Raw genomic sequence first — 72089 nt, forward strand, 5'->3', positions numbered from 1 at the left:
GGCTCTGGGATGATCCCATATTAAGGGACATCCGTCCCTTTGTGCTCTGACATTGATGTTACTGTCAGGTGACAGTGAGCTTTATCATCAATCCCTTCAAGTACAAAAGGCCACTGTTCGGAAACTGTCATTAAAAGCAGCCTCTCTCTTTTTAAAAGCAGTCTCTCCTTTATTCCTTCCATAATAGGAGCCAGTGTACCAGAAGAGACTGACCTTAAGTTGAGCCTGTTTAGTTAAAAAAAAAAAAAAAGAGAAATAGAATAGGTTATGTTTTTAATGTATTTAAGATTGGAGGCACAGAATTAGAATGGAGGTGGGGGTAGGAGAAAAGAGTGGTGGCCTTGGGTTTTCTTTGCTTTCAGATAATGGGCATTTCTCGTTAAATCAACCCTGTCTTTTTCATAGCCTGTCTCCTGGTGATGTACATACTCTTTGGATAGGGTTGTGGGCTGCCTAAAGATCTCTTTAGCCATAGGACATGGGTATAAATAAGCTTTATGTAGTCACAGCTGCTAAGAGTGATTATGGATAGAGTGTATTCTAAAAGGATAGGGAAGGATGTTGATCGTTATGGGGGACACAGGGACAGAGGGAAGAGAGAAGATCCCAAAGGGAGAGAATGGGTCAAATTCTGCTGAATAAAGTTCCCGCATGATCTTTGTCACTTTTCAATGGCCCTTTGGGGAGGTGATTTTATTTTAATTGAAAAAATAAAGATGCTTGTGGTTGAGAAGTGACTCGGTATGGAAATTAGGAACGTGAGTTTTGCAACCAGGCTTCTCAGTTCAAATTCAGCCTTTGTCATGTACGTACATCATACAACTAGTGTACAAGTTGCTTAACCTCTCTGTGCCTGTCTCCATGGTGATGACCATACATGCTAGCTGGGAAGATGAAATGAAACAAGTTGACTCGTGAAAAGAGTTTAGAGGAGAACTTGGCACAAAATGAGGGCTTAGCCAACATTTGTTCTTATTAGTCGTTCTTATCCTTTGTTTTTCTTATTATTTATTCTTTGTTCTTCTTCTTATTTATAGGTTCACAGACATAAATAAGGCCACAAACGAAAATCAAAAATCGACGCTTCCACATTTTGAGAGTACAGTGAAGGAAGCTCATTTGGAATTTAATTTCCTTCCCACCCATTGTCCCCTACTTGAGGTTGTTAGGAAAAGCCTTTATGAGGAAGCAGCATTTGACTAGAGACCAAATAGATGAGATGGATTCAGTTGTAGGACAAGCATTCTAATTAAAGGAAATAGAAGATACCTAGGTTCTGAGGAAAGAAGAGAGATTGTTGTTTTGGAGGAGCTGAAAGGAACCAGGGTGGCTGGAGTGTGGGGAGCAGGGCAGGCCTTGGCCTGAGTTGAAGAGAGGCAGGGAGGCAAAGGCCAGATCAGACAGGTCATGCATACCAAAGTGAGGGCCCTGCTTACATCTTAGAGCAACGAGAAACCACTGGGAGATTTGCAGCGTGGCCTGATTGGATTCACATTTTAAGATCACTCTGGCTACTGAACACAAAATGGCTTGTGGGGTGGGGCAGAAAGACTGAAGGGAGGCTATTGCAGCTGAGGGGACAAGAGGTACTGTTGACTTATCAGGAAGTACCCGGGTTAAAGCACGGTCCCCAATCCCCACCAGATGAGTTCTGGTGCCCAAGCTACGTTGCCTTCACCACCGTTTGTACTTTACTTCATTCATCTGCCATTGCTTATTTGTTTTTACTAGGCTGTAAGGGCAGGAACTCTGTCTTCTTTCTGCCTCTCTATACACTCATGTTCCTTGTCGAGTGCCAAACCCTTAATAGGTGCTCGATACCTGTTTACTGGATTAAGATGTGCAGTAAGGTGCTCATGGCAGTGTTTAATTTTCCAGCCTCTAGGAGTAGAACATCCAGTAATCTCCTTCATGAATGAGAAGGTCATTCCTTTCGAGCTTGCAGTGTTGGTGGTGGGGAGCTGGGAGTCTCGAGATCTTAATGTCACAGACGTTGAGCAACTGTGCACCTTGGACAGGGCCAAGGCGAACATGGCTCAGCTATGTACTTTCTGCAGCAAGATGTCCCCTTAGCCCCTCATCGGTGGCATCCCAACCAGGAGCCCTAGTTAATTTTCATGCAGAAGAAGCCTTTGAAACCCAGGCCTCTTTCATGCTCTGGGAAGATTTGAGAGGGGTCAACCTTGTTTAGATTGGTTCTCCGCACCAGTCGGGGGAGCCTGCTGGCTGTTCTCAGCATGGAGTGTGTTACAGAGAGGAGATGAGCAGGAAACAGACCAAAGAACCAGGGCACTTCCCAGCTGGAATCAGGCCTGTCTTGTGTGGATTCATTATTTGGTTGGAAATTAATCCCCGGAATGGCAGACGTAGTATATTTGAATGTGAACCGACCGTGCGATTCATGGCCAAGTGAAAGTGGTTTTTGGATTATCCACCTTCCTTGATGGTCCTTGCCTCTGAGCCCTTCCATTAGCGCAGATAATAGAACTAGACCTGGTTTTGTGTTTTCACACCCAGTTTGATGTCCTTAGGGCCTTTGCGGTGGGGTAGGGGAGCGTGAGATGTTCTCCTCCTGCTTGCTGTCCTTTACGATGGAACTGGTGTAGTTTACACACCCCAGCGACTCTAGCTCTCCCTTTGTGAGAGTGTCCCGTGTGTCAGACGTGCTCAGCACTTCACTCGGATTATCACATTCCATCCTCACAACAATCCTACAGTAATACTAATCATCATTACAGTAGTAATGATAGAAAGAAGCAACAGCAGCACTTATTTGGCGTTTACTATGTGCCAAGTGCTGTTCTAAGTGCTGCCATGTATTAACTCACGTAATCCTCGAAAAACCCAAGAAACAGTAACAGCCCCAGGGGATGGGAGTCACATGGACTAAGATCTGGATGGTATACTTGGTAATGAACCAGGTGGAAGTCCTGCCTATGATGTAGGTACTGTTCCGCTTGTTACAGAGAGTTCAGCAAGGTTAAGTCATTTGCCCAAGGTCACACAGCCAGCGTACGGTGGCGTCAGAAACTGAATTTATATTTCTGTCACCAAAGCCCTTGCTTTCTTTTAATTATAACCACTGAGAACCAAAAGCCACATATTTATTATTTGTGGGTTTGGGACACTTGACACTATGACAGAGAAAGCATCTTCCAGATTTTTATTAAAGTATGGTTTTGCAACTGAATATCATGTCAGGGTAAGTGTGAGGATCTGTTCAGTCCTGCATTTGTTTGGGAAATTCAACCCCAAAATATTCCAAAAGCCCCAGCTGATCAGAAGAACAGGATATTATATTATAGGATGTTCTTGGTTTGTTGTTGTTTTTTTTTTTTAAACTTCTATTCCTGACTGTATATAAGCAGGAGGCAGAAGGACAACAGTGGTTTTGTAAATTTGCAACAGATATTCAAATAAGATAAGTACATAATTAGCATGGAGCAGCAGATGAGGTAGTCTGGAAGATTTAAATTCTGCATAGGGAATTAGCAAATAGTTCCTGATAACAAGACATTCCAAATATGCTGCTTTCAGTTGGGTGTGAACGGGGAGTGTAGGCACAGCCCATCCAGACAGCTAATAATAGAATGGATTGTTGAAGAAGAACAATTTCTTGTGTGCTTACCGTGTGACACATAATATGCTAGACTACGTACATATATGAGTGATTCCTCACAATAACCTTGTGAGGTAGGTACTATTGTCATCCCCTTTTACAGATGAGGACATTGAATCTCTGATTGTTGAAGGAGACTTCCGTATTCTCCTCTCTCTTTCTCTTCCTCTCCCTCCCTCCCTCCTCTGTCTCCTTTTCCTTCTCTTCTCCTCTCTCTGTTACACACACATATTCTTCTCGTAAATGGTAGGCTGGCCTTTGAACTCAAGTCTCATCTAACTCCAAGTCCTATTCTCTTAGAGGTCAACATTAGGGGTCTCAACAAAAAAGTTACTTTTTAACATTTTATTGATTGATTGATTGATGTATGGTAGCCGTGCAAGTTTCGGGATCTTAGCTCCCCAATCAGGGATTGAACGCGGGTCACGGCTGTAAAAGCGCTGAATCCTACTCCCAATGTTGCTTTTTAGAAGCAGTTTATTTTCCACTATCCCTTATCATCACCATCATTTTAGCATTGCCCAAAGTAATCACATCTGTCTTTGGTGTACCACCTACTTTGGAATGCAAGGTGGATTACACAACCCACATGCACCAGCTCCTAGGGGATTTACAGCAAACCTCTGAGATAGGTGATCATGCCTGTGACTCAGATGGGAAAGTTGAGATGCATTTTCCAAAATCATATATACAGATTGCACCAGTACCAGGCCTCTCTGAGCTCTAAATCTGTACTCTTAACCACATGCTATTTGGTCTCCCAGCCAAAGCTAAATAGATGATTTGTGAATAGATATATATATCGATATGTAAAGACATACATATGTGTATACATACATTTCTCTGTCTGTCTGTCCATCTATCTAAATTTAGAATTTGAGATTGTGCTATCGTCCTCTCTCCTGTGAGTCACCTGTCCAGTTCCCTGCATTCGGAGCAGCGGTGCACTTAACTCCTTGCTTACATTGGTATTCCTCTTTGTAGCAGCCCCTGTCACAGCAGCAATTGGAATAAAACCCAAAGAGCAGTGCAGAGAATATAAATGGATTATTTTTCTCTTCAACTCTGAGTAGGACGAAACTCTCATAAAGAACCAGGGAACAAAGGTTCCGTGACAAACATACAGCAGGGGACTTCACTCTCTCTGATACAGCCTGTGAGACATAATGGAAAGAGAAACTTAGGATAAAAGGAACTCCAGTGAGAATTTTAGGTTGCCTTCCTTGAGGGAGGTTCATGGCCCTATGCGTTTAGAAACATCGTCATTAATAGCATTTATTGAACGTCTGCTCTGTAAGCAAAGCTATTGTCGGTTGCCTACCTATCAGCTTACGATTCAGGAGTTATGGATGGATGTGCACTAAACAGATGTATCCATGGGGACTTCCCTGGCAGTCCAGTGGTTAGTACTCTGCGCTTCCACTGCAAGGGGCGTGGATTCGATCCCTGGTTGGGGAGCTAAGATCCCACATGCTGTGCGGTGGGGTCAAAAAACATAATGACAAAAAAAAAAAAAAAAAAAAAAACAGTTGTATCCATAGAGAACTTTTATCTCTCTATGTATCTATCTACATATGTGGTTGTTTCCATCAAAATCGTAGAGGTAATCATTAAAAGTCATAAAAATATCCAGATGCCTGTCATTGGAAGTAAGACCTTTATGAATAATAAAAAACTGATGTGAAATTAAACCCTTTGAGAAATAGAATGGTGAAGTGGCTGAGTGGGGGCTTGGTCAAAGTTTCAGCTGAATTTGAAGCTTGATTATGATTGGGGCAAAGTGAGTGACCACTCTTACCTTTAGTTTCTTTTTCCATAGAGAAGAGGTTCTTTAATATCTGTACAATCCTCATAAACCCTTGACCTGTATAATCCAATCTTGTTACCAAACTCTAGTCAATGCAGTAGAGCAATGAATGATATTCAAATAAACTTCAAAAATGAAAATAATACACAAAGACTTACTGATTTCTCCTGGAAAAAAACATATGTATTAAAGGGAATTCAGTTTATAATCTTGAGTGACACTTCTCATGTCCTCTTTCCTTCCCTGTTCTCTTGGTTTTATGCTGTGTCACAATCTTTCATTAGCTGTGCCCATCCTCCCCCCACCTCGCTGCCCTCAGTCCATCAACCTTTCCTTCCCATCTTATTATTATAGGTGTGGTTTGTCAGGTCTTAGTGAGCCCTCCTATGCCTCCTCCTCCTCCTCCTGTCATTCTCAAAGTCAGCATCATATGTGTCCAGGCACCTGTCTGATGGATCAGCAGGCTAGGGAGGGGATACACTGAATGACACATCTGTTCATCGGTGATGGAGATGGGTAGAGCCTGAGAATATTTCCATGTCAATGCTGTTTGGTTTAATCTGCTCTTGCGCTATGGCTTCCCCTTGTCAGAGGCGCACAATGAAGACCAAGCCCCAGATTCTTCATTCCTGGTCACGAGAAAACTCTGCTTGGTACTCGAGATGCAGCAACATCCAGGTTAATTCAGGGCCACTTTCCCCAGCGTCCTGCTACTCCAGGCTAGATGTGGAAGGAGGGCTAGACCAAGGGATTGAAAGAAGGATAGAAGAAATGAAAGTTGCACCTGTGGCTCTGGTGAGGCTAGTGTGTGAGACGTGTGAATAAATGAGGCTTGTGACTCTAAGACCAAGGAACCAAGGAGAGTAGCTCATTGTACACATGAGTGCGGATGGGTGCCAACAGGAGAAGGGTGTGCTGCTCAGTGTCCCGTATAGATGGTGACCGCATTGACTTCGAGATCCACTGAGAAGGTCATCCTGAAAGAATGATGAAGTATGGCAGTCAGGTAGAAAGAATGGTCCAGCAAGGGGCAGAGGATGTGTAAAGGACTGAGGCAGGAGGAGGCAGGCATCCCCAAGGTAGGCTGAAAGCACGAGGCATTCAAGAGTTCACATGGGGCCAGTGGGACAGAGAAATGAATCAGAGGAGTTGGTGACGCCAGATCTTGTGTGGACGTTGAAAGCCAGTCTCAGGCTTCGAACACCAGTTGTACTTGTGAATTTTGAAAAGTGTGTTAACCAACATAATCCATGTGTTTTTAGGACAAGTCTTTTTAGCCTCGGAACTATTGACATTTTCCGCCAGACGATTCTTTGCTGTGGGACCCTGTCCTGTGCATTTCAGGAAGCTGAGCAGCATCTCTGACCTCTACTCACTAGATGCCAGTAGCACATTCCCTCCCTGTTACTACGAGATGTCCCCAGATATTGCCAGATGTCACCTGGGGGAGAAAATCATCTTCAGCTGAGAAACTGTTGTTGAGGAAGATGTTGCTCATAGCATTGTGATGGAAAGAAGAAGGCATACAGAACCAGAAGCAGGGAGCCCCTTGAGAAGCCTGTAGTACACATTGGAGGGGAAAGTGCTAAGGATGTGTGGACCCCACAACATAGCCCAGCACCTCTATCGCCAGCAGGGTTACCACGAGTATATATCGTATTTATAAGAGCTCCGAGAAAGGCTCTTAGGGGTCTGGGATATTTAGAAGGAAGTACATGTTTCATTTTTTTATGTATTTTATTTTTCTGACCTGATTAAGATGGTTTCACGTCAAAGGAACAGTATATGTACTGTAAATTACAGCAGGGATGTTAGCCAAATCTCTCTTCCCACCCTCCCCCATTAAAAGGCAATGTGGAGGGTTAGCAACATCTGATGGTGAGTTTCTGAAGAATATTCACACTGCCCTTACCCTGGCATCTTTTGTAACGTTTTATTTATTTTTAAAACTCCTTAGAATTGTGCATTTTTGTCTTCGTTCACTTGGTCCTCCACAGCCAGCTGGCCATTAAAGGAATTTAGAAAGAAAATTGCTGAAACATCTCTGCTCTTGTTTGTATTGCATAATCAACCAAAATAGCCCCAGAAGTGATTATACTTGAAGTTACAGTGATAGCAAAGATGTACTGTCATTCACCTTGACCCCATTTAGGACTATATCATTTACTCAAATTTTATTATCCGTCTAAAGCAAGGATTTCTCTTAAGAGTGAATGTGTATGTGTGTGTGTGTGTGTGTGTGTGTGTGTGTGTGTCCACTGACTAATTTTGTATCCCGTTTCCAAATAAACCTTCCCCAGTCACAACTCTGTTCACGTCACGCCCCTGCTCAAACACCGTCAATAGCTCCCTATTGCTTCTTAGATCAACTGTAAGTTCCTAAGTGGCTCTGAATGCCTGCCGTGGTCCAAACCTGCAGTTTTCCAGTCTTATCTTCCCCTACTCTGTTTTGTGCATTTCACTTTTTAACTAAGCTAGGTGAATTTTTTTAAATGTTATAAAAAATAAAGAATCAGTGAATGAATCAACAAGATTCCAAGGCCATTTATAACATTCAGTGAACGATACAAAATTATAAGGCGTGGACTTTTCTCATATCACTTTTTACATCAAAATTGTTTTTTGTTTCTGACAGGGCATCTGGTATTTAATTTTACTGTGTCAGACAGGAGATCTCGAGCTGCACATTCCAAGTGTGTGCATCTATGAATTTTTCATTAATTACTCTGACTGAAATTGGATACAAGCCTAGCTTAGATGATCACCCATTGTTTATTTATTCACTTTGTTATCCAGGTCACCTACTAGCCAATTAAATCTATCATTATTCCTTTGCTTTTGCTTGTTTCATTTGCAAAAGGCTTTGCCTGAGGTCTTTGCACCCTCCTTCCTATCCCTTCCATCCTGCATATGGAGTTCAACAATGGAGCTCGTGAAAAGTTCCACACAACTCAAATCCCGAACAAGTGTGACCTGCCTCCTTCTTGATAAATGTACACAGACCTATCTGTGTGTCTCCATTTCCACTTCCTTCTCTTGAATAAGCTCGTGCAAGATCAAAGCAAAATATCTTCCTTCTTTTTCTCTTCTGCAAAGTCGTTTTGCCTTCTCGATTCAGAATATCTTAGGGTACGGAGTAGAGACAAAAGCTCAAGTGAATTGGTGATTTTAAAATATCTCATGGAAATAAGTCCATTTCCCCCTTTCAGATCTCTAGGCATGGTCCTGTTTAAATAATTCTTTTATCTTTGTGAGAAATGGCATTCGAGATTTTCAATTCTGGTAAACAGCCACCACCATCAATCTGCAGGCTTTTGATCCCAGATACCCATTGCCTCTACAAAATCTGTTGAGCTGGGAGAAAGTTCTCCCATTGAAAATAATGCTGCACTTTATATGCAGCCTGTATTCCATGACACTTGATAGATTGCCACGGGATTAAACATACTTTTCTTTGTCATTGCTGGACAGGGGCGACTTAGGTTTATGGATGCCCTAGATTACTTTCTACCTGCCTCTCTCAGCCGAGTACAGAGAAGTTTCAGGACCAGGCTCCTCCATCTGATTCTAAATGACACATGGTTGATCCCCAAGTACTGCCACTAGATTTTTAGCTATTTTAAGCGCTTGGATGTATAGGAACCCTGGCTTCTGTTCCCTCCCTGCAGCTCTGCCTGGGTTTGATGGACTTTCTGTGGCAAGCCTCCCCTGGGGAGCCTTGCAGGCAACATGAGGACCCTTTTCGCTTTTATAGCAGAGGGAATTCTGGAGTCCTAACTCCTGGGTTCAAATCACATCCCTGTGACCTATTAGTCTTGTGACTGGGTACACATGACTTAATCACTGTGTGTGCCAGTCTCCTCATCTGCGTAACGAGGATGCTAGAGGGTGCACATTTCGGGGCTTTGTGGGGATGAAAAGGGATGCTGTGTGCAAAAGGCTGATCAAATTATTGGACACAGTAAATGGTTCACGTCCCCATAGTTATCACATGAGTGACTGGTAAATACATGCCTTCAGGGAGGTTGAAGGACCTGTCAAGTCACACAGCTGGTGCAAACTGCACATGGCCTAAATCATGGAGTGGACTGGAGCCCCCGGGCGAGTGGTACAGGATAGAGTGGGGGGAATGAGTAACAGGGAGTGGGACTGAATGGCAGGAGAAATCTGTTCATAGGTTTTCTTTTTTTTTTAAGTTTTTATTTTATGTTGGAGTGTAGTTGATTAACAATGTTGTGTTAGTTTCAGGTGTACAGCAAAGTGATTCAGTTATACATATACATGTATCTGTTCTTTTTCAAATTCTTTTCCCATTTAGGTTATTACAGAATATTGAGGAGAATTCTCTGTGCTATACAGTAGGTCCTTGTTGGTTTGTTCATAGGTTTTCATTAAAAGTCATGGAGAGAAACTATGTTACATATCTGTACATAAAAGCATGCGTCCTCTGAGGGAACGAAAAAAATGGTTTCGCCTAAAATGGCAGTGATGTTGATTCTCCCTTTGCACAGGGACAAAATATGTAACTACTAGAATTATGAAAAATATCTTCTCCTTAGAATGCCGTCGGCTTGCGATGTGTCAAACCCCTGCCCCAGAGGTAGAAATTATTTTGGAGTATACAACAGAACACTTAAGAGAAACACAGATTAGAGTCAGTTTCTGCATAGGCTTGTCGACAGGCCACCGGCGGGAGTGTGGGTCTCACATCCCCCGTGGATAAGAGGAAAATGGGCAGCTGTCACTTTCTTCCAAAAGGCAGAAAAGCCCTGGCACAGTCCCACAGCTTGTGTTTTACCAACATTGATGTCTCTGGGTCCTGGTGTTATTCCCATCTTCCTGTTTTTCCGTCTCAAGCAGAGTTGTTTTTGCTCTGACTACCTACTACCAAAATCGTAGGTGAAAGCAAGAGCTGCTTTCAAACAACTGGCTGTTGTGGCCTCTCCCAGATGTCAGACAATGAGTGCGATCATTTCCGTGGCTCCTATATGCAGCACCGGAGTCATTCTGACTGCGGAGCAGACGAGCCGTGTGCTGGGTCATCTTCATCCTAGGAATCAGGCCTCCAACTCTCGGCCATTCCACCAAGCTTCACAGACTTCATCTTTATAAATGCCTACAGTAACTCGTTTCCTGGGCCCGTTGGATCAGCTAGGGTTAGGTTAGGTTACAAAGTGTTAGAAAACCCGAGAAAACAGTGGTGTTAACAAGTTAGGCGTTTACTTTTTTTTCTTCCATTAAATGAAATCCAGAGATTAGAAGGGCAGGGCAGGTGTGGGAATTCCTGGATGTCCTTCTGTCCAGATACTCCACCATCCTCACCACTTGTCCTCCACCTTCTGTTGCAGGATTCCTGCTATCATGTTCTCGTTCCAACAGGCACCAAGGAGAATTGAGGGAGCTAGGTCGCATTTCCTCTCTTGAAGCCCTTTCTAGAAGTTGTGCATACCAATATCACTTACGTTTAATTAGCCAGAACTTTGCCACGTGACTACACCTACCTACAAAGGAAGCTGGTAAAAGCAGCATTTATTCTGTGTAACTGTATGCCCTGCTGCAGCATTGGGTTTCTTCTTAAGAAATAAGTGGGATTTTGGAAGAACGTGAATACACCTCTTGGTCATATCCATCTTTTTCTTCTTCTTTTTTCAAAAACTATTTTATTTATTTAGTTATTTAGTTAGGCTGCACCAGGTCTTAGTTGCAGCACATGGGATCTTTTTTTTTTTTTTAGTTGCAACATGTGGACCTCTTTCTGCAACATGCGGGCTCTTAGTTGTGGCATGCATGCAGGATAGATCCCCATGGTTCCCCGACCAGAGATTGAACCTGGGCCTCCTGCATTTGGGTTGTGGAGTCTTAGCCACTGGACCACCAGGGAAGTCCCCATCTTTTTCTTTAAATTGTCTTTTTCATAAACTTTATTCAGTTTTTAAGCTTCATCCAACTCTGACAGAAAGATGGGCTGGCGATATAGAAGGATACAGAGGAAATCAAAGTTTTGCTCTTAAAAAAGTTGTGATGCCATCTCAGGAGATTGGGGCAGCATCTCTACAAAGACAGTTTATTCAAGAGAGTAAAAACTAAGTGAAGGCTGGATGAAATGTTCTGATCATTCCAGAATTCTCTCATTATTCCTTCTAGGTGCAAAAAGATGATATGATAGAATACAGCCATTTCTGTCACACTAGAACTTGATGATAAATTTAATTGGCATAATATGGTAGTTTAAAAAATGTGGCTTGACACAACTCAGTCACTTTTCTGTCCATCTCATCCTTCCTACCTTCTTGCTTTTCATATTATATATATATATATATATATATATATATATATTTGATGTGGACCATTTTTAAAGTCTTTACTGAATTTGTTACAATATTGCTTCTGTTTTATGTTTTGGTTTTTTGGCCCCAAGGCATGGGGGTTCCCAGCTCCCCATCCAGGGATCAAACCTGCACCCCCTGCATTGGAAGGCAAAGTCCCAATCACTGGACCTCCAGGGAAATACCTTTTTTATTTTTTTAAGTTGAAATACAGTTGATGGTCATATCCTTCTTGATGGAGATTGTGTTTACGGCAGCACCATCTCATAAGTATTGGTTGAAAATATTTGTTTGTGGCTACTTTACTGTCAACTGGATTGTGAAGTCTTTTGCAACAATTGTGAGCTCCCGTTTATTTTCACCCCATTATTAGGCCCGGATTATCTTAGATTCTGGGGAGAATCACAGCAAAGGGGTGAGGGCTGTGATTTCTTCATTATTTGTGCTCTGGGTGGAAAGAATAGGAAGCCTAATTCATCCTATGTGAGCAGGAATCATGTCCTGTTCATCTTTGGTTTTTTGTCTTCAGTATGACTGCATCCAAGAAAGCACCAGGGTTCCCGTGCAGCACAGGGCAGGCCAGCTCCCTGTGCTCATGGAAATCACAGATCCAGGTTAGCACAATTAAGGAGATAAGTGGGAAGAAGTTGCACAGGGGCACTGGGTCGGGGAGCAAGCCAGTTTAGATATGGGGTAGACGGGGAAGGCAACTTTGAAGAGAGGATGGTAGACTTTGGCCCAAAGGAAAAGATAAAGTCTCTCTATCAAGGAGGCAGGGAAAGGCTGCAGCCAGGAAGACTGGCATGTGCCAAAGTGTGGTGTGAGGATGCGTCAGACGTGTTCAGGAGGACAGGGGAGGTCCATGTGTCTGCACAGCAAGGGTTGGAGGGGAGAGGAATACCCCAAACAAAGAAGCTGTCCTAGGGCTTCGCTCAATATCAGAGTAACAGACTTGCCACCCCTTCAGGAATTTTGTGTCCAGTCCTTTGTGTACAAGTCCTTGGTCACCCTGGTCTTTCCTGAATCATTCCAGCAGGGAGTGTCTGTTTGAAAATTATTATGCCAGCATGGGATAGGAGGGAGAGAATGTTTCTGTTTTAATGTGAAAGTATGGCAGGAGAGGCTTCGATGAAAGCATTCAGTTGATTCGGGGGGAAAATAACAAACGTGTTTGGAGGAGCACTTCTGAAATTGCCTGATTGGAGAGGCACAGCCTCGGGTTTCGAAACCATTTCCCTCAAGCTTTCTCCCCTGCCAGTCTGTCTTTCACGCTGACAGATGTGGTGTATCTTGTGCCTAATTCTACAAGAACCAGCTTCTCCCTCCCTCCCCCTCCCTCCCCCTGCTCCTCTCTGCTTCATGGGAGCTTCAAGCTTCTGCTGGTGTCTGCTGGCTTCCTAGTTGGCATGTGCGTCCCTCCATTTGTTTTTGTAATTTGGGGAATTTTCTTTTTGTTTGCAAATTTGTCTTCATCCCCCACAAAGCACCCTGCCGTGGTTTGGTAAATATCTTGATATCTTCCCATGGAAAGCACCACTCCATCTGCAAACTAGCTGCTTTCATCCCAAAGTGCCATTCCGGAGGATAAAGTTGGAACCGAAAGGATTGGCAACAGCGACCACCACCAGCAACATCCACTATTACAGGATTAATAGGAATTCAATCTGCTTGAGCCGTGAACTGAGCCAACACTTTACTTACAAGTGGCGCTAAGGGAAAAAGAAAAAAAAAAAAAAAAGGATTTACACCAGGACAGTTGTCCTAGACTGTGTTTGACCTTATTTTGACTGCTGGCAAATTTGCACTGGAAGCTCAGTAATTGTACCCTCGTGTAGTCTTGAGACTTGTGGTGACCCCACTTCTGCAACTGGGCATACATTGCTTTTGGGGCCCCTTCTCATAAAATGTAATTTATTGGGCTTTTCAGTGTTCTCTTGGATAATTCATGCACATCACTCTTTGAATGTCAGCTTTGCAGCTTCCTACCATGAAGGGAGGAAAAACTGAAGTCCAAGGGAGTGGGTGAGCCCTGCCACAGTGGACTTTGCTTGACTTTATTCCAGCAAAATTGCACAATCCAGGGCCACTGAAGTGGTAGTTGTCTTTACACAGTCAAAGGATTATACTGTTCTATTGTTGAAAGTCCATCAAATAGTCTTAAAGTGAAATCTGAACCCTCCCAGTGGTCCCAAGGCCCAGAGTGATCTGATGGCATCCAGACTTGTCTGACCCCAACCCCCCACCCCCTGCCCCCTGCTCACCTCCCTGCTCAGATCACTCCAGCCGCACAAGCCTTCTCTTTCCCTCCTCGGGACCTTTGCACGTGCTGCCGCTTGGCTGGAGGGCTCTTCAGCGATTTGGATTACAGATAAATGCACATCCTTGGCGAAGCCCTGGCCTCTAAGTGCTCGACATGCTCTTCTCAAGCAGAACCTGTATTGTTTCTTCTTCTTATCGTGGCACCAGATCTTTTGTTTGGTTAGTTTGCTGTTTGATTTCTATCTCTCCCAGGGACTTTGTTTTCCTTGATTACCACTGAGTCCTCAGCATGTAGCAGACTCCCCAACATGTGTTAAATGTAAAATGAGAATGTGATGGATGACTGAATAAAAGAATTCTGAGCTCTGTGAAGGGGACCACCTCCAACCCAATGTGAATCCGTGGATAAGAATCAATACACACCTTCCAACCTCTCCCTACCTCCCACTTCATTTCATTCGGTCTTAGATCTTATAAGTGAATTGTGGGTGCATGGTCCAAAGATGCTCCTCATTCAGTTTTTTCCCATGAGTCATTCAACAAGCAACTACCTGGGGCCATGGTCTAGGTCATAGGCACTGGGAACCCTAAAGTGGGCATTATATCATTTGCACATTCATGTTTGTCTGGTTACCTTGTTGTCCTTCCTTATGCCTCCATATATCTTGACATTTTGAATAGCTTACACCGTTTATTACTTAAAGGGGAAGAATCTAGTTTTAAATATCTATATGAAGGAAGACCTGGACACTTCTTTACATCAGTGCTTCCTAAGTCCTTTTGGGGCGGGGCATGTGTGTCCACCACCAGATTTGCCTTGGTGCATCCAGGACGGGAAAAGGAGCTCTTCTTTGCATCCTCTCTCCACTCCCTTCCTTGCTCTCTGTGCTTCAGCCCTATTTAACTAACTGCTTGGAATTTTTCAGATCCATGGATCTCTCTTTTCTCTCTCCCCCAGTCTCCTTGATCTCTCTCCTTCTCTCTCTTTCTTGTGCTTTGGAATAGTCTGTTGTCTTATACTCACACCACCTTCTTTTCACACACAGAGCTCTAACTCATGTTGTGGATCCAGGGTAGATTGATTATTCCTCACAAAATGTTCTGAGTTTTCTCCTTGTGGTATTTCTCACTGAAGGAGGATTTTACATGCTCAACTTTTAAAAAGCCAGGAATGGCCACGCAACTTGCCTCAGCCGATAAAATGTGTGGGGAGTGAGATCTGTCACTCTGGGCAGAAGATTTAAGAGCCAACATGTGATTCATCACATTCCCTTTTCCCTCTGCCGAGTCACTTTTCCATCAGCCTGGGCTTTCAAGAAAAGATGATGTAGAGCGGAACTACAGTTAAGCCACAGATGACACATAGCCTGAGTAACACATTGACCTTTGCTACTGCAAGCTACTGAGATTCCAAGGTCATTTGTTATAGCAACGCACCTACTCTATCCTGACTGATGCTGGATTTTATCTCAGAAGACTTTCCTTTGGAGAAGCCCCCTTAGACCTTCTATGATGGGGTCTGTTGCTTTTTTTGTGTGTGTTCCCATGGCCTTCCCTCATGGCCATCATCACATAATGTTATAATTATTTTTCTGTCTACCTCTCCTATTTGACTGTGAATTCTGTGCAGGCAGGGGGCTTGTTTGATTCACCTCTGAATCCCCCACTTTCAGGAGAGTGGCTGGCCTTTGATAGGTATTCAATAAATACCTGATGGATCAAAGTAAAAAGACAAGTGCAGAGACATCCACTTTGTTGCCATCATGGGATGGATTCTAGCGACAAGAGTGGCCACGTCCATGTAAAATGGAGGTGTCAGAGGAGTCCCACACGCCATGGAGAATGTGATCACCCATGTGAGATGAATTGCTCATGGCAAACCCTGATCAGGAACCTGGTTAGGAAACTGAACAAAGGGAGAAAATCTGGGGCAACGATAAAAGGAAATATATTTAGAGCGTATGGGCAGAGAAAAACAAAACAAAAGAAAACAACCTATCAGCAACATTTATTTAAATTCACAGTTCAGAATCTGATAATGAAAGGTCATGTTTCCCAGGCCAGCAAATTGAACTGATATTTTTTGGCAGTTTGCTGCACCCATCACAATTTTACATCTGATAAACCCTGAGTCCTCCAATCCATCTCTGTGTCCCTGCTCTGCTATTATTTATGAGCCTGGAGGGGTTTTCGGGACCTTGTATCTCTTCCTCTATAGGCTGTGAGGAACAGAGCATCAAAATTGTTGCATTCTAACTGGATTCTTTCGTTAAAACCAGCGATGGTCCTTTATAAAGCAGAGAAGTCACAGCCTCAAATAACAGACTTCATTTTTCATCTCAAATGTGTCTGAAGCCACTCGTGAAAGACTGGAAAACCCTGAACATCATGAAGCTTCAGTCCTACAGATACTAGAATAGACCCACACTTGGACAAAAAAAGTCTGTTTTATCCTCTTCCCACAAAGAAGTAGACTGAATTCAGTTAAAAGTGACTCAGACTTACGAAGTCTAAAAACCAGGTGCCTGGCTTCTCCGAGCACCCATAGGTGAAACCCACAGGTGGGACATATGACAGTTTCTCAGCCTGCAAAGACGACTGAACATCATAGCTTTAAATGGGCCATTACCTTTTTTATATTTATCCCAAACTGTTAAGGTCAGCGTTAAAATTTGACCTTTTCCCTGCCAACCCGTTTGAAGTAATTAACCCCTGTGTCTTGCAACACAAGGAAGCTATGACTTTGTTATTAAATTCTCATAAAGAGCCTATTAATATTAAAATTGCTTCACTCTTGGGCTGAATGTATTAACAGTCTTGCACTGGGTAAACACAAACCCTCAGCACAGTGTTTTAAAATGCATGAATTGAGGGCAGAGCAAGCTCTTCCAGCTACCTCCTCTGTAGCAGAATGTTATGCCGTTTGTGACAATTTCTCCTCATATTTGTTCAAATGTTTCCATTTTAAATCTGTGTCTCTATGTCTCTAGATTTACATCTGTTTATGGGGGAACTCAGTCCCCTGCTAGCAGTTATGAGCAGGTCCAGGGAAACAGAATACTTACAATGACTCCTGCTCCCATCACCCTAATTGTGAGCTCCGAGGACAATGCTCAGACCCTAACCTTCTTGGTGGGGAGCACAGCTTGGGATTATTCTTTTAGCTGAGTCCAGGATACCTGTGAATCACCTGCAAAATGTGCTTACAAGTGCAGATTTAAACAACCCACCATAGACCTCCTGAATCAGAACTGGCAGAGGTGATACTTTACTGAATCTACTGTGTAAACTAAATTCTCAAGTGATTTACTCTAGTGAAGTCTACTTTGAACACTACTAGAATTCAGTTAGCTAATTCAATCATTCAGAATATGAATTGTACAGCTGTTGTGTGCCAGGGGTTATGCTAGGCCTTGGGGACACAGTGGGAAATGAAAGACCTACGTGCTTGTCCTTATGGATATCACAATTTATTAAAGAAACACACAATAAACAAAGATTAAATAAATAAATATAGGAATAAGTGGATTTCTGCTTCTGGGAAGATGAAGTAGACACACTTTTTCTATTCCTCCTAGGTGCAAATAAAATCCCTAGACATAAGCATACAGATTTAAATAGCTGAGAAAACGCCAAACAGGGTAAATCCAAAGAAATCCACACTGAGACACATCATAGTCAAACATCTGAGAAATGAAAACAAAGGAAAAATATCTTGAAAGTAGAGGGAAAAAGAATGCTGTGGCCAGAGGGGAAAAACAATTTGAAGGACAGCAGATTTCTCATCAAAAGCCATCGAGGCAAGGAGGGAATGGTGTGACATTTTTCAAGTGCTGAAAGAAAATACTTGTTAACTCAGAATTGCATTTCCAGGACAAATATACTTCAGAAAGAAAGGAGATATTGCCAGATGAAGAAAAACTACTTAAAACATCAGAAAGGAAGAAAACAAAAATAGGGGTAAATGCAGTAAACTTTCCTTCTCTGGTGTTTTTAAAACTATAGTTTATGACTGAAACAAAAACTATAGCACACTCTGATATGGTTCAAAATGCATGTAGAAGTAATATTTAAGGCAATTGTATTACAAATGAGAGAGGGTAAAGGGAAGTAAGATTTCTATGCTTCATGAAAACTGCTAAAATGATTCTATGAGTAAATTGTTATAAGTTGTGTATGTTATACTCAGAGCAACTACTAAAATCATCTTTAAAAAGAGATTCACTCAAATACTATAGACAAATTAAAATTTCATTATAAAAATTATTCAGGTAACCCAGAGGAAGGCAGAAAAAAGAAAACAGAGAAATGAAAACAGAGAGAACAAACAGAAAAATAAATAAATAAGATGGCAGAATCAAGCACTAATATAACAATAATTACATCTAATGTATTAAATTGAAGATTGTTAGCGTGGATTAAAGTACACAACCCAACTCTATGCTGTCAAGAAACTTCTTTCAAACTTTATTATATGGGTAGATTGAAAGTAAAAGTATGGGAAAAAAGGTACAGCATGCAAACACCAATCAAAAGAAAGAAGTAGCTATTTTAGCTGCTCTATTAATTAGATGCTACACTAATATAGCATCAAATAAAATACACTTAAGAGTAAAGAAAATTACCAGAGACACAGAGACAGAATATAGTAACAGTGTCAATCCAACAATGAGAAAAGCAATCCTAAAGGTCTATGCATTAAACAACAAAGCTGCAAAATATGTACAGAAAAGAATTATAGCACTAAAAGGAGAGACACTCCACCCATCAACAGCAGAAAACATGTTCTGTTGAAGTGTCCATTTGGACATGTGACAAGATAGACCATATCCTGGGCCGTGAAACAAACTTCAATAAATTTAAAATAATTGAAATCATACGGAGTGTGTTCTCTGAACCACAATGGAATCAAACTCAAAATCAATAACAAAAAGATAAAAATCTCCAAACATCTGGAAACTAAATAACACAGTTCTGAAAAATCCCTGGGTTAAAGAGCAAGTCTCCAGGGAAATAAATAATTACATATAACTGGATGAAAATGAAAATACAGCGTGAGAACTTGTGGGACACAGCCAAAGTGGTGCTGAGAGGGAAATTTATAGCAATGAATGCATACATTAGAAAAGAGGAAAAGCCTCAAATCGATCATCTAAACTTCCACCTTAACCTAGAAAGGGAATAGCAGAATCAACCGAAAGCAAATAAGGAAGGAAGTAATAAAGATAAGAAGAGCAGAAATCAATGAAATTGAAAACAGTAAAACAACAGAGAAAAATCAATGAAAGGAAAAGCTGGTTCTTTGAAAAGATCAATAAAGTTGACAAACCTCTAGCAAAACTGACAAAGAAAAAAGGGAGAAGATACAAATTATGAATATCAAGAATGAAACAGAGAATATCACTACAGACTTTGCAGGTGTCAAACGGATAATAAGGAAATGCTATAAACAAATCTACACACACATATTTGCCAATTTATGTGAAATGGATGACTTCCTTGTAAAACACAAACTATCATAATCCCCTCAATATGAAGTAGATAATTTGAATGTCCTGTAACTATTAAGGAAATTGAATTTCTAATTTAAAAACTCCTAAAAAAGAAATCTCCAAACCCAGAAGGCTTCATCAGAGAATTCACCAAATGTTTGAAGAAGAATTAACAATAATTACATGCAATCTCTTCTGGGAAACAGAAGAGAAGGAAACACATCCCAATTCATTTTATGAAGCTAGTATTATCCTGATATGAAAACCATACAAAGCTAATACAAAAAAAGAAAACGATAGACTGAGATCTTTCATGACCATAGACATAAAACTGTATTTTTTTACCTATAACAAAATATCAGCAATAGAATTCAGCAATATATAAAAAGAATTATACACTTGACCAGGTGGGATTTATTCCAGGGATGTAAGACTGGTTCAGTATTCACAATTAAATCAATGTAATCAACCTTATTAACAGGCTAGAAGAAAATCATTTTATCATATATAGATCCAATGTAGAAAAAATTGGATAAAATTCAACACCCATTCCTGACAAAAACTACTGGAAAAATAGGAATAGAGGGGACCTTCCTCAACGTGATATAGAACGTCTACCAGAAAAACCTGCAGCTAACCTGTGGGTGTGGAAATAATAAATACATTGCCATTTACAATGACTCCAAGAAAGATACTTAGGTAAAAATTGAACAAACTGTGTGCACAACTTGTTTACTGAAAGCTACCAAATACTGACAAAAGTAATTTTAAAAAATTAAAGGAGAGACTTACTGTGTTCAGGGTATTAGAAGACTCAAGTAGTCTTTATCAACCATTAAGGAAATGCAGATCAAAACTGCAGTGATTTTGGTGCACACCTATTAGAAAGGCTGGAATAAAAAACAGTGAACACTAATACTGGTAAGGATGTGGAGAAATTACACTGCTCATACATCGCTGGAGAGAAGTGGTATAGCCACTTTGGAAAAACTGAACATGCAACTACCATGTAACTTAGTGGTTGTCGTCCTGGGCATTTATCCTAGAAAAGTGAACATTTATGCTCATACAAAACCTGTACAAAAATGTTTATAGCATCTGTATTCACAATAGCCAGAAACTGGAGACAACCCAAATGTTTCAATGGTTACAGAACACAGTACATCAATACCATGGAATATTACACAGCAGTAAAGGAACTATTGCAGCGATCTGGATGAATCTTCAGAGAGTTATGCTGAATGAAAAAATACAATCCCAAAATGTCACACACTGTATGATGCAAATTCTGTAAATATCTTGAAATTTCAAAATAATAGAAATGGAGAATAGACTGTTCATTGCCAGGGGTAAGTAGAGAGTGAGAGGGAAGGGAAGTGGGTGTGATTATGAAAGGGCAACAAGAGGAAGCCTTGTTTGATGGGCATATTCTGTATCTTGACTATATTAATATTACGACAGTACAATATCCTGATAAAGTACAGGGCTTTTGCAACTACCCATTGGCGGAAACCTGGTAAAGGGTACGCATAGGCTCTCTCTGTGCTGTTTCTTACGACTTCAGGTAAACCTACAGTAATCTCAAGTTAAAATGCTGAACTAAAAAAGAACACTTATCAAGTTGATAAAAATAGTAAGTGCCATGAAGGGAATGAGCCGGTGGAGGAGGGCAACCAGACTCAGCAAGGTGGGATGTTCAGGGAAAGCCTTTTGGAGGAGGTGACATTTAAATTAACCCGCGAATGATGAGAAGGAGACAGCCTTGTCGAGCAGGAGAGCACGGCAGACAGATAGACACAAAGGTTCAGAGGCCCTGTGTTGTGGGAGCTCTTAGCCCTTAGCGAGAGGTGTTATATCCCCCTGGTTTGAGGGGAAGTGGGAATACCAAGCCTTGACTCTCCAGTGCGTCCTAGTCAGTCCACTGCAGCGAGGGTCCTGTCACCTGAGCACTCTCATTCCATCATAACACAGCCCAGGTGTGGCCCCATGCCATCATCCATGAGGTTATTTTAGTCAAGCTTCAGGGGCTGCAAAGTTAACATCTTGCAACCAACAAACATTTATTAAACACTTACTGTAACAATGACTGCTGATACGTAGGCAGTGCAACGCTTCTCTCAGAATTTTGTCACGTGTCTCCTCTCACTTGAATATTAAAACTACCCTGTAGAATAGGAATTATTAACTCCTTGATTTCCCTTTGGCATTTGAGGATGGTAAGACTGAAGAAGAGTTAAGTGATGTGTTCAGATGTACTTGATATGGCGAACTTGGGACTCAAATCTGGTGCAGATAGTCCTAAAAGTCCATCTTTTATATGCACCACAACATTCATTGCAGCACTATTTATTATAACCAGGACATGGGAGCACCCTAAATGTCCCTCGGCAGATGAATGGATAAAGAAGATGTGGCACATATATAGATTGGAATATTACTCAGCCATTAAAGGGAACGAAATTGAGTTATTTGTGGTGAGGTGGATGGACCTAGAGTCTGTCATACAGAGTGAAGTACGTCAAAAAGAGAAAAACAAATACCATATGCTAACACATATATGTGGAATCTAGAAAAATGGTACCGATGAACCTAGTGGTAGGGCAGGAATAAACACACAGACGTAGAGAATGGACTTGAGGACACGGGGCAGGGGGAAGGGGAAGCTGGGACGAAGTGAGAGAGTAGCAGTGACATATATACACTACCAAATGTAAAATAGATAGTTAGTGGGAAGCTGCTGCAGAGCACAGAGAGATCAGCTCGGTGCTTTGTGACGACCTAGAGGGGTGGGATAGGGAGGGTGGAAGGGAGGCTCGAGAGGGAGGGAATATGGGGTTATATGTATACATAGAACTGAGTCACTTTGTTGTACAGCAGAAACCAGCACAACATTGTAAAGCAATGATACTCCAATAAAGATGTAAAGAAAAAAATAAAGAACTAGAAAAAAAATAAAGTCCATCTTTCTTCCATTGTGCACTCATGATGCTACTATATGAGTTACTATAATAATATGAGGGGCATACACATAAAAACCTGCTTTTGAATAATGAACAATTTGTTAAAGAGACATAATTGGTGTAATATTAGCAAGAAATAGAAAAGAATGTATTTTTTGCTACCAATTAATGTGGTGTGAGGGTGACTGACAGTGTGAAATACAGAAGGGACAATATAATAATATCCATGAAATATGTTAAACAGTTTTCTCAGCACCATTTACTACATTATCTTATTCTCACTGCCCCTCTCACCCTCACTGAACTTGCTTGTGGTGGCAACTTTATTACATTCTAAATTATCACCTGGGATAGGATGGGTTTCTAGATACTTTATTTCATTAATTCTTGTGCTGATGCTGATGTCAAACCCTTTCGATTATTATAATTTCATAGTTTACTTTAATTTTGCATGAGGCATGCCTCTCATCAGTGGAAAGGGTGAAGTTTTTTTAATTCTTATTTTTTCTATAAAACATCACCTCTCATTAAATGAATACCTTTTCACATGCTCTGAAGAAAAAAGATAAATGCCGATAACTCAAAGTAGAAGGGAAGGAATGATTATATTACAGTCGTCAGGACCTGGCCTGAATATTTTTAGATAAACACAGGCTAGGCTCTCCTATCTTAGTTTTGGCAACACGCTAATCAGGCAATAACTGTGGGTTGGCTGACTGAGTGTCCTTTTTTCATGTTGAATTCATTTTATCTCATGCATTAATTGGTCATATATGTCACATGAAATCCCCATGTAGTTCTGTTCTGCCTTGTTATTCTTCATCAGAGCATCCTATTTCTCTCCTTCCTAGCACTTATGACAGTCTATGATTATCCCTTTTATTTGCTTATTATCTCTATTCCTTACTGGAGTGAAAACTCCATGAAGATAAGGGCCTTGCTCATCTTTGTTCACACATTATATTCAGTTCTTAGAAGAGTGCTTGACCTCTGACAGGTGTTCAGGAACCATTTCTTGAAAAAACTGCCGAGTGAATTTAATGTAAATAAACTTATTTTTCCAGAAGGTCTGGGAAACACACTCTTCTGTTACCCGGGCATGGGTTGTCACTTTGTAAAAGAAAAGTAATGCCATCTCAATAGAGATGAATCTGTCAGTGATGCAGAAAAATAATTCCTGTTTTGTAATGACTCATGAATTGGATCATCAAAAAATCAATTATCATGGAGTTCTGGGAAAACATCGTGCGTCCTTGGATTCGGAATGCTGTCTGTAACTGCTTGTATCCCATATCCTTTAACGTGGAGTTTAGGGGAGAGGGGTGGTGAGTCAAGACCGCAAAGAGGTTGCTTTAGAAACTTTGGCTTTGCATGGATTGAGTCATGGTGTCATAAAGCCCTTGAAGAAATGTCATTACCCACATGGCACTGTCTTTCACGGCTCACTTTTACTTGGCCAGAAATTTAATTTCAAGTGATCATTGGGTAGGTGATGATGATCCGATGCCCCCTTGAGCTGAACGGATTAAAATGTGACGTTCTCTTAGTTCGTAAGTGGGTAGGAGTTCATTGGACATAGCCCATTAGTCACTTAATTTTTATGCCGTATAAATGGGGCGTCTCTTTGCCATTTTGCATGAAGGAACTTTATGGCAAGCCATAAAGAAGGACAGTAAATTTGCAGGCACGTACTCTGGGACCACATCACCCCTGTTGGCTCAGTCCCTTTATCAGGGATGATTTCAGTCAATTTCCTGCCCTGGTGCCAGGGAGTAAGTGTTCACCTTAAAATCCTTTCTTTTAAGAATGATTCTTTGCCCTGCAAGGTTCGTCCAAAGTCCTTTTTTTTTTTTTTTCCCTCCAGACAAGGGAAATTGTGGGGCTCAGCAAAAAAAAAAACGGAGGCACAATCAAGCAGAGTTTAGAGTGATTGCATAAAACATAAATCTATGCATCACTTCTTACCTTAATAAATTGCAGTTTTGTTTCAGGGTTGGTGAGTCTAAATGGGGCCAAAAAGTGAAAAGGTGACAGTTTCGTCATTATCCATGAATTCTCATTTGAACTTTTTCTTACTATCTTGAGTCTTTACACAGATTTTGTTTTATTTTTAGAATGTAAAAGAGTCACACTCTGTCCATTTTTTTCTCCCGCATAATCTTTTATATGTAATTTCAATGTAGGGAATTTGTAGATACTCACAGATAGCTTAGAACAGAGCAGGTGAGAATTATTTTGGTTTGTATCAGAAAGTCAACAAACTCTTCTTGATATTAAACCTTAAACTATTGGTGATTTTTGTGGAGTTTTTTGTTTTTGTTTTTTTGTTTTCCTTCATGAAGGTTGAAATCTGTCTAACCCATTATGTGAATCTGAATCAAGGTTGGTGTTTTATTTATCATTCCTTTGGTCCTAAATTTAATTTGATGTTTTCTTAGTGAAAAATTAATTGATCCTGGGGGCGGTGATGATAAGTCATTGGAGGTGAAGCCAAATTGATTTCTGTACCACTTCTTACTTGTCTCAATCTTTGTGGAATTAACTCTATTAGGTTCTAGGAATGTTTATGGGTATTATAAAACATTTACATCTTGATGTATTAAGGTACTTGAGTGGTTTTTAGCCATTATTAAGGGAATTATATTAGGATTAGTCTTGTTATCAATCTCTTTATCTGGCACCTAGCTAAGAAATGGCTGTTTCATCCTCATTAAAGCCATAAATAGAACTTTATTAACTAGCGCATGCTGAGTGCCGAGGCTGGTGGCAAAAACCCTCCCTACTTTGGAGGAGACCATGAGTTCCTGAGCATCTGATGTTAAATAAATAAGTCTTTGACATTTTGTAAAGAGCTTCCTCTGCAGAAAAGTGCCCTGCCCCCTTGGGGTTTCAAAATACTGCAGGAGATAAAGATTCCATGAAAACTTAAACAATTGGGACTGACAGATTTAATCCCTTTGACGTACTTGTGAAATTCTCACTAAGTACAGACCTGATTCTGTATTGGTCTTGAAGAAAGAATGCTGAGAATGACTGTATGGAAGATTATTATGGAGAAGTGATGGATAAACAAAATATTGACCCTCGACTATGCGATGTGTTTGCTCTCGAGTGAGGCCCTAGGTGTTGGGGTTCGGTTTTATTTTTCTGAATTTCCTTTTGCCATCAAGATTAGTTCTAATCGGCTTAGATGAAACCTGACTGAAAGATTATAAACAAAAGATAGTGATAAATGGTAATGTTCCCACTAGGCTGGGATCTGGGGCGAGTGGAAGAGAGATTCATAATAGCTGGTCTAGGTGAGGCTTTCTTTTTTAATGATCTGGATGAGAAAGTAAATTGCATGCTAATGAAATTTGCAGACAATATTAAATTGGACGGTGTTATGGACAGGAACATGGACCGAGAACATTATATAAGCCTCCGCTAAAGAGGTTAGAAATAGCAGAAAAGATGAAAATGAGATTACACTTGGAAAAGACAGGCTAATTCCTTTGTTGGGGGTCAGAGAGGGGCATAAAAGGAATCTTGAAATGGAGCTGATGGGAAAACTCAGAGGAAAAAAATACTCTGTGCAGGTTTCACTGTGGGGTTGCTCCACAGACTGTCCCTTGTTTCTTAGTCTCAGTGGGGTAAACAGCAGGCCCCCAGACACAGAGACAGCAGCCACCCGTCCTCCTTTCTCCCAGCTTCCAGGGCTGCCTCTTTGCACCCTCCCTTCATTTTCTTCTCTCCTCCTTTTTTCCTTCTTTCATATCTATCAGCTCACCCACCCCTAGTCTGGAGCATTTATTTCTGGTACCTTCAGTAGGAGAAAGATGGAGACAGATTGGAGAAAGGTTGGCAATGGAGAGTGAAACAGATTAAGGGAAGGGAAGGTTTGATTTATGAGGAGAGATTAAAGGCGTTGAGTTTGCATAGGCCATCCAGGCAGCATCTAAAGGAGGACACATGTGCACAGGCACATCGGTGATATAAACAGGAAGGTGGCCGTGACATTGTGTAGTCCAAGGAGGAGGGGTATCACCAGAAGTAATTAAAATAGGGAAATTATATAATTAGAATTCATTGTGGGAGAAAATTAAGGGTTGGAAACAGTGGTCTACTTGTCCATCGCAGTCAATACCTGAACCAGGGACATCCCAAGGGCTTTGACTATGCTGAGCATGTAGCCACTTATGAACAGGGAACCCCAGGAACAAGCCCAAGTGCCTGAACCTTCATATGTAAAGTGGCTCTTTCTTTTTGCTTTGAGTTTTTGTTCATAGGTGTCTAGGAAGGTGCTCAGCCTAACAGATTTGCGTGTTGATAGCCCACTGACACACAAAAAGACAAGAGAGCTCACATCTACTGAGCATATGGTGGGGGATGTAATGGGGTATAAATTATAACAATACTGAGCAGCTAACATTCAGAGATACTTACCCTGCACTGGATGCTGGGACAGGCAATTTGCAGGTATTATCCGACTGAATTGTCACCATAACCTTATGGAATGGGCTCTGTCATGGTCCCATTTTACAGATGAGGAAAGTAAATCTCAGAGAGATTATCTTCACTGTCTACTGTCACTCAGCATGGGAGTGGTAGAGCTAGGAGATTGCAAAATGACTCCAGAGCCCATACTTTAAAATAATATATCAGGTTAGTAAATAGGTCATTGAGAAAACCGTTATGAATGCACCAGGGGAGAAACAACTTCACCGAGGGTGTGGACCTTGAAGGGCTTTGTTCATAGCAGAGGCGGGAGGGTAATATTCAGAGTAAAAGAAACAAGCATGGCGTGGGGCTTTCCTGCTGTTTTATGTGGCAGCGTTGAGTAAGGAATAGCACTGGTGGTGTTAAAAGAAAGAACAATATTCCTAATGGTAGCAGGTGAATTCTGCAGGTGTTCACTGGGTACCATGAATACTGTTGATGCTTTCTATGTATTTCTTACTGAATCCTCATAGAAAGCACCCGAGGGGCATGAAGATGAGAGTGATTCAATAACTTGCCTGAGATCTCACTGCTTCTCTATGAATTGGTCCGAGTGTGAGCCCAGGCAATTTGACAAGCTGCCCTGCCTCCTGTCTGACTTGAGTGGAGAGAAAGTGGAAGAAAATTAGGCCATAATGGGCATATAGGGACAGAAATGGGTAAGCGTTTTTCACCAGCCAAAACAAAGATGTATTCTCTTTGGATGGTAAGTTATTATGCTTCTGAGTTGGAGAAAGAATATTACCTCCATATGCCAAAAAGTAAAAGTTCTGAATTAAAGATATCACTTCTAAGTTTTAATTTTGAGAGACACTGTCTTCATCTAAATTCCCAAGTATTGACTAGTTCTTGGGAAAAGTCCCAGATTGTGCATAGATCAGCATGCCCGTCCTGGAGACAGATGGACATGTGTAATCTCAAAGTGAAAAATCTAAGGGAAATTTTAACAAGGTAATTTTTGTCTCTTTTTCTGAACAGTGAATGTGACTTCTGGCTATGACTCCAGGGCCTTCTCCACTCCTTGTACTGGGTCCCTGCTCTTAAGGGACATTTAAGCAATCTGTCCAATAGGGAAGTCTTCAGAACCATGGACAGCGAGCTTTGCCTCCTAACAAAGCTATTCATTTACTGAGAATTCCCTGCATGCTAGATCAGGGGTCCCCAACCCCCAGGCTGGGGACCGGTACCCGTCTGTGGCCTGTTAGGAACCGGCCGCACTGCAGGAGGTGAGCGGCAGGCAAGCGAGTGAAGTTTCATCTGTACTTATAGCCGCTCCCTCTCACTCCCATTACTGCTTGAGCTCTGCCTCCTATCACATCAGCAGCGGCATTAGATTCTCATAGGAGTGCGAACCCTACTGTGAACTGCACATGTGAGGGATCTAGGTTGCGTGCTCCTTGTGAGAATCTGATGCCTGATGATCTGAGGTGGAGCTGAGGCAGTCCCATCACCCCCAGATGGGACCATCTAGTTGCAGGAAAACAAGCTCAGGGGTCCCACTGATTCTGCCTTGTGGTGAGTTGTATAATTATTTCATTATATATTACAATGTAATAATAATAGAAGTAAAGTGCACAATAAATGCAATGCACTTGAATCATCCCGAAAATATCCCCTCTACTCCAGTCCGTGGAAAAATTGTCTTCCATGAAACCAGTCCCTGGTGCCAAAAAGATTGGGGACTGCTGTGCTAGACACTTAAGGAAGCATTGTGTATACATTGTTGCATTTAATCCATCCTTACAAGCTACATGTAATGTAGGTTCTAGTACCCTCAGTTCACAGGTAGGAGAATCCACACTTCAAGAGTTTCAGAAGATGTGTACGTTGTCACGCTGTTGCAAAGTGACTAAGCCAGGATTTGATTCAGTATCTAGCTGATGCTTAAAATCCTCTCTTCTATTTGTTTTATGCTACAGAGAATGGGTTAAATTTTCTGTGTTTTCTGGTTTACCCCATTTCTTCTCAAGCAGAATCTGCACTTGAAGTGGACACATCCACAATCTGTTTCTTGTTTTGGCTGCACTGGCTGAACTTCAAATAATGTGTGTAGGTATCACCCAGCATCAAGAACAGGAAGAAAATGAACATTCCCTCCAAAAGTTGGGTGACTTTTAAACCAGGGAGGGTGTCTGCCTTCATAGATTTTGCACCACTTCATCCAAATATCTCTACATGCCATTAGTCAAAGAGTGACAGAGATTCAGGGTGACACACTATAGGAGGATCTACAATGGACACACACATACACACATACTTTTCCTTTCTTTCTTTACCGTCCTCTAATTAGAAGTTGCATATCTCTGGCAAGGCCTCTGTAGTTTGACAGTGAGTGGCAGATGTGGCCAAATTACCTGCAATGGCATTTTAAATTTATTGCCTACTCCTGGCTTGTCTGATGTGAAACCAGCTTTGTTCTTGGAGCTGTTCTTATTTGGAGGGAAAGAGAGAGGGAAGTCTTTCCAAGTACATGACTACAATGCAGAAAAGCCATTCTTTGTGTTGCTCCTCGTGGGGTGTGGATGGTGCTTGAATAGATGGAGGGAAAGAGCTTTTCCTGTGCTTGTTTTGAATGTCATTCTCTAAAGAGCATTGACTATTAATTAGATTCACACAACATCTAGGCCATGGGTGCTCAAATGGTGGGTGGTAATCATTTCACCCCATTATTCATATTATCTACTTAGCAGCTAGAAAATATAATTCCTCTTGCAATTTTATCCCTGTTCATTCTTTGGCTTTGCTAATGGCACTGAAATTAACTGGTTCGCTCAATCTCTTTGCCTAAGCCATCAGGACAGCTCTGGGAGTAGTTCAGAAATCAACTTTTGACCAGTTCACACCTGTACCTAAAGCAAACCCCAGTGATGCTTGCTGGTAAGCTGCCAATATTTGGAAGAATCACTGTGCTAATGAGGCCCTAACATGTACTCTCCTGCCTAGATGAAACATCACATACAGAACCAGTAGTGGAGTTGCCTGCTTGAGGAACTACAGAGTTAGAGCAAATGTTTTTATTCATTGAATGCCATTTCCCCACCTGTATGCTGGAGGAAGAAACCACAACAACCATGTTTTATAGCTTTTAATATGGTGTTAGTGTTTTCCTTGAGTCAAGACAAGTCGGGCATGATTCCAAAAGGTGGGGCAGACCTTGGTCTCTTTCTTACCATTTTGTAAACTGAACAAGTATTCAATCATGGAGCAGAGTGCCCCTGACCTTGGAGGCTCTGGCGGGAATGGAAATGATTTTCCCTGATCAGTCATTGGGATTCAGTTAAGTGGCATTCATGCTGGCTTGTCTTAGAGGTACTGGGACCCTGTTCACATTATATACAGGTGCACAAAGAAAACATTGTTCTTCTTATTAAAGGTTTATTAACTGCAGTTTGTGAAATGGGGTGAAAACAAATACACTTCCAAGTGGCGAGTGTGTTTGTCATTCCCTTGCCTGACACATAACACCCTAGGGCATGGGGGAATTTGCTGAAACAACGGTTTATAAAAGAAACATTCAAAATAGGTAGGCTCATGCTGAGAAAGGCAAAGAAACCTCAGAAATTTGGATTTTTATCATTGTAGTTTTGCTTCAGTACTTACTATAGGAAATCAAGAAAAAGGAAAATTAAAAACAATGGTTAAAACTATTGAGGGATCTGTCACAATAGTCCTGGGATTGGGGGCGGGGGGTGTGTGTCTGTTAATTTGCAAATTTGGAATTCCAGATATTAAATATAAGTTCAGTAGGAAGTTCTGCATAAGCCAGCATGACAAAGACATTTTATTAGAAATATGGAAAGAACTAGGACTTCCCTGGCTGTCCAATGGTTAAGACTCTGATCTTCCACTGCAGGGGGCTTGGGTTCGATCCCTGGTTGGGGAACTAAGATCCCACATGCCGCGTAGCATGGCCAAAAAAGAAGGAAAAAAGAAAAGAAGGATGGAAAGAACCAAAGAGTAGAAAGTTTAAGACTATTTCTGAAAGTGTATGTTTGGAGGGCATGTGAGCTGAATTAAAGGAATGGGGACCACTTATTTTGCTACAGATGAGTACAGCCTTCATACTGACAGTATATGTCTCTGTCCATAGGAGCCAAGAGCCCTGAAGTCCCACATCTCTGTATAGGGGTAAAGGTTTTCATTCTCCAAACACCTCTTGGGCATTGCTGAGTGCTGATTCTAAATGCGCACTGAGAGAGATATGTCTGTGTGCTTTACCTCATGCATTCTGAAACAGTGAGACCTTCTACTCTTCCTTCTGGTGCGAGATTTGTGTTTAAGGGTGTAAATGACCATCCCCTTAGCTTGGACCTCCTCCCTGCTTATCCTGTCCCCAAGTATTAGCCCATCAACCTTCATATTTTGCAGTCTCCACGGACAAGAAAGGAGAATAGGGTCTGTCAGCAACATCAGAGGAGGCTTTGATTCCAGGTCGATTCCATTCCTTCTCTCTCCTCTTTGTGAAAGCTCTAGTTGTATTGGAAACACTGGGGTCTACCTAGAAGTACCTTCCTTACATGGATGTAAATGTAACTCAAGGAGGAACACAACGAAATCATCAGTCACAGAATTAGGTAAATGGAGGCTTCTTGTCTAAGAGTGGGATAACATGCAGTCAGCGAAGCACTGTTTATTTCAAAACAAGCTAATACTGTTAGAGTAAGCTCAAGACACGTGAATGCATTGAATCAAAATATTAATTATACACCACCTTGGCACCGATAATAAATGTTCAGGTATGGCCTTCTTTCCAAGAGAAATGCTGAAATAGGTTCCAAAGCAATGCTTTGAATAATTCATGAGAGCCTGAGTCTCAGCAGGAGGGCTCCACTGACATCAGTGCTATGGTGTCCATTTCTAACCCCCACCACTGTTTTCCTCTCTTCTCCAAAGGGCTCTGAGTGCTGAGTCTCCTTGTGTCTTAAAATGTCATTAAACACACATTCCCAGTGACAGTAACTTGAGGAAAGTTCAAAAGTCTCGACTCTGATGTGCGAGAACTTTTGAAGTGTCTGACCTTGGTGTGAATCTAAGCTCAATGACTTTCCTTCTTGCTGGCTGCCTTGGATGAGTTTCTTCATGTCTGTACCTCCATTTCTCCTTAATAATTGAAGATGCTTGTACCAGCTTTTCACGATTGCTGTAGGAATTAGACTTATTTACTACAATTAGGACATGGTAGTCTCAGAGTTAACATTGTAACTCTGATGATGAAACCATGGTCATGAGGAATGTAAGCTTATCTTGTATGAGTTCTAGGAGTTCGGCAGTCATATTCTTAATCAGTGCTATCTGACTTATTGCTGGCCCTGCATGGGCTCTGAGCAGAAGCCTCTTGTGCTATTGGTAATTTCCATTAGAGTCTTTTTATTTACCCACTGGACTGGAGAATCATCTGAGGCTACCCCAAAGCGGGGAAAGGTGACTCCCCAGATACTGCATAGGCTTCCCTGAGTAGCAGAAGCTTCCTCTGAGGACATGTGTCTTGGGTGACAGATATCCCCTCAATGTATACCATTCAGTAGGCTTTGATACAAGGACTGGACTTGGGAGGCAGCTGATTACCTTAAATGATATTACTGATTTCTTTATTCCATCTCCATATTCCTAAAGAGTTCAAGGTCTGTGAGGGCAAGGACCTGTGTTTTCCACTCATGGCAATATCTTCTCCACTCCTAGGATGGAGCCCGGCACAGACTTGACAGGCAGGATATATTTGAATAAATGAATGAATGAAGAATGAACAAAATGGAGAATTAGATCAAAGGGCCTAAACCCCAGTGCCTATAGAAATCTGCACATTTGAGTTGAACTGGGTCTGAAATGCAAGGGTAAGGGTGAAACCCATGACAGCCCAAACACCCCACCCCAGGATATTTAAAGTCATTTGGTCCACATTTGCATGCAGAGTCAGTCTCTAGGAGTGAACTTAGTATCTTTATTATTCTCAAGTTGAAATGGAGGGTTAAGGGAACAAAGTGACTAATCCGTATTTAAAATGGCCAACGAGCACCGCCCAAAATAGTTATGGTGTTACTTGCTCTGTCTCATCCATCTGTTCAGACTCAAAATTACGCTGGCTATATTTTCGGGAGAAAACAAACATGTTAACAGTCCTATATGATCATTGGTATATGCCAATATGGTGTTCATTAAATTATCCAATGGATATGTGTGTCAGACATGGTGCTGGGCATTGCTGCTACAGTACCAAATGCTGCAGCATTCACAGTCACCTGGGGCTCATCCAACGTCATTGTCACCACTGCTGACACAGTGCAATGCCTGGCATGTAGTTGGGCTTTAATAAGCATTTGCTTAATGAGTAAACATTTAATAGCAAGGAGGAAATGAAAATCGTTGCAGATTGCTAGCTCAGAGTATCTGTATATATGTATGCATACATGCAGACACACATACACACAGAAACACATGCATGTGTAACATATAACATGGCATGTTAAAACGTTTCTCCATTTCTCATATCTGAATGTCTAAAATTAAGCATATTTACTTAAATGTTGGAGAAACTCTAAAATTATTATTATTTCTAGTTCCTGAACTAGAAACACGTATAGGAAGTATTGGTAGAATGTAAATTCTTCTGATGAGATTTTCAATTTAGCTTGCACACATTTTCCTTTCCTGTAAAAAAGATAAGTTTCAACTTCTTGCTAAAGAAAAACAAGCAGTGGAAAGTATCGGTGCATTCTGCACACTCCAAGCTTTTGTGTCTAGAAACAAACATCTGTAAGGCACTTGGCCCCTACATTCCACTTCATGACGCGGTGTAACTCTTAGCCGCGTGTGGTACCCAGGTGAGATGTGTGTGCTCTGATTCAGTGTACAAAGAGGAAGATTATTTTCCCGTAAAATTTCATCTCTAAGTTGTTGAAATTTGTGGAGAAAATGTTGGTGGTCAACAATGCTTATCAGAATGATATAAAAAGTTACTTACAGCAGTGTTTCTCAAGCTGTTTTGTGCATATGGATCGCCCGGGAGGTCTTGTTAAAATGCAGATTCTGACTCAGCAGGTCTGGGTTACAGCCTGAGATTCAGCCTCTTTAACTAGCCCCACCCCCACCCCCCACCCCATCCCACCCCTGTGATAGGATGGTGTCAACGCATGGACCACACTCTGAGTAGCGGGGGTTTTGAGCCGGTGGGTGCCACGCCATATACTTACTACTGTATGTCTGTCATTTCATTCCAACTCACGTGAAAATCCTAGTGTGAGTACTATGATGGGTTTTATTATCTCTAGCTTGAAAAAAATGAAACCCAGTCTCATCTCTTCCAGGAGAAAGCAGAGCTGGGATTTGAATCCGGGAACTCTGGCTTCAAGCTCCTTCTGTTAAGACTGTCCACTGCCTGTCTTCACTGCTTCAGGAGCTAAAGCAAGGTCTTAGATCTGTAATCAGATAGGGGCAGAACATCTCCACATGCCTCTGTGCTGGGGTGAATTTTAGAACATGCTTTTGGTAGTCCCTGATGAGGATGGTTGGATTGGAATCCTGAAGCTTTACGGTCTGCTGGAGCCATCAGTAATTTTTGGACATTAGTTTTCAAGGTAATGCTTCTCATTAATAATCTGTCACCCCAGGAGGGTACAGAACCATTTACTTTAGCTCCCAGTAGTGTGAGAAAAGTTAAATAACAATTATATGTGGGTCCCGACTTTGAACAGAATGAGCTTTTGTCATTTGTACCAATGATGCCCTTTGTTTGTGCGCAAGTTATAGAATGACTTTTGGGGGGTTATTTTTAGATTAACAAAGAAATGGATTGATCTGTTTAGTGATCAAGATGATCTTTCCTTCAAATCTCACCACCAAGCAGTCTTTGCTGATGCCCATGTTGGAGGTACTGTTTCATTGATTTATTGGGAAGAGTAGAAACCGATTGATGGAGGAAGTTGACCTTCTACCACTGACTGGTGCTGCAAAGTGTAAAACCCCACCGACATGCCTTTTGTGTAACCACTAGGAAGTGAGGAGGTCACTCATTTCAACTTAGATGCTAGCTGCTACCATCCCAATCAGCTCCCATTTTAATCACAGCAGTAAGAAGGGAGACATCCGTGAGCCCGCCAATGCTTATATTACAGAACCATAGCTGTTCATGGGAAATTGCTCGAATGCTGCTTTCTTATGCCAGTTTGAGTAGCTTTCCATTTAATACCATGTCTGGCATCTGTCTCATCCACAAACAATACTAATTTTGAATCAAAATGTACCTAGCTGCAGTACAAAGAATATGCAAAGAATAAGAATTATAAAATGGAAAGGTAGAGATAGATGCATCCTGGGGAAAAATGCCTCCCAGGCAATTTGAAGCAACAAAATAATGCAAATGTCTTCTGAATGGAGTAAGGATTTGAGGCCATTGGTAAAGAGAGCAAATTGAATGAATAATATAAGGAATCAGCCCACAATAAGAGAATAATGATTTCAGGAAGCCGTGTAGGAAGAGAAGGGAGGATGGGGAAATCTGAATACCTTTGATAGTTGAGGATGAAATGGAAATATAACAGCTTAACGAGGGGAGTAGGGAGAAGAGGTAACAAGATCATACGAGAGGACCAAAGCTTTTAAGCAAAATGAGGGGAAGAGTGTAAGAAATGTGGAAAATTGTGGCCACAGCATTTTTAGACAAAGTGGGAAACGTCGCTTGGATTACTACATTTAGAAACTACCTGGTCATGAAGTCTGCCGCTTTGCCTGAAAGTTATAATTAGTCACGTGTGGAAAGAACCAGCACGGGTTGTAATGATAAACAGCAGTAGTTTCAGTGTGAATAACATGTGGAACGTGGCGGGCAAAGGAGAGTAACACCAGAGCCGTGCTCCTATCCTGGCTGAGATGCATTTCACACACACAGGGAACCAAAGGAGTTCGTACCTATTAGGTGCTCAATTAATACGGAAGGTGCCCAGGGTGGTGAGGGGGCCGCCTTTATTATTGTGTGAAATGTACACTTACAAGTTAAGGATATGATCCTTTGCATTCTAGACACTAAATTATTCTAGATGAAGGTCATACATTCTCTCCCCAGGATTAGACCACAGGAAGTGGCAGAAACTACAGAGATGAGATTTGTTTTTCCTCCTCCCAGTCTCTCCCTTGTTCACTTTTTTTCCCTCCTAGGATCTCCTAAAACTGTACACTTCATGCTGGGGTGTGTTTGTGCATGTGTGTGTGTGTGTTCAGTTCAACCGTGTGGGATAAAAGAATGTCTCTTTCTTTATGACCACTGTCAGTGAATCCTGATGTGCCTTTGAACTCTGGCATTAAAATAAGGAAGGTACAGTTGATAAAGAAATCGGTGTTTTTCTGATGAAGTATCACAGAGGACAATCTGGTGGGAATAACTCTAGTGGCTTCTCATGGGAGGAAAAAGTTTCAAAAAAATTTTTTAAAAGGAAATCTAATTATATGTGAATTTTTCTTTGTTGGGAGGTAGCTTTGAGAATTTACCAAGAAACTAAAATTGCTCAATAATCCAATGTCAACCAGAGAGATATTCAAACCTTAAATCCACCTATTAAGATCCATGTTTTTATCGGCTTTAAGTTCTGCTTTCTCTTGTGGAATTTTAGACAATGTCTCAAAGAAACCAACAAAATGATTTGGAGAGGGGACCTCACATCTTCCCTTTGTATTTCAGCCCAGGAATTTTCTACACTCAGACTGATTTTTGCCCCTTTCAGATGAGTGGTCTTATTGGCACACTGTCAAAGTCCCTGAACTGTCCATGTCTCATGACTTCACACATCCCTGTTGCCAGCTTTGCTGTTCTCCAGATATGGGTAGGAAAAAACCTGCCTGAAATAAATAACTAACTAAACCTCAGCCTGGGAGTTGCATCCCTGAACACTCCAGTTCTCTACTTCTTACAAAACACAGTTTAAAAAAATTTCTAGACGGACATTCAAAGTCCTTTTTGATGTGGCTTCAGGCTATTTCAACCTGTTCTCTGCTACACACAGTGACATGCTGAAGGTTACAACATGGTTGACTCTGGGCTCCTACAATTCCCTTCCTCCCTGACTCTATTTATGCTCTTTCCCCAACCTGGGGGATGTCTCCCTTCACATCTAAATCATACCTACCCTTCATAGTCCAGCTCAAATATTAATATGCTTTACATACCCAAAAGGTATTGGAGCTGAAATTTAAACCCAGGCACTCTGGCTTCAAAGTCTGCATTCTTAGTTCTATACCAGACACCCTCTCAAAACTTACGTCTCCTGAGAAGCTGTGCTAATCCTCCCCAGCTAGATTTAAGCTCTCCTTCTCCCGAGCATCATTATGACTCTGTCTGGGCTTATCATTTTCTGCTTTGAGTATGTGTTGACCAGGTCCTTTGATAAGTTCTCGGAACACAAAGTGAAATAATTTCCTCCCTTCAAGAAGCTCACAGTCTAGGTTTGGAGAGAGGCAAGTAGTAAATATCTATGAGATAAATCACTCTGAAATAACTTAGATACACTGTTATCTTAGTGGGGACATATGAATATGGGATTGTAGAAATCCAAGGGAAAAAGAGGCTAGTTTAACCTCCACAGGCTGGGAAGAGATTATTCCAAATCCACTTGGGAAATGATATTTGCATTGGACCTTGAAGCAGAGGTGTGGTTTTCCTCTGCAGAGGGTCAAGGAATGGGATTCCAGCCAAGGGAAATAGGGTGAGTAAAGCCTCAGGTACCATAGGAAATTAAGATATACCAGGGGAAGACCTAGGAGAGGTGGCGGCTGGGTGGTAGCGGGCATCATGAGATGGTCAAGAGACAAGAAGTCTAGAACCATTGAGAGAGTTTGGTTTGTTCTGTAGATGCGATGTTGAGGAATTTTCCAGCATTCTGCAGGCTGCGGGGAGCTGCTGCAAGTATATATATATGAGTGAGTGATGTGATCGTCACAGCTACGGTTTTCAAAGCTCAGTGTGCTGGATGAGATCTCTCCCCGTTTGGAAGACGTCTGCAATTGTAATGGAAGCAAGAAGGGAAAAGCTGCTTTACTACTTAGAATGTCACCAAAGACTCATCCTTTTATTCTCTTCTTGTGGCCAATATGCCTGCATGGGTTTGTACCATCTCAAAATTCCTGGGGTGGGGGTGGGCAAAAGGGAGAATTGAATGGATTTTTACCCTAAGAGTGAAGGGAAAGCATTTCAGTGAATAAAATGAAGATAGAATGTTTGGCTTACACTCTGAATAATTAAACCAGGCATCAAAAACCCAAATGCCTACGCAGGGCTAAATAGGTAACATACGTGAGTGATGTGGCTCAAGGCATTTGAGATGGATGGGCGCGGGGGAGAGCACACACCTTTTCTAAAGGAAGCATCAGCTGCTCAGCTCATGGGCTTCTTGCCGTGCAAAATGTGGTTGGAAATTGTGGTTTATCAAGAAAAGTCAGAGGCTTCCTAGGTGGCACAGTGGTTAAGAATCTGCCTGCCAAGGCAGGGGACACGGGTTCGATCCCTGCTCCAGGAAGATCCCACATGCCGTGGAGGAACGAAGCCCGTGTGCCACAACTATTGAGCCTGTGCTTTAGAGCCCATGAGCCACAACTATTGAGCCCATGCGCTGCAACTACTGAAGCCCACATGCCTAGAGCCCATGCTCTGCAACAAGAGAAACCACGGCAATGAGGAGCCCAAGCACCACAACGAAGAGGAGCCCCCGCTCACGGCAACTAGAGAAAAGCCCGCGTGCAGCAACGAGGACCCAACACAGCCAAGAAATAAATAAAATAAATAAATAAATTTATAAGAAAAAAAAAAAAGAATCCCCAGTATTAAAAAAAAAGTCAGGATTATAGACACTTCATGTTGTTTTTTTTCAGCATCAGCAACTTTTTCATAAATTATTTTAAATGGTGAGTGGTTCAAACATTATATACACATGGGCCGTTGTATTTAGACCCGTCGACTTCCGGTTGTGGTCTCTGATTTAGGCGAAGCAGGCTTAGTTCTGAATTTCTATAAAACAGGCAAAACTAGATACGAATGTGCCTGCTTGTAGAGTAAGTTGAATCCATCAGCAATGATTGAGTGCCTACTGCATGCTAAGCCCTGTATGAGATTCTGTAGAGGCTATCAAATTACCTAGACAAGGTAGAGACTTCTTAGGTTAATGCATGTTGGAAAATTGTGTCTTGGCGAATGGCACGTAAGTAACATATTGTCCTTTTGCATGTCTCTCTGCAATGATGTGTAATTCCAGAAATGTTCCTCTTATTTTGAGTCCCTGGTGGGGAAAATAATGAGCATCAAATATGATGAATTTAAACAGAACGATGAGCTATTGTGCTGTATTTTTAAGTTATTGCCTATCGTTTAAGGAGACAAACTGTTAAGCCATATGCATTTTTGTTTAGTTATTTTGTTTCTTCTAAGCCCCACTAGCACCACCGCCATCAAATTGCTGGATCGCGCTGGGGATTTTCATTGCTGATTCTGCCTTACTTGTTTCCACCATGACTCTGCTCTTTCCAGTCTCTCTCTCTCTCTCTCTCCTCTGGCTCCATTTGTGGCAGAAAGCTCTTAAGTGAGTCTTTACACTGGAGGTTTGTATGCTCAGCTCATCAGTCTGTGTGCTATCACCGAGTTTTATCCTCTGAGTACATAGCCTGTAGTTGGGTTTGAATATTAAGCGTCAAACTCCAATGCACTGGTGAGAGATTTGCAGCGACCAGCAGGTCCCTTCTGCATCCCTAAAAGCAGCTGGGCACTCTCCTCGTTGATAAGCGGGCTCATTTCACACATGTCAGATTACTGGGGTGAAGCTGCTGATACAGTGTGTGATGCTGAGGGGGACGGGTACCAGCATCTGGCCTCTTTCCTGAGATGAGGAGGGGACAGGGACACCCACTCAGGAGGAAAGCGTGTAGAGCCGGCTGTTCGCACATGTGAAGGTTGCTTCAGAGAGCCCTGGGAACATTTTGTCAGTTTTGTTTGCAAAGAGATAGGGAGTGAAGGATTATGATCCTCGGCGCTGATAAAGTCCCCTGGGCCACAAGCTAATCCAGCAGGACACCAGATGTAACATAACCATTTTCTTTGCACATTTCTGTGTGGTTATCGTGGAGGGTAGGAAGGGAATGAAAAGGCTTAGCTTGGGAGATAATCATCAAAAAACATCTCTGCCTCTTCTGTAAAGGAATCAGCCCTGGGTCCTCAGGCATTGAGTCATAGCAGCAGTCATTCTTTGCACAAACATTTATTGAGCACCTGCCGTGTGCTGGGCACCTTGCAAAGTGCCATAGGCATGGAGGTGAAGGTTCCACCTGACTTCACAGAGATCCCCTCCACGGATCTAGTCATTCATCCACCCATCCAGTCATCAATCCCTTTTTTGTCAGCTTCATGCCAAGTTCAGCTCTAGATAGTCAAATAAGAAAGAGGGCAAAAATTTGGTTCTGGAAGCAGAATCCTAGCTTTATCACTGAAAAAAAAAAAAAAAACCTGGGTGACCTTTTTCTTCCTTCCTCGTAGATTAATGTAATGACCCCGGGAGATGATATTTTAAGAACGCTTAGCACACTGCGAGGCACTAAATGTTCGTGATTAGAGCGTCAGAGGCTCACCATCTCGTGGGAGATCACAAATGCGTGACGGCTAACAGAGCACAGGTTGACATCCGTGGATCTGCTGTCAGGTGGTGGCTGAAATCCCAGCCTCACCACCACCTTACCATTGTGGGGGTCTCAGGCATGTTACAAAACTTCTTGGAACCTTGGTTTCCTCGTCTGTAAAATGAGCATGATATTAGCATTTATTTGCTCAGTTCTCCTGCAGTGTCCTCAACATAAGCCGTCGCCTGTTATCATTTTCCATCACACTAAGGGAACCCAGAGTGGTGCCCAGAGCTCCCCACGGGCCTCCCATTATTATGCACCACAGGTAAACCTTGTATCCCTGAGAGGAGGAAAAACAATCAATCAGCTTGGTTGACAAATTGTTGTTTTGTCTCTAGGTTTTCAGAATAATCGGGGTATAACAGCTGCGGAGCCTCCATGATTCCTTTTCAAATCAAGTTCACTGCAGCTGCAAAGTATCCGAACTTCGCCTTTAGCTAAGCAGAGCCTGAGGGGTTCAGTTAAGGTAGCACCCCCCCCCACCCCCGTGATTCACCAAGACCTTTTTTCTGGGTTGGCAACAGTGCTTATTAAAAAGTAAAGAGACTTTTAGTGCTAATGTACCAAGCAGGGTTCGAGAACAACAAGCCATCTCGGGAGAGCGTTTCCCAAAGGTTAGCCCTGGAAATGAAACAAATCATGGTGCGTTGGTGCATTTGTTGGATGCAGATGCAGTCTGATGTTTAAATGTATCACGTTGCCCTTTGGGTGCTCATGGAAAATTTGGAGTTAGAATCTGTTTTGGTTCCTGGGTGACAAGGCATCCCCTACACAGTAATTTGGCACTTAAGAGGCCAATGAGTTGCACTGGGAGGGCACATGATGGCATTGGTAGTAGTAGATGGAAGAGACTACAAGGACCTTGACCCATCCCCTGTTGTCTTGGTCCTCATCTCTGGCACCCCTGTCTTTGTGCCCAGGTAAGGAGACTTTGCAACACACAGTCTGATCTGGAAGCTTCTGTAGGTGGTGGTAGCTTCAAAAGGGAGGTCAAGCTGACTACTAACAGCACAAAGAAGGAAATGCAAGTGCCTGAAGCATTTGACACCTCTGGGGAATCATCTGAATGGGCTCATCATTTTCTCTTTTTCCTTTTCAGTGTGTCTTATTTTAGACGATAAACTAATTAACATTGTTCTTCAGTGGCTTCAACTAACCAGGCAGATCTGAAGACTCTAAATACGTTAATTCATTTATTCCTCAAAACAATTTTCTTGAGATGAGTGATATTACTACGATTCCCATATTACAGATGGAGACCTTGAGGCTCAAAGAGGTTGAGTAATTTGCCCCAAGTCACAAAGCCAGCCAATGGTGAGACACAAACAAACAACCTGGGTAAAGGGGCTTCAGTGACTGCATTTTCCAGTAGCTCCCTGAGCCTCTATGTCCATCTCTGTCACTTACAGCCCATTCTGTTCTGCGTGGCTAGTTGTCCTCCTAAAATACAGCTCACAAGATGTCTTACCCTTCTCAGACATCCTCCATGGATCCGTCATAACTACCAGTCGAAGCCTAAATGCATTTATTTACAGCAGCCTAGAGCCTGGCCTTTGGGGTCTGATGGGTCTCGGTTAAGGGCACAGCTCCCCTTTTTATCACTCAGGTGTCTTTTGTAAGCAGACTGTCTGACCTCAGTTTCCTCAGTTGTCAAGCTGGCATTTGACACTCCTACTTCACGGAGTTAGTAGGGAGGCGCTGCCCTCTGTTAGTCTGTGTACAGCCTTAGGCCCAGCTCCTGGCACTGGTAAGTGTTCCTTACATTGGTGCTGTTATTAGGTACATCCCATGAAGCCTCCTCCATCCAGTCTCATATTTCCAGGATCATTCCCCTCACTAACCTTCCCACATCCTGGCCCCTGAAGATCACTCAGGAACCCCCAGGATGCCGTGGAGTGCCACGCCTCCACCTGGTTAGCCAAACGCTCTCAGTAAACCGCAGTATTTCCAGTTCTTCCTGCTCCCCTTCTCTGACTGCAGAACAAACAAAACCTAATTATTCTCCGTGAGTCATCTCAGTTGTCACTTTATCATATATGTTTCCTCCACCGCCACCCCCGAGTCAGAACACAGCCCTCCACCCTTGCTCTGCTTGCATCCTGGTTTTGCCGTTGCTTCCTCTCAGCCGTTATTAATGTGAGCTCGTTTAGAAAATGGAGCATCCCATTCATCTCTGCATCCCGAACTGTACCTGCCCCATGCTTTGATGGTTTTCACAAAGCAGGAGCTCAGAAAGTGCCGAACGGATTAATGAGTGGATGCACACATTAAAATGAACAAAAATAACTTACATTATGTTCCCTTTAAAAACATTTACTTCCTTTGAATTGTCATTGAAAAAATCCTTGAGGATTAGAAATAGAAGCTGGAGGCTTTTGGAATGTAGATTTTCCCCCCCTTTTGCTTCTTTAAGTTGTAGACTTAAGATGCCTACATATTTTAAATCTGAAGGAAATTCTGCTTACCCAGACTCTAAAGCCATGTGGAATAACCCGGAGTTTCGTATGCATGAATGCTGTATTTTTGATGGCTGTCACATGATCTAGAAGAAAATGGACCATGGGTGGAAATTAAACGAATCTTTTTTTTTTTTTCCAACTGCCTGGCTAGGAGTTTGCTTTAGGATTAAGGACTATCTTCTTACTAAGTGATACAGACCTTATTAAAGCAAATGCCTTTCTTAATATGATCCTTTTCTAATTTTTGTGAAAGATTGAAGCATTTTAGGGCAAGTTGGAGTGTTCTCTGTGAAGTGAATACAAGAAACTTATGATTGTTGTGAAGATTCTTCAGTGAAAAAATATTACATAGAAAGTTTAGAAGAGGATCTGGAACTTACAGTAAATGCTCTATAAATGCTCCATTGGAGCCCAAAACACGAGGCTTCACATAATAGAAGTAGCTCACGTTTATCAAAGAGGTACATGTGTGCAAGCATTTTGTGAAGCCTTTTACAGGCATTATTTCTTTCAATCCTCAGAGTAGTCCTATGGTGTAGGTGCTACTCACCACTTGCCAGAGGAAGATGCTGAGGTTCAGAGAGGTCCATAAATGTCCCAATGTCAAACACAGAGGAAAACTGGGACCCAAGTTTTGCTTACTTTAGGTCTTGAGTTCTTGCCATTAAATGTTATTGTCTCTTATGACAAAACCAGAGAAGCAAATATTTTTGTCTTGAAATGTACTATATTTCTTTGTGGCTGAGTCTGCAGTATTTATCACTTACTTGAAATCATGCTGTGAAGAAAATATCACCCAAAACAAGTTTGGATGATGTTTCACATGAAACACATAACTTTTGATGATGACCTGATGTGGCCCTCGGAACATTTACCAAACTTTTCATGACTTGGGTCTGGTTTTATGACATCCCCTTTTCCCTCACGGAGATGCTGAGTGCAGTATTGATCCACCTTTCTGCCAGGCTATTTTCCCTTCATTTCATTGTCTTTGTGTTTCTGGAACATGGTGCTACGTGGCTTGGTGGTGCTTTGCTGAACATGAAGGCTTAGCCATGGGGAATTTTCTTGTATCTTCTGAAATCCATTGCACTTCTTTTAAAATTAGATATTCCCTTCTGACTAGATGGGTTTTCTCTATTTTTGTTTAATTTGAGGGGGAGGGGGGATTAGTTCACACCAAGAGGTACACATAGCATATTTTATCTTGCTATTGGCTCCTGTTGAGACTTACATACACTTTTTTGAAATTGAAGTATAGTTGATTTAAAGGTTGTGTTAATTTCTGCTGTACAGCAAAGTGATTCAGTTATATATGCATATATATATACACACACACACATTCTTTTTTTATATTCTTTTCCATTATGGTTTATCACAGGATATTGAATATAATCCCCTGTGCTCTACAGTAGGACCTTGTTGTTTATCCATTCTATACACACTAGTTTGCCTCTGCTAATCCCAAATCCCCAATCCAGCCCTCCCCACCCCTCTCCCCCTTGATAACCACAAGTCTGTTCTCTAAAGACTTACATACACTTGTAGGGTGTCTGTGCGGATGCACTTCTTGATTTTCCTTCTCGTTAGAACCAGATCATCCAGAAAAATTAAAACAGCAATTAAAATCATGAAGGTCCAAACCCTTTCTTTTGCAAACGAAGAAACTGAGGCTCAGAGTTAAGTAACCTAATCAAGGCCAAACATCTAGTTAATAGCAAGGATGGGATTAAAACCCATGCCCCTGTTAGTGGCCACTTAGGAAACATTTTTCTTAAGCCTTGTATTTTTCAGAATACCAAATATAGGGGGAATTTTGGGGTGGAAAGAATGTAGCAATGCATCTTTGAAAAGTACCTTCGGGGCGACTCAGAAAAAAAATAAATAACAGCATTATCAGCAAAGGCACTTGATGTATTTTATATAGAGGTCTCTCCCAGACTTGGGAGCAGACCCTGCCACAGTGATTCTGTCGGATTCTGATGCTTATAGTTCTTATACATAAAGATAACTGCACCAAGCTTGCCTTGATAGTTTTACCATTTCCTTGAGATTACATTCTTGAGATGATGAGACCAGCTTGAATTTTCAGTGTAGTTGTGAAACCTTTCTTAGGTTGAAATGAATTCTGATAAGCTGATTATCTCTCTGAAGAAAATATGATGTCCACATTTCGTAGCCTAGTTTCTATCACGTTAGTGCCATTTTTATTCTGAGACATCTACCCTGGTCTGAATTAAATAAGGTAATAAGGCACTCTGGAGTCCAACACATATTAGATTTTTTTAAAAAAATTGAGACTTACAGAGAAGAGGATGGGTTTTCTTTATGGTACATTTTCTTGCTCCGTGTTGAAGTAGACACTGCTAGCTAGTTTCCTTTTCTTTTATAGAGCAATGAGTTATGAAGCTCAAAAATAAAGTGTTCTCAGAGGTGTAAATACAGCAAATATATCTGAGCAAATATATCACACCATGTACCGAGGGTTTTTTCCTTGCCTTTTGTTTTGGTTTTGGTTGTTTGGTCTCTTTTCTCTGCTTCTCCACGACAGTCCAGCGTACGCTGTGGTTAGGGTTGTGTATTGTTGACACAGTAATCTTAGGAATAGAAATGGAAAGCTACTTTTCATTGAGAAAACAGATTCAAAATAAAAGGTGATTAATGAACAAAAGTGTCATGCATTCCCAGTGATGTGCTTTGTACACCAGCTCTGTAAATCAGTTTGTATCTCAGTGTCTTGTGAGCTTTCTTTTTCTTTTTCTTTTTTTAAGCTCTCTATTGGAGTATAATTGCTTTACACTGTTGTGCCAGTTTCTGCTGTACACCAAAGTGAATCAGCTATATTTATACATATATCCCCATACCCCCTCCCTCCCGCGACTCCTTCCCACCCTCCCCATCTCACTCCTCTAAGTCATCACCCATCATTGAGTTGATCTCCCTGTGTTGTGAGCTTTCTGATTGCTACATCCTTTCTCCATTCCACGTCAATGGTTGGTTGATCCACCCCACACCCCCAACCTACCAGGTGCTCTGGAAGGAGGCCCGTGGGAATCACGGCAGGATCTTTCTCGTGGTGCCGTATGTCTGATGAGGAGACTCTGAAGGCTGGGTAGCAGTGGGTGCTGTTCGGGGGAGAGACGGCTACTCAGAATCACTGCATCTGAGAGGCCTCCCTTTGTAAGCTCTTTGCTTGTACCTGCACAATCTCTCTCTCCAATGACAGAGATGAACAGAACTGGCGAGATGATGGGGAGTAACCAGTGTGAGTTGGGTGGGAGGGGACGTCCACCGTGCAGAAGCTTCTTGTGTGGGTGAGAGCTCCTCATGCAGCCCTGGCCCACCTAAGCTCCTCTCTCGTAAAAGTGCATCCATGTCTCTGTGACGTCACCCCAGGTCCTGAGCCATCACCGGCAAGCGATGTTTGCTTGAAATGGGGAACATTCTCCCTGAGAGTAAATGCCGCATAGTTGCCACTCAGATCGGAGCTCAAGTTCTGATTTCTCCACGGGAACTTGCACGAATACCTAAGCTCTCTGAGTATCATGCTTCATCCGAAGATTAGAAACAATGATGGCCACAGCATAGGGATGTCGTGAGGGTGCAGTGGAATGCAGCGTGCAGATGGCTCAGCCAGGGCGCGGCACAGAGGGAGCATTGCATTCTGCTTCTCCTCCTCCTTCCAACTACCGTGGTCACGCGTCTCCTGTTAGTACTGGCATAGCCAAGTGGTTCGTTCGGGTTTTCCGTAAGCTCTTACTGAAAAACTTGGACGAACTTTTTGGCCAACCCAATGTTATTGCCTTTATCTGCACTCACATGCACATGTCCTTATTTGTCTCAAATCGATATTTACTGGGTTTCTTTAAGTTACAATATTTTACATCACTTTACTTCTTTCTTAAAATCGTCTTCATCTTGGGAGAGGACTTGGGTACCGCTCTTTGAACGCCCTCTGTAATCACAATTGAAACCCTTTCCCTGTGTTATCTCACTTAACCATTGAAAGAATCTGCAAAATGTCATTGTCATTTCCTCCTTATCCACGAGGGAATGGAGGCCCAGAAATCTGAAGTAATTTTCTCAAGGTCACACAGCTAGGAAGTGCTAAAGCTGGGATTTGTACCCAGTGGGGTATGACTCCCAAGGTCAAAGCCCTTCCTTCATGCATACACTCATCTCTTCAAATGTTGTCATGGGTCCTCTAAGTGACCATCAGAAGCTGGGTATGGGATCTATAGGGAAACTGGGCTTAAAAGAAAGAGCTTTCAGTGATGCGATGGGTTAGGGAGGAACCCCCTGGGTCTCAGATGGAGACCCTTGCAATGCCAGAGGAGAACGTGGTCTCATTCTAGAATTATTCACTTATTTATTCATCCATCCAGCAGATGTTTAATGAGCACCAGTTTTGGTCCAGACCCTATGTTAGGTGCAGAGCATTCAGTGGGGGGCAAAACCCTCCGTGTCTGGGTCTCGTGGAGTAGGAAAGGCAGACGCTGATCAAATGGTTATGTTTTGCTGTGTGAGTTATAAGTAAGATGAACGTGGGGATAAGGGAGCCGGTCCTAGATCTGCTGCAATGACAGACAGAGGAGGCTGTGCTAAGGAAGCGATATTTGATCTGAGAGTTGAAACCGCACCGGCTAGAAACCACAAGGGGACGGTCTCCTTTCTCTCCAAGCCCTGCTCCTGGAGCCTGGTGAAGCGCAGGTGACACCGAGCCCTCTCTCTTATCAATTTTCATGCCTTTGAAGTAGCAGAGCTTTCTGTGTCAAATTTCTGCAGATGTTGGTCCTCTCCCTCCGTCCCAAGTCTTTTATGTGTGAGGTTTGGTGGTTTGTACACGGATGAGAGACTTTGGTCTCCTTAATACCAAGTGTGTACCAGGCCGGCTCCAGACACTGATGGATTTGGGTGAACTCAGCTCAGGTGAACGTGTGAACATTTGCCGAGAAGCCTCATTCCTCTTAGCAAAAAGCACTCACTGGCCATTGCTGCTGCGATAGGAAGGAACATTTTCGTCTCCCAGACAGTTTTGTGCAATGCCAATAATCAGCTTGCAGTCCTTATCCATTTCTGCTAATCTTTTATCCTTCAACCTGAGAGTCTCTCTGCGGGAATTAAAACTCTTTCCTGTCTCTGGTTTACTTTGCCCTGTCTCCCCTGCTGCTCCCACCCCCCACTCAGTACCTCTAAGAAACCTCATGGGCCACAGCCCCCTTTAAAGGGTAGAAATGTGCAGTTCTCTAGGTTCGTGGTGGAAAGCTCCATGAAGCTGGTGGTCACACTTTCTCTCCTTCTGCTAGAAATGGGCCTCAAGTCCCCACCGAAAAAGTCAAACTTGGCAAATTCTCTATTTCTAAAAAAATGATAGGTATATCAAGTATCGGTTAAAAGTATGAATTTTTTTTTGATAGAAAATTACTTTTATTTAGTTATGTTATTGCTGCTGCATAGCTTTCTTTTAAATTTAAAATTAAGTGTAAGTATACATTGCTTTATGCTGTATATATTCTACATACTTATTTGTTAATGTAGATTTTAAAACAACTATTGAAGTTCACAGTATAAAATATCCTAAATGAACTCTAGTATATAGCAAATGATTTATAAAGGGAATAATAACCTTCTACTCTTGCAGATCTATATTCTCCTATATAATGTTAGCTTAAAAAATCAAGATAATATATTCTTTTCAGTATTTCCAAAGAATCTGAAATGAGGGCTAGAGGAAAGTAACATGTCTTAAATTGTTTTGTAAGATAGAATATTACTGCTCTTCAGAGTGAGGAAGAAAAACTTCATCTAAAAGTGAGGCTTTTCACTTTTTTTTTTCTTCTTCTATTTCTTTTTTTTTTTATTATTTTTTTATTTTTTTGAGGGTACACCAGGCTCAATCATCTGTTTTTATACACATATCCCCCTATTCCCTCCCTTCCTTGACTCCCCCCCCTCGAGTCCCCCCCACCCGCCCCGCCCCAGTCCTCTAAGGCATCTTCCATCCTCGAGTTGGACTCCCTTTGTTATACAACTTCCCACTGACTATTTTACAGTTGGTAGTATATATATGTCTGTGCTACTCTCTCGCTTCATCTCAGTTTCCCCTTCACCCCCCGCCCCCTCCCATACCTCGAGTTCTCCAGTCCATTCTCTGTATCTGCATCCTTATTCTTGTCACTGAGTTCATCAGTACCATTTTTAGATTCTGTATATGTGAGTTAGCATACAATATTTGTCCTTCTCTTTCTGACTTACTTCACTCTGTATGACAGATTGTAGTTCTATCCACCTCATTACATATAGCTCCATCTCATCCCTTTTTATAGCTGAGTAATATTCCATTGTGTATATATGCCACATCTTCTGTATCCTTTCATTTGTTGATGGGCATTTCGGTTGCTTCCATGTCCTGGCTATTGTAAATAGTGCTGCAATAAACATTATGGTACAAGTTTCTTTCGGGATTATGGTTTTCTTTGGGTATATGCCCAGCAGTGGGATTACTGGATCATATGGTAGTTCTATGTGTAGTTTTTTAAGGAACCTCCATGCTGTTTTCCATAGTGGCTGTACCAACTTACATTCCCACCAACAGTGCAGGAGAGTTCCCTTTTCTCCACACCCTCTCCAACATTTGTTGTTTCCAGATTTTGTGATGATGGCCATTCTGATCGGTGTGAGGTGATACCTCATTGTGGCTTTGACTTGCATTTCTCTGATGATGAGTGATGTTGAGCATCTTTTCATGTGTTTGTTGGCCATCTGTATGTCTTCTTTGGAGAAATGTCTATTTAGGTCTTCTGCCCATTTGTGGATTGGGTTATTTGCTTTTTTGGTATTAAGCTGCATGAGCTGCTTGTATATTTTGGAGGTTAATCCTTTGTCTGTTGTTTCCTAGGCAATTGTTTTTTCCCATTCTGAGGGTTGCCTTTTAGTCTTGTTTATGGTTTCTTTCGCTGTGCAAAAGCTTTTAAGTTTCATGAGGTCCCACTTGTTTATTCTTGATTTTATTTCCATGATTCTAGGAGGTGGGTCAAAAAGGATCTTGCTTTGACGGATGTCATAGAGTGTTCTGCCTATGTTTTCCTCTAGGAGTTTTATAGTGTGTGGCCTTACATGTAGGTCTTTAATCCATTTGGAGTTTATTTTTGTGTATGGTGTTAGGAAGTGTTCTCATTTCATTCTTTTACGTGTTGCTGTCCAATTTTCCCAGCACCACTTATTGAAGAGGCTGTCTTTTTTCCATTGTATACTCGTGCCTCCTTTGCCAAAGATAAGGTGCCCATATGTGTTTGGGCTTACTTCTGAGTTCTCTATTCTATTCCATTGATCTTCCTTTCTATTTTTGTGCCAGTACCATACTGTCTTGATCACTATGGCCTTGTAGTATAGTTTGAAGTCAGGAAGCCTGATTCCACCAACTCCATTTTTCCTTCTCAAGATTGCTTTGGCTATTCGGGGTCTTTTGCGTTTCCATACAAATTGTAAGATTTCTTGCTCTAGTTCTGTGAAAAATGCCATTGGTAATTTGATCGGGATTGCATTGAATCTGTAAATTGCTTTGGGTAGTACAGACATTTTCACGATGTTGATTCTTCCAATCCAGGAACATGGTATGTCCCTCCATCTGTTTGTGTTGTCTTTGATTTCTTTCATCAATGTCTTAAAGTTTTCTGCATACAGATCTTTTGCCTCCTTAGGCAGGTTTATTCCTAGGTATTTTATTCTTTTGGTTGCAATGGTGAATGGGAGAGTTTCCTTAATTTCTCTTTCTGCTCTTCCGTTGTTAGTGTATAGGAATGCAAGAGATTTCTGTGCATTAATTTTGTATCCTGCTACTTTACTAAACTCATCAATGAGTGCTAGCAGTTTTCTGGTAAAGTCTTTAGGGTTTTCTATATATAATATCATGTCATCTGCAAAGAGTGACAATTTTACTTCTTCTTTTCCAATTTGGATTCCTTTGATTTCTTTTTCTTCTCTGATTGCTGTGGCCAAAACTTCCAAAACTATGTTGAATAATAGTGGTGAGAGTGGACACCCTTGTCTTGTTCCTGTTCTTAGAGGGAATTCTTCCAGTTTTTCCCCATTGAGAACGATGTTGGCTTTTGGTTTTTCATATATGGCTTTTATTATGTTGAGGTAATTTTCTTCTATGCCCATTTTCTGGAGAGCTTTTATCATAAATGGATGTTGAACTTTGTCAAAAGCTTTTTCTGCATCTATTGAGATGATCATATGGTTTTTATCCTTCAATTTGTTGATATGATGTATCACGTTGATTGATTTGCGTATATTGAAGAATCCTTGCATCCCAGGGATAAACCCCACTTGATCATGGTGTATGATTTTTTTAATGTGCTGTTGGAGTCTGTTAGCTAGTATTTTGTTGAGGAATTTTGCATCTATATTCATCAGTGATATTGGTCTGTAGTTTTCTTTTTTTGTGACATCTTTGCCTGGTTTTGGTATCAGGGTGATGGTAGCCTCGTAGAATGAGTTTGGGAGTGCTCCGCCTTCTGCAATATTTTGGAAGAGTTTGAGAAGGATAGGTGTTAACTCTTCTCGAAATGTTTGATAGAATTCGCCCGTGAACCCATCTGGTCCTGGGCTTTTGTGTGTTGGGAGATTTTTAATCACTGCCTCAATTTCCGTACTTGTGATTGGTCTGTTCATGGTTTCTATTTCTTCCTGGTTCAGTCTTGGAAGATTGTATTTTTCTAAGAATGTATCCATTTCTTCCAGGTTATCCAATTGATTGGCATATAGTTGCTTGTAGTAGTCTCTCATGATGTTTTGTATTTCTGAGGTGTCCGTTGTGACTTCTCCTTTTTCATTTCTAATTCTGTTGATTTGCATCTTCTCCCTTTTTTTCTTGATGAGTCTGGCTAATGGTTTATCAATGTTGTTAATCTTCTCAAAGAACCAGCTTTTAGTTTTATTTATTTTTCTTATGGTTTCTTCCCTTTCTTTTTCATTTATTTCTGCTCTGATCTTTATGATTTCTTTCCTTCTGCTCACTTTGGGGTTTCTTTGTTCTTCTTTCTCTAGTTGTTTTAGGTGTAAGGTTAGGTTGTTTATTTGATCATTTTCTTGTTTCTTAAGGTAGGACTGTATTGCTATAAACTTCCCTCTTAGAACTGCTTTTGCTGCGTCCCATAGGTTTTGGGTTGTTGTGTTTTCGTTGTCGTTTGTTTCTAGATATTTTTTGATTTCCTCTTTGATTTCTTTAGTGATTTCTTGGTTGTTTAAGAGTGAATTGTAAAAGTATGAATTTTACAGTCACACAGAACTGGATTTGGATCCTGGCTTTGCTGATTACTGGTGGTAAGACGTGGGGCCACTTTCTCTCAGATTCTAAATGTCAAGTTCATCAACAAAAGGGAAATGATGGCTGTTGTGCCCAGCGGGGACTTTGTAACTAAAATGCCTGGTACATGGGAAAGGCTTAGTATTGGATTATCATCATGACAGTTATTATTATTCATTACTGTTATTCATATATTTATTCATTTAGATCTTTGTGAACCTATATGTGAGTCTATGTAAGCTTCTATATCAGGAGTGGCGATTTCTTTCTATAAAGGGCCCAGTAGCAAATATTTGGGCGTCCGTGAGTCAGAGCCTGTCACGACTACTCACTTCTCTTACAGCGTGAACACAGCTACAGATAGTACACAGATGAAGGAGCATGGCCGTGTCCCAGTAAAACTTTATTTACAATAACACGCCACATGTTGAATGAGAACCACAGTCCATCTGATGCACAGGGCAAGCTTCATGGGCACAGTTGCATGGCCTTGAGCAACCTGCCTGTGTGGTCCTGAATGGGTTTCACCCGGATCACTCAGTCACCAAAACATGAGCTGTAAGCGACAGAAACCCGCCCACCCACCCTAGGCTTGGCCAAAGGGGCAGTTTCTCAGGAAGGCACCCCAGTATCTCATGCTCAACCTCAGTGTAGGATGTTCAGCGAGGCACCCTCAGGGGCGGCAGAGAGACACAAAAGCTGTCTGGAACCCAGGTGGCAAGCGGTGAGCTCTGGGTGGGTCCCTCTTCTCCTCTCTGCGTTGGCTCCATTCTCCCTGCCCTCCAAGGGTGGGCTTGCCCTGCTGGGCTGTGTCCTTGTCCCCCACGACTGCTCCCAAAAGCTGCCCTGGCCCTCAGTCCGCATCACCGTCCGTCCAAGTGCTGTGACCACGAGCTGACAGCAGTGTGTTGCACTCATGTCCAAGTTGTAAATTCCTAAGATAAAGGTCCTAGTGCCCACCCAGAGTCAGGCCTCGCCCTCTTCCAGTCATCTGTCCAGGGAGAAATAAGGTGAGGAGGAGCGAGACCAGACGCCCCCTTTCCTGGACAGGTGCCCTTCTTAGAAAAAGGGATGTGGGTGCAGAAACACAACAAAACATCCCCCTCTTCCTTACTCCTAAACAGACCTTTGCTCGATAACATCTCCAGGTGACACTGTTTTGACTCAACACCCTCTTTCAAATGCCTCTTCTGGGCCTGGCTACAGGGACAGCTCCTCTCTGCTTACATGAGAAGAACCTGGTGATGTTTCCCAGCTGAAAGCACATACCTCTTTCCCTCACTCTATACCCAGAAAGTTTTAATTTTATAGAGATTGAAATAATCAGGTCTCATGTGTATATTTCCTTTCACAGAGCTGCTACTGCATGCTTTGAATGCAATGTCCTGTCTTATGTAGTTGGTGGAAAAAAAATAATATAAATACACCTTGAAATTTCCCTAGAGTTCAGCTTCCCTGTTTCATACCGGGTCTAGCTAAACTTTGGAGCAGAATAAAAAGCGCCTCGTTGCCTTATACACACCCTGTTATCTCTGGCGGGTTCAAATACAATTTCTCCGAGAAGGCTGTGGTACCTTTGCTCTTCCTGGCCTTGAATCTGAGAGTCTGAGGATTTCTTTGGAGCACACACAGCAGCATCTTTTTGACAGACAGTGCAAATTAAAAGATCCAGTGCGGCCCAGGAACCGGGGACCCACACACGTGCCCCTTGGGTCTTCATTTACAGTTAGGCAGTGCAGACACAATTATTGCTGACAGGGAAGCAAAGGCTGGTGGCAGAGTGCGTGTGACAGGAGGCTCATGCCAGCCCGTAATTGGGAGGATTATTTTTAATCAGAACATACCCTACAGCCCAAACATTAGAAATCTCCTGTAAGGCCAAGACAGGAAATTAAACACACCAACAATAAGCCTCAAAGCGGGGTGGCGTGCTGGGTGTAATATCTTTAGTCTCTCGAAGGTCCCCAGAGCTTTGGAGAGAAGTTTGCTTCCCTGGGGAGGGAGACTGGGAAACATCTTCCCTTGGAGCAGCCACTGATACTGTACCTGAGCCCTCGCTGGACAAGGTCTGTGCAGCCAAATTAAATGCAGCAGGCAGACTAATTGATGCTTATTGCGTTTAAACAGTATGACAAGTCAAATATAAGCCTTGGAGCAGCAGCTACAATTGTGTTTCATCAGTAAGGGAAGAGCCCCATTTGTTCCTTAGTCTGGGAAATCTTAAATAACACCTACTATGTGCCAGCTGCTGTGTTGGCCAGTGGTCTGCCTGGGCTTTGCTGTCAGAGTCACCCGGATAACCTTACTTACTTGGCAAAATTTTGCAAAGCACGTTTCGGCTTTGTTTATTGGAAGGACTGTCATCGGCCAAGTAGGCCCCTTTGTTGGGCATCTGGCATGATGAACAGGTATTGACTAGCCAGGCCAGGTAGTTATATTGTGTCATCTTCACACCAGTCCTCCAAGGAGCAGGGCATTATTATTCCAGTTCCATAGGTAAGAAAACAGAGGCTCAGAGAGGTCAAGCAGCTTGCCCAAAGTCATGTCGCTAAATGAATGGGAGAATTGATTTCTGAGTCTGTGTGTCAAATGACTGTAGTACCATCACTCACGAATAAGGCAAAGCATGGCCTTGGGCTTTACAGTGCTGATAACCCAATGGAGAGGACGATAAAGCCACCAATGTCTGCCAGCGATGAGCGCCCAGGGGTACCGGTGGAATTCTGAGAGCGGGGAGGCAGGAGCTCTTCGCCGTGCTTGGCAAGGATTCCCTGAGGATGTGAAGACTAGGTCCCTGATCCCCAGGCAGATGAAGGGAGAACAGACTCCCAGGCAAGGGAATCAGGCAGGGCAAAGTCATGGTGAGATTGAAGTGGGCGAGGATTCCGCTTTAGTTTAGGACTATTGGCTGTTGGATTTTGTTCTTGTTCAGCTCAGCCAGTTACATTCAACAAAGGCAAGGGGGGCAGAACAGGACCTCTGGGGGAACACTCAGTGCAGAGACCAGACATCGGATGTGGGAATGGGTTAAGATGCAAAAAAGAGGTGGTGTGGGACAATCGGCTCGAAGAGTCTCCCATGCTGCCCCCTGTCCCGCGCGAGTGCCCGTGCCTGATCACAGTGGGAGATGGGGCTTTAACCCACGGCTCCCCTTAGAAAACAAACCACATGTTTACAGTAAAATGACGCATTGGTTCTGAGTCTGGAGCTCAGGCACTTAGATTCTGCAGCAAATCCAGGGACGCAGGGAATCATTTGCATGGCCAAGTGTGGAAGGGCAGATCGCCGCTGCAGTGGTGGACAGTGGTCACAGCCTCATGTCACACGGCTGGGAGTCGTTGGATTCCTTTGGGGAGGGTGGCTGTCTCCACCTTAAGGAAGCTGCCCTACACTTCCCGCTCTGGCCTGCTTGCCTCCCGTCCCAGGGGTGACTGGCACTGGCCCCTCCATGCTCCAGCATTGCCAGATCACACAGCATAAGCCCATTTGGTACCAGCTGCATTACTCTGTGCTGGTGCAGCTTCAGGGCCCTTTTAGGAACAGTTAAGCTCCAGACACCCCAATAAGGTCAGGAGCCTCTGAGAAGCTTGGAGAGGGTGCACGTGGTCACAATCACCGATGTGGTCAAGATACAGCGGACGTATCTGAAGGCAGGGCTAGTGGAGAAGCCCTCCAGCTGGGGGAGATGCCACCCTTTGAGACATGTGACTCTTTTGTTGGCAAGTAACAGAGACCCACTCAAAGTAGCTCAAAAAATGGGGACATGCCTTACACAGCACAGGAGTGAGTCTCAGCCCTGAGAGACAGGAGGTGTGGTCGGTACCAGGAGGGTCAGACATGCTGAGCGGCTAGTTCATCTGGCAATGAGGCAGCCCCCACTCCCACCCAGAATCCTCTGTCTCGTGGCCCCTCCACTCTTGCCTGTTTTCCTCTCTGCTCTGTTCTTCCTGTTCCAGGGCTTGGCTGCTTCTGTTCTTGCTGAGCACGTGGCAGAGAACAGTCACCCCACAATAAACGAGTTCTCAGTTCTAGGAGCCAGTGGAAACTTAGCAATGTTGTGCAAATTCCTGGGAGAAAATTGAACTTAGATTAGGGGAGGTTTCATCCATACTCAACACAGCCCTGATGAAACCTGGGTTAGGTACCTCAGACCTGATTTCAGGACTGAGCTAGGTGGAGATGGGGAAGGGGAGGGAAATAGCTCTTAGAGAAGCTCGTAGTCACTGGAAGTGTGTCTAAAGTTAGCCTCAGGGTGAGGAAGCCTGCCTCCCTCTCTCTCCCTGATTCCCTCCCTCCCTCTCTCCCTTTTTCCTTCCTTCCTCCCTCCTTCCCTCCCTCCCTCCATCCTTCCTTCCTCTCTTCTCTCCCCTCTCCCTCACTCCCTTTCACCCATCCTTCCTTCAGCAAGTATTTATTGCATGCCTTCCATATCCACTGCAGTGTGGTCAGAGCTGGAGTTAAAAGTGTGAGCAGACAGACACAGTCCCTGTCCTCATGGAGCTGACATGCCGGTGACACAGGCAGACTTGAATTAGAGAATTTTCAGCTGACTGAAGTGACAGCTGTGAGATGCGCTACGAAGGAAGGATAATGGGCTCGTGAGACTGCGTGGCAGAGGTTTCCATGAGGAAGTAAGGATGAGGGTTAATTGGGTGTTAAGAGCGTCCTAGGTCAAAGACACAGCATACACAGCATCCCTGTGGCTGGTGGTGAGTAAGGTGTGACTCAGAACTGGCAGGTGCCTGGGGCCGGTACACAAGGCGTCCAGGGTGTGCCTGCTCACTAACGAACAGACAAGGCTGGGGCTGCGGCCAGGAGCACACCATGCGGGGCGTCAGGCCGTGTCCCCTGGTGTGGGTTTTGTCCTCAATGGAATGTGCAGCCGTCCATATACGGTTTAAACCATCAAGTAAGATGGGCTCGTTCATGGCTTGGGAAGATGCTCTGCCTGCTCTGTGGGGGCCTGAGAGGGGCAAACGTGGAGACAGGAAGTCTCAGCAGCCCATCGCAGTCACCCGTGTGTGGGAATCCATGAAGCAGTGCGTGGCCAAGTCTATGGAGGTAGAAGCGTTGCGGTAGGCAGTCCTGTTGAGGGAGTCTGAGTTAGAAACTTAAACTGCATACTGGAGCTATATGTCATGAGGTGGATAGAACTACAATCTGTCATACAGAGTGAAGTAAGTCAGAAAGAGAAGGACAAATATTGTATGCTAACTCACATATACGGAATCTAAAAATGGTACTGATGAACTCAGTGACAAGAACAAGGATGTAGATACAGAGTATGGACTGGAGAACTCGAGGTATGGGAGGGGGCGGGGGGTGAAGGGGAAACTGAGACGAAGCGAGAGAGTAGCACAGACATATATATACTACCAACTGTAAAATAGTCAGTGGGAAGTTGTGGTATAACAAAGGGAGTCCAACTCGAGGATGGAAGATGCCTTAGAGGACTGGGGCGGGGAGGGTGGGGGGGACTCGAGGTGGGGGGAGTCAAGGAAGGGAGGGAATAGGGGGATATGTGTATAAAAACAGATGATTGAACCTGGTGTACCCCCAAAAAATAAAAAATAAAAAATAAAAATTAAAAAACCCTGCATACTGCCTGCCCAGGGGTCATCAACTTCAGTGTCTTGGAAGTAACTGGTTCGCTGCTGTGTACGTCCGTGTGGACGGCGTGCAGCGGTGACTGCATCTGATGCGCCGAGCCAGCAGCTCTGCCCGACTTTGTTCCGATGTGCTTTCTGTTCCCTTCACTCACAGCTCTTTAGCTGGGGCATAGTCTCAGTGCAATGAAAATTCCATCCAATTTCACTGGGACCCAAGATTCTCCCTGGTCACAGATTGCTCTTTAGGTAGTTTGCAAGAGTAATTGCAAACGCAGGACAGTCTTAGTTTTGTTTTGTTTTGTTTTTAATTACCTCACTGCTTTGGATCTCTAGATGCTTAGATTTTCCTTGCTGTCTGGTGCCAATGCTAATGACCATGTCTATTCTCACCTTGTAACAATGGTTCTCAGCCTTTGTTTGTTTTTATAAAACAATCTACCGCAAGGATTTGACAGGTTCTTATTAGTGTAAAGGATGGGGGGGTATAAAATTCATTTCACTTGCAGGTTGGATTAAAAACAGTTATAAAGGTGTGGCCACGAAGCTGACATGGATGTGAAATTAGCCTGATCACTCTGCATGCCAAGTAGGGGAGCACCATAGAAGGCCGTGATGCTCAGAGAAAGCTTCTTTCTGGAGTAAAATTCAGTGCCCTTCCTTGGTGCTGTAGCGCTTGAGGTCAATGAGGAATTGCTTCCTAGGCTTTCCAGTGTGGTGAGCAGCTGCAAAGAGGCTGGGCACTGTGCCAGGCAGCAAGGCTACTGGATTGGATAAAACCTTGTCCTTGCCCTCCAGGGGTTCACAGCCTGGACAGGCCACGGCTACAGTGGGTTAGACAGAGTGTATGATTCCTGTTCAGATAGGAGGATGCGCAAAAGGCCAGGGGGGCCCTGGGAAAAATTCAGTCCAGCTGGATGGGTCAATGAAAGCTACAGAGAGAAGTTTACATTTGGATGGACCTTGAGGAATGAGTTCAGATTGGGCCAGGTGGTGGGCTGCTCTGGAAGGAAGGTGTGGCCGAAGGGCTGCAGGCATATAATGCCTCGTGTCTTTCAAAGTAGTTCAGTTTACCTAGCTCTTAGTGTATGTGAGTGAGAGTCTTAGGGGGTGGAGGAAGCAACTGGAGAGGAGGAGGGGCAAGGGATAAGAAGGTTGAACTTGATCATAGGACCTATGATCAGTATGTCTATATGATCAGTCTATCTAGGACTTACTACTACTAATATTTCTATTATTAGGACACAGATAATTCTCCAGCTGAGGCATACTATGAAATTATAGAAGATAACCGTATAGTTTGACCATTCATTTTCTAACTGCCCTCTTTTTTCCACTTCACCTGGTTGCATTCTTCTTATCATTAAGATCTCAGCCCCATTGCCACGTCCTTGGCAAGGCCTTCGTGGGCCTCCCTGACCAAAATCTGTCTTCCTTACTAGACTGTAGTCACCAGGAGGACAGTGCTTGGCATTAAAAAAGGGCTTAATAAATAATAATAAAATTTTAAACAGTATTGACTTTGTGCCAGGCACAATGCTAAATGCCTTACAAGTATTAATTTTCAATACTCACCTCTAGCCATTGAGGTAGGTACTATGTTTATTCCCATTTTACTGAGGCAAAGGTTAAGTGACTTAGCTGTGGTCACAAAGCCAGTAGGTAGTGGAGACATGGATGGATGGATGGATGGATGGAAGGAAGGATGGACTGAATGAAGGAAAGGAGGACAGAAGGGTGGTTGGATGGATGGATGGATGTGTTACTGAACCAAACTTTGGTCCACCCTCCCAGTCACAGTAAAGTCAGTCTACTGACATTGGGTTGTGGTAAAGGAAAGGGCAGCATTCATTGTGGGCACAAGACAAGGAGTCAAAAACCTGAACTCCCCTATGGGCTTCAGGAAAGAGTTTTTAAGGGCAAGGTGAGGGAGGGGTGTCGCAGGGTGTGTGATCAGCTTGTGCACAGTTCTCTGATTGGTTGATGGTGAGGTAACAGTGTGGTATCACAGGGGTCAACATTATCAATTCTCAGGCTCCAGCCAGTCTGGGGGCTGTGTACCTGCAGTCATCATGTAGTTAACTTTGTCCATTTGGTGGGGGGTTTACTATCTGTAAAACAACTCGGGAGTGGGCATCAGATCAAGGTTTTCAGGGAGGAACGAAAGATTCTGTGATTGCCATGGGGTGATTTACTGTTTACATTGTTTCTAGTTCTCCTGGCCCAACTGCTGCTCTTGTCCCCACATGGTCACATCCTTTCAATCATTAATTCTTTTTTAATTAATTAATTAGTTAATTGGCTGCGTTGCATCATCATTGCTGCACACGGGCTTTTTCTAGTTGCAGTGAGCAGGGGCTACTCTTTGTTGTGGTGCGCAGGCTTCTCATTGAGGTGGCTTCTCTTGTTGTGGCATGTGGGCTCCATAGTTTTGGCTTGTGGGCTCTCAAGCACAGACTCAGTAGTTGTGGCACACAGGCTTAGTTTCTCCAAGGCACGTGGAATATTCCCGGCTCAGGGATCAAACCTGTGTTCCCTGCATTGGCAGGTGGATTCTTAACCACTGAACCACCAGGGAAGCCCCAATCATTAATTCTTAAGCCAAGCTTTTTTGGCTCAGGGGAGACCTGGGAGACTAGAACTTTTCTATAACAAGAGGCAGGTAGAGGACATGGGGGTTGTATCTCGGGAAGGCCCCATAGGGTCCTGCTTGGCTACAGGTAGATAAGCACTGTTACCACCATCCTCACCCTTCACAGCTGTCTATACCCTCAGACCTCTCCAGACACTGGTCTCTCTTTCCAATATTTTGGAAACTCTTGATGTTATCAGATGTTCTAATTTATCAACACCAGTGGACTCACCAAATGTGAAGTTAAAAAAAAAAGGTTCATATTTAAAAAGAGGGCATATTTTTAAAATGTATATCTGCAGATAATATTTACAACTGAGCTTTGAAACTTGTGAAAGGCATTGAGTCTGCGTATAAGTTATGTCACTACTTTACAGGAACAATTGAAAGAGCACTGGATCAGGATGCTAGAACGCTGCAAATCAGTCCCATCTCTGCTACTTGGGTTTCTTCCAGAGAGGGAGCAGGTCAGGGCCAACTCTCTTTGGTACAAGGTGCTGTATACATCTTTCAGGTCTATTAGTAAATCTTGATTTTTCTGGTTGAAGATGACCTTTCCCCCAGCTCACTGAGTTATATGATATTATAATGGCCATTTGCAGTTCAAGTGGTATTTGGTTTATTTAAATTTTAATGAAAATGAATCTTGCTCTTTCTGATTGGGTGATGATAGCCATGTTTATAAAATTTATTATTGATGGGACACCTTATATCACAGTTTTATTCATTGCAAAATGAAGTCACTAGGAACCTTAGCTATCATGGGATTGAGCATTACAGAATCTTCAAGTTCTAGAATTGGAAGGAAATTTAGAGTTGATTTCATCCTGCCTAACTCCATGCAGGAAATTCCACAATAATACCTCTGAGAGATCAGCGTCCCATCTTTCCTTGAACACATCCTGTGTAAGACAAAAGTACAGCAGAATGGTTCTAAACTTGGTGCTCAACTGCCCAGATTCAAATCCAGGCTGCACTGCTTGCATGTGTACGCATACGACTTAATCGAGCCATCTGAACCTCAGTTTCCGCTTCTGAAATAGAGAAAATGATTGGAGTGTGAAAGCATTCAATGAAAATATATTTGAAGATTTGATCTTAGTCATTTTCATCACCACCACCATTATCATTGTTAAATTTGCAGCATAATGAAGCAGCTATTTTAGAGGTTAACCAGATATTACTGCGACAGAAAAAAAGATGGAGACACAATTCAAGGATACATTCCTCAGTACTAAAGTCTTCCCTTCTCTTACTCCCTAGGAAACTGCTCAAAGAACTCATGCAAGTGGAACTTACAGCTTCCTTGACCAGACTCAGCATCCAGTAAGTGCGACCGCTTTTGAACGGTCATTACATAATTCCATCCGTTGCTTTGATCCTGTTGAGAATGAAAAGCCCTCTTCTGCAGGCCTAGGGTTCCCACAAACGCTTGCTGCCTGTGTCTTTCTTTTTTGCACCACTGCATTGGATTTAGAGATGAGAAGAGGCTTTGCTAAGTAGAACCCTGGAAAAAAAATAGTGAAATGTCTGAGAGTGTGGACTGGCTAAGAACCCTACCATTACTGCCTGGGGATTAAATTAAATGTGCTTTTGTTTTCTATTTTGTTCCCTAAGTTTTTCTCAATTCCCTGTTCCAGTCCCAGGACCCTACAAAGACAAAAGAAATGGCAGCAAAGAGACCAGTTAGTGAGACCATATATTTCTTGAGGCATTTAAGAACAGTTCATTTTGTTCTTTCTGAGCCAGAATACGTTACTCCTATACGAGAATGACTGCAAAAAAGAAATTCTGTACTTTAAGATGCTGGGGTACATTTTGGAAATTTCATTTGTTTTTAGCAAGTAAGCACTTTCCGCCGTCTGCCTTTCTCATTGCACACAAGGACTTTATTTTTGGTGAAGCTAGCAGTATTTTGTCCAATTTCTCCAACTCCTATTTTTTCTGATACACCAGCATTTGGGGTAGTGGTGGGGGTGACACTGCGTCTCCATAAAAGCTCTGTCATCAGCTCTCCTCTGCCGGAGTTCTGTCGGCGAGCTACTTGTGAAGAAATGTGTAATAATTTAACCATAAATATCAAAATTTAAAAAGGCTAACTTAAGGAAATATTTATTTTTTTCCAAGATGTAGCTCCCTTCATAGGTTTCAGAATTTCTTAATACATTCTACTTCTGAGAGTGGTGGAGGCTAATTTGATACACCAGATATCATAAAGGGGCAGGTAGAATTGGAGGCTGTGGGACTCCAGGCCTGGAAGAGGCTGATCAAAGGGAATTCGTTCGCCCTCAGTGGTATCGCAAGACTCCCCTTATTGCTATGGCATTTGCATATGCGAAGGGAGCAGGGAAGGAGGAGGAGACGGAAAGAAAGAAAAAGATGCTGTATTCCAGGCCACATCAGTATGACTTCCTGTAACCCTGATCAGCTAAAGCTTGTATCACACAGGAGATTAGACCCGCAGCTTTTGTTCCCAATAAGAAAGGAAATTTCATGTCTAATTCCCTACATGCCACATCTATCCTTTAATGCCTTTGAAGTTCAGGCTACAGCATTTCTTGAAAACTGTGGGATTTTGTAAGCGAACCAGGGAGGGGGCTGTTTGGCATGCAGTCTGTTCAAATCTATTTGGTGCAAAGTTAAATATGCACGTTGCTGTAGCTGTTTCTGTTTCAAGTAGTTGCCTTCTCCTGGATGCCTTGGTGGTGCTGGAGCAGGCAGGGGAGGGGTGGAGGGAGGAAGGTTTCCGAAGGGTTTTCCTCCCACCTTTCTCTTTACCTTCTTGACATGATACAAATTACCGCTTCTCAGAAAGAAACCCATGTTCCTTTCCTAGATTGGGGCTGAAGTTTCTAACCTAGGGGAGGCTCTGGTCCCCGAGATAATTAGTACAGTGTTGTAAGGAACTCATGTTAATTTGTCTTTGGATATGGTATTTCCATATCTACAATTGCAGTCGGAAGAGAAAAAAATTATTAATTTGCTGCTCCAAACCAGTGTGCAGATATCTGATAATTTTTTTAAAAAGGGAGAAATGGAAAACCTCCTCGCTGAGGATATTTAGAGCTGTTGCCCAATCTCAGTGCCTAATAGATTCCAATGCTTTCCTTGTGATCATAGCTTCTCTGGCACAGAGAATCAACTCCCAGGGCCGACAAGTCACTTCTCCTAGAACTTAAATGGAGTTCTGGGGGGTTGCTTGGTTACCAGGAAAGCAGATGATCTGGCATCTACATTGGGCCACATACCTGGTCCATGTATCCTCTTCACCAATCACATGTGTGGTACCTCGAGGGTTAGGAAACCGCTCCAGCCCCTCTTGTGATTTGACGGGAGCAATGACTTAACAGTTGGAATTTGCACAGATCTAACACCATGCCTGGACTGATGTTGTGGCTAATACCTTCCCTTGCTCTGAGACAAAGTTTGGTTATTGTTCATTATTTATTTTTTTCCAGAATGTTCCATTTGTATTGGGGCCCTTTGGACACAGATTGGCCAAATGTACATGAGGCAGAGAGTTAGCTCACATGACCCTACATCTATGTAGGCTTCCAGCTCCCCACATCCTTTTATGACCCGTGTCTAGAAGGAAAGCTACAGCGAGCTGGTGGCAGCAATGTCATTGGCTGAACTTCGGCCTCAGAGTAATTTCCTACAACCTTTAAATTTAACTTCCAGTAGAAAACTTCCTTTGACCTCTATCTCCTGTCAGATTACACTTTCATGACATGCTGTATCAAAATTATAATGAATTCCTTAATTGAGCAAAAATTAATCTGATGTTTGTCTTTTTTCTTTAGTCCAGTGCTGTCCAATAGAACTTTCTGTGATGATAGAAATATTCTTTATCTGTGCCGTGCATTATGATTACCACTAGCCAGATGTGGCCATCAAACACTTAATATGAGGCTACTGCAACTGAGGAACTAAGCCTGTGATTTTACTTATTTTTATTTTGAATTAATTTAAGTTTAGACAGCGTCACACAGCTAGTAAGAGCCTACCATGTTGGATGAGGCATCCCTCGACAAGAGGCCCTCTGAACACAGGGGCCAGGTCTGATTGTCCATTCTTATACCCACGCTGATAATTAGCTGGTAGAGCTCAGTGTGGACATGGGTTGGTAAATTCCTGTCCCAAACCCCTAAACATCTTTCACCCCCTGCAATTCCATATACCTTATCCCCCCACATGGACCCTTGATCCAGAACTGAAGGGTTAATGATCCTTCTGCACCACCCTCCGATGCCCCAGCATGTATCCCTTCTAACTGGTTGGTGCCTGACTTATGCTGGTTGTTAAATAATATATAAGCTCTGATTATATTCATAGCGTCTACTGTAGTAACGGCCATAATAGACAATCAGGACTTGTTGGATATAGTAACCGGTGAACACATGGAAAGATGGGGGGATGAACAGACAAATGAATGCATCTCACCTTCTGATGGAGTATTATGTAAGTGGGAGAAACAGAATTGACATTAAACCAGAGAACTCTCTGGGTCACCCTGATGGCTGCTCTTTTGTTCTCTACTTGCCACTCAATGTTCTTCTTCAAAGCTTCTACCTCTGCTTTGTCAACTGCTGGGCCTAGAACAACTGGTCCCAGATTATCACTGAATTCTAGTGGCATGTGCAGCACAGATTGCTGTATCTCTCCACTTACTTCCGGCTGTCACTTCTGACTCCAAATACCCAAGACTAAAATCAGACCAAACCCCACTCACCCAAGGACACCATTCTCTTCCCAGGTACCCCAGTCCCAGGCATCAGTCATCACTGACTTTGTCTTATTCTTCACCCACCCCCAAGAGAGGGATGAGTCTTTGCTCTGGGCCTTCTAAAAGCCTCACTGCAATTTCCTCTGTTGGCATATGCTCCACAAACTCCTTCTTTACATGGGTGTGAACTCTTCCTAAGTGGTCCTTATGCTAGCTTCTCCTGGATTCCATCCTATATATTGAAGGACTGACATTCCTGAAGCATGAATATCATCTAGTTACTTGTTCAATAAGCTAGTTCCTACCTAACACTTTGCCTTCTCTCCGAGGATCCCTAAATACCTTTTATTCCAGTTGGGCAAGTTGATCTCTTGATTTCTAAATGTGTTTATTTCCCAACGCCAAGCATTTGCTACCCTTGGTCTCTTACCTGTGCTCTTAGTATAGAGATTTCTATGCTTCTGTATACATTTCTGTTAAGACCTCCTGGTGAAGGAAATTTTCCCTGTGTGCTTGAGTTCCTTGATTCCCCTTTGTAGGATAAAGAAAACACAAAGTCTCTTTTCAGTGTAGAGGGGTGATCCCCATGATAATATTTTTAGAATCTGGAGCTCAGTGGAGCAGACAAGAGGAGAACAGTACAAGGGTGAATAGGAAGAGACAGAGCAATGACTGTCACCCAGGGAGGTGGAATTCTCTTGAGTTAAAGAAGTCAGCGGCTTGGCTGGAAATGGGAGAAGTCGTGCCCCATTTGGAATTCAAGAGGAAGTGGGGGGCAAGAGCAGGAACAACATAAGAGCATTAATTTAATCACTGTCCAGGCCAAGGGTGGGTTTCATGACAGTTAATTTGGAGTCCCATGGTCTAAAGGGCACAGAAAATGTGCTCACTGACCTTCTCATTTGCTTTGTCACTTGACCAACCACCAGCTACCACCAGGCACCCTTGGTCACACATTCCACATGTGTATCTCTTGTCTCTCTTAAGCTGCTGCATGGCAGAGCTCTGATAACTTCTTCCTTCTCTCCCCGTCTCCCCTCTGCTAGATGGGGAGTAGGAACTCAGCGGATATTTTTGATTTAATGAGTATATGCCAATGGGAGGTGATAGAAGAGAGTATAGGCAGTGAAACAGAAGAAGAAAAACATTTCCTTCTGCTCCCTTATTGTTCGAATAGGGAAAGATAGGAAGAATGAAAGGAGTGAGTGTGTGCTAGCAGGGTTTCAGGACCATGGATAGAGAAGAGAGAAGGCTGAGGTGGCACCCCGCTGCCTGGCTTGTGATTCTCCGTTATTTCACCTAGTTTAAACCTGCCATGACACTCATCATGACTCCAATTATCCTATTATCACTTGTGTATTTTTTCTCCTTCATTGGGCTGGAGGATCTAGAAGTCATGGTGCATGTCTGTCTCACTCACTGCGATATCCCTGAACCCCGCCCCCCACCACCAAATGAGAAGCACAAATCTATTTTGAATAAATTGTTGAGTTGCATGGATTAATGCTGTGAAAGATGATCACGATATTTGTATTTTGAACCATTCTGTCAGCCATAATCCCCTACAATCCCCCTCCATCCCACGTCCCAATCTAGATCAATCTTTGAAAAATCAAGAGAGTCAGACTCATGTCTTGGCATCATTAACGGACCATGTGGTTCTTTTTTTTTTTTTTAAGATTTTCTTTTTTTTGGATGTGGGCCATTTTTAAGGTCTTTATTGAATTTCTTACAATATTGCTTCTGTTCTGTTTTGCTTTTTTGGCTGTGAGGCATGTGGGATCTTAGCTCCCTGACTAGGGATCGAATCTGCACCTCCTGCATTGAAAGGCAGAGTTTTAACCACTGGACCACCAGGGAGGCCCCCCCCCACCCCAACTTTGTGATTCTTAACAACATGCTTGACCAAATTGAAATTTCCTTATTAAAATAATACTTATATTAATACAAATGAATTGAACTAGAATGTTCTGTAACTAAGGCTCCTTCTAACTTGGAATTCAGTGAAGAAACAAGAACGATAGAAACTAGGCCACAGAAGAGACAGCTGAAGTGGGGTATCATTATCACAGCAAGGCGGAGATTGATGAGTTATGACCAGCGGTGGTTCTTCCCTGCCCCCACCTGTGGGTATAAATGAGCCCCTTGTCTCCTGGATGAGAAAACGCACCAGGTAGGTTTGGGTCTAACACAGTACTGATGTTCTGCTTTCTCCTCACTATACAAATAAGTTAATACTGATACAGTTTGAGCCGCACTCATAGCTTGCATTAGAGGATTAGAAGAAATAAAAGCAGGTTCTGCCTGCCACGTCTTATACTGGCTCGAACACCTAAGAAACGATATCTTTGTATTCATCCTGATCATTCATCAGTTCCCAGCTGAATGATCCAAGGAAAACAATGACTTGGGATTTCTGCTAAATCCCTTCACTTGAAACCGAAGATTAGATCTACTTGCTGTTTCTATCCAACATTGTAATATGAGGTTTTTTATGTAAGACATTGGTAAACCTTTAGCCATGGCTGGAAATCACAAAGGACAAACAAAAATTTTGGTGAAATGGCTGGTTAATAAGTTATGGAAACAAGGAATTTGGTTTCTCCAAATGGAGGAGGCTACAGATTTCGTCAACCTTCAAAATGCTCCAAAACAGAAAGATAAACTTTCTCCAAGTGCCAATAGCCAGAATTATTATTTTTTTAAACACGTGGCTAGTTTCTTTTGAATTCAGGTAATTATTCCCATAAACGAGGATTCCTGCCTCAGAAAGTACCAGCCCCAACTCTAGCCTCTCACACAGATGTTGCTGAATAGACGGTAACAGTGATTACCATTACTGTCATTCAGAAAAGTGACGTAGCTGAGGCGTAATCTCCCCCCCAACTCACTGACGTGTGTGCACACATGTGTGTGCACATTGGCAGTTTCTTTAACTCACTGGACCTCCGTCCCCGTATTTAAGAAGGATAAATCATCTTGAAAAACTGTACTGTGGTACATTGCAGCTCAGGGTGCTAGGACAGGGACATATGAGTGAACATTCTTACCCTGCTAATGTCATTATCCATTCATTCATCGACAAATAACTGTGGAGAAATGATTGTGTTGGATTCTTGCTGGATGCTGGGGATATTACAGTGAACAGACAGACACGGGGCCCTGAATACATGATAAAATTTTAAGATAAAATTTAAGTAAATAAAAAAAAATCCAAGTTATATTAACTCTCCTAGACCAGCCGATCACAGAGAATAATAGATGTTGCACCCAGAATGCAAGGATATGATGAGATCCATCTCAGATGTGGGAGAGGCCAAGAGTTAGCCTCGTTACAGGTAAATTCTTTTCTTCCACCTTCCCTGGTGGGGTTTGTTTGTTGGTGTGGTTGTTTTCTTTTGGAGCTGGCTGGCCTTCCTCCTGGGCCTTCCTCACCCTTCCCTGAAGTATCAGTATGGTGCCCTTGCAGGGTGCTTGCTCCCCCAGAAGTGACCACTGGCACTGCACAGGGCTAGTCTCTCCGCACCAAGTCCGCAAACCTCCCTCTGCAGAATCAATGCCCATTTACAGCTGCTAATGCGTTAATAACAGAAACGTCCCTGGCCATGACCTACCTGAGTCATTACACACTAATCATCGGAGGCAATTTCAAGCAGATTGACTAGTGATCGGTGTCCTCCCCGGTGTCCAGGCAGGAGGACACACGGCTGCCTTCACAGCCCCTGAGCAGATGGCCGAGAGTGTGATCGCTCACCACAGCCGGTGTGGGTCTGGCTCCGGGAAGGGGAATCTCCAGGTCTTGCATGCAAAGCGGAGCTCTCTCACCCAGGGGCTCTGCTCCAAGTGCCTGCCTTCCGTTTCAGAACAGAATCCAAGCTCTCTCTGACCTTCTTTGTTCCCATTTGAAACTTATTGCTCAAAGAACTCTCTAAAGATGGTGAGGAAACAAGGTTTACCTGCACCTCAGTCGTTCATACGTGCACCACTGCCATGAACCATAGCAGTGAATTCCATTCCCACTTTTTCATGTCATCCCTGTCCGGATACATGGTCCAGCACTGTGGCCATGGTGGGCTTGTGAATTGGTGTTATGATTTTTTCCCTTCAGTTGTAGCTTGAGAATTTGTTTTCGTGTTGCTCTGTCACTCCTTACAGTCATAATTTTGAGGGTACACAATGTATCAGCAGGATGATGCTTTACTTCTTTATTATGGACTATCTAGGAGGTCTCCATTCTTTTCCCTAACACCGTTACTGGCAGAGTTAATTACTCAGGATCTATCGAGTTTTCTTCCTTGGGATAACTTCCTGGGGATATACCCCAAGGGAAATTACACAGTCAAAGGATAAGAGCATCTTTACGACTTTGGATGCAGATAGCTAAGTTTGTCTGTTTGTTTGTTTGTTTGGTAAATGGATGGTGTTAATTTACAACCGGCTCATTGTATTTTGGACTTTCTACTCCTAGCTGCCTATGTTTTATTAGCCAAGAAAGCGGATTCAGATTATATTTAAGAGAATACTAGACAATAGAGTTGGAAATGTAAGTCAGATCAAATCTTTACCTTCAAGGGGCTCACAAGAGTAGAGGGAGACGCCAGACCAGGAAATAACCCACTGCTCTCTGACATGGTGAAGCCCCAAGGAAAGTGGAGCTTCAGAATTCATGGATTCTGGCACAAGACATTGTTTCTGAGACTAGCGTAATTCAAGAACCACTCCCTTTGATCTGAGGCGAATGTCATGTTATTTCTTGACAAGGGTTTAGAGATTCTGGAAATCGGGAGTCTGATGGTTCTCCAGTCCCATGTATCCTTGTTATATCCATAAATTTATTTATGAGGACTCCGTTACGTGTACTGTGTTCTCAGTCTAAGTTTATGAGCCATCCATTCCAGTACACTCTGAAAATTCTGTGGGTAGATGTTCCTAAAAGCTGCGCATTGCTAGGCCAAATAGGCTGTGAGCCTTTTGGCTGTGTGTGCTCGATAGACCCAGTGGGTTACATCTAGTGATCTAAATTCATTTCCATTCAAGTAAAGGAAGCAGCAGTCCTGGTGGAAAAAGCACAGACTTTAAGACAAATAAGTGGGGATTGAAATCTTGGCTCTCTATTTATCAGTTCTGCACATTTGGGATAGTTACATAACCTTTGTCAGCTCCAGTGTCCTCTTCGATAATGAGGACAGCAATTGCAACTCATAGGTTTCTTGTGAAGATTAAGTAAAAATCCCTTTGTGCGGGGAGAGGGTGTCTGCTTGGGAAAAGCTGTTGGGATGGAGAGTGGAATCCTGAGAGCAGAACCTTGGCAGCCATCAGTTCAACAGAAGATAGTAGCAGAAACACTGCTCTGTTTTAGTTGGGGGAGACCTTGCTGTGGTTCTGATGGGCAAGAAGCCGGGAGGAGAACCGAGGCACAGGATCCAACCAGAAAGTAGGTTGGATCTGATAACCACGTGCCGCCAGGAGGGGTCCCAAGGAAATCAGCGGCTCCTACGAAAGTTCAGTTCGAAGTCATTTGCTTCGTCATAATCCAGTCGTCTACTCTGCCCCATTCCCCTGATGCCCAAGTGTAAAGCTAACCTCTCCCTTCCAAGCACTTATATTTAAAATGTTTTAGAGAGTGAGCTTTCTACAGACATTTCATGAAGTGCTGAGTTTCTGCCTGGGGCCGTGCCAAGGAGAACAGGTGTTATCCTCAGTTATTCTGAAGGTAACAGCTAAGCTGTAGGACATTTGCTCACACACCAGGCCATGGGCTAAGTGCTATATGTGCATCACCTCGTTTCATCCTTGTAAGGACCTGTGAGATGGTTTCTGCTAATTTCTGCAGTTTCACAGATGAGGAAACCAACCCTTGACGAGGTTGCGTGGGTTGCCGATACTCAGATGGCCTGTAAGTGGTGGGGCTGGGTTGGCCTCCAGCCATCTCGACTCTGGAGTCCACACTCTTTTTTTTTTTCTTCTTTTTTTAATAATGACATGGTTTTTTTTAAATAAATTTATTTATTTAATTTGTTTATTGGCTGCATTGGGTCTTCATTGCTGCACATGGGCTTTTCTCTAGTTGAGGCAAGCAGGGGCTACTCTTCATTGTGGTACACGGGCTCCTCATTGCAGTGGCTTCTCTTGTTGCAGAGCACAGGCTCTAGGTGCGTGGGCTTCAGTAGTTGTGGCACACGGGCTCAACAGTTGTGGCTCACGGGCTCTAGAGCGCAAGCTCAATAGTTGTAGGCACATGGGCTTTAGTTGCTCCATGGCATGTGGGAATCTTCCCAGAGCAGGGCTCGAACCCGTGTCCCCTACATTTGCAGGTGGATTCTTAACCACTGTGCCACCTAGGAAGTCCCTGGAGTCCACACTCTTGACCATTGCACATGAGCAGAACCCTGGGTCAAAATTGCCAACACGCTCTGCATTTCATCCAAGAAATAGTGGCAAGGACTTTTGGCTTCAACAGGGGTTTGAAGCCTGTGGTGCCTCAGAGATCTCAGCTGATGTTTGGGTTATTTTTATAACTCTATAAAGTAGGTGACATTGATGACCAGTATCATTAAAGACAAATTTCTATGGAGCTTCCTTTCCTCTTTCTCTTCCTCTTCGTGCAAAGAAAGAACGAGAAACATGAAGTCGGCTCCTACACTGTGAAAATGGAAACTGAAGCATTCTCTGCGGTTACCGGGGACTCTGCATTAAACAGAGAGTCTTGTTAGTCAAGGAAAAGTAGAGCCACCAAGAGCCACAACCCTATGTCCTTCTGTTGCTCAACA

The sequence above is a fragment of the Hippopotamus amphibius genome, chromosome 9 (genome assembly GCF_030028045.1).
Source record: "Hippopotamus amphibius kiboko isolate mHipAmp2 chromosome 9, mHipAmp2.hap2, whole genome shotgun sequence".
NCBI lineage: Eukaryota > Metazoa > Chordata > Mammalia > Artiodactyla > Hippopotamidae > Hippopotamus > Hippopotamus amphibius.